The sequence below is a fragment of the Camelus ferus genome, chromosome 1 (genome assembly GCF_009834535.1).
Source record: "Camelus ferus isolate YT-003-E chromosome 1, BCGSAC_Cfer_1.0, whole genome shotgun sequence".
Classification (NCBI taxonomy): domain Eukaryota; kingdom Metazoa; phylum Chordata; class Mammalia; order Artiodactyla; family Camelidae; genus Camelus; species Camelus ferus.
The window spans coordinates 6,044,621-6,116,029 of record NC_045696.1 but is presented as its reverse complement, the minus strand read 5'-3'; the positions used below and the strand labels follow the sequence as shown (position 1 = coordinate 6,116,029).

At 46.2% G+C, this 71,409-nt stretch overlaps 1 protein-coding gene and 1 long non-coding RNA gene across 5 annotated transcripts; both read left to right on the top strand.

Annotated features, from left to right (window-relative positions):
- Positions 1-23,592: 23,592 nt before the first annotated feature.
- Positions 23,593-26,999, top strand: LOC116658970. Its single transcript, XR_004314219.1, has 3 exons — positions 23,593-24,231; positions 25,835-26,031; positions 26,211-26,999. It is a non-coding gene; the product is annotated as an uncharacterized LOC116658970 (long non-coding RNA).
- A 445-nt stretch (positions 27,000-27,444) lies between these two features.
- On the top strand, positions 27,445-44,262 carry ETS2 (ETS proto-oncogene 2, transcription factor). 4 transcript variants are annotated; one of them, XM_032464386.1, is made up of 11 exons: positions 27,635-27,687; positions 31,770-31,841; positions 32,185-32,458; positions 34,641-34,752; positions 35,868-35,987; positions 36,301-36,501; positions 38,054-38,137; positions 39,159-39,383; positions 40,263-40,532; positions 42,231-42,349; positions 43,188-44,262. In XM_032464386.1, exons 5-11 carry the CDS (start codon positions 35,918-35,920, stop codon positions 43,401-43,403), a joined length of 1,185 nt encoding a protein of 394 aa, XP_032320277.1. In that variant the 5' UTR covers positions 27,635-27,687; positions 31,770-31,841; positions 32,185-32,458; positions 34,641-34,752; positions 35,868-35,917; the 3' UTR covers positions 43,404-44,262. The 4 variants fall into 4 exon arrangements, with proteins under 4 accessions (XP_032320230.1, XP_032320277.1, XP_032320171.1 ...); XM_032464452.1 differs by lacking the exon at positions 27,635-27,687 and adding an exon at positions 28,028-28,422; XM_032464339.1 differs by lacking the exon at positions 32,185-32,458 and having other exon boundaries at positions 27,445-27,687.
- The last annotated feature ends 27,147 nt before the right edge of the window (positions 44,263-71,409 follow it).

The window sequence follows — 71,409 nt, the reverse complement described above, 5'->3', positions numbered from 1 at the left end:
GAGTCACGTGTTATAAAAGCTAAAAAGATGTATGTTGCGTACACAGAAATATAAGGTTTGCAAATTTCTAAGATTTAACTTGACTAGGGAAGGAGTGGAGTAGAAATGAATGCCACATTTTTTCAAAGTAATTTGTATTAAAAACCCACATCAGGCAACATCTGTGTGAATCAGTCTCCAAGGACTCAGTGTAAACGGTTGTTGATATAAATAGATGTGCTTTTAAGCAAAGACAGATGTCCCAAACCAAAATGTTAAGAAAACATATAAAACAGTTTAGTTCAAAGACATCTTGGCTTTTTTTTTTCTCCTAATAGGTGAATCTTCACTGGGCTATGACCGTGAGGGATGGAAGAGAGAATATTTGTTTCCTAATGAAACAGGGTGTTGCGTTGTGTCGTGGAAGCAGGTGTGTGAACAGCACACGGTCGAGAACAGCAGCCACTAGGCTGCATTGTGATTTGTTCTTTTACACCTTCTCCTGACGTTCATTAATTTATCTGAAGAACATTCCAGAAGGTTCTGACAGCCTCAGAATATTATTTCAGGGAGTACTAAGTGGGAGGCGTTGGGAAATAAGTCGCCGGAATTTGGGGGCTGACCGTGCTGATGTCAGCGGGAGAAGCTAGGAAAAGACAGGATGCTGGCGTGAGAGCGGGCCAGGGGACCACAGTCCGTGGTGGGAACAGGCCTGCCTCTCATTTTCTCGGTGCAAGGACTCATGATCTGAAAGTTGATAAACAAATCGACAATTCAGTGGGGAGGGAACACTCTCGGCGAAATTATGAAGAAAAGTAGAACCAGGCGGAGAGGTCATTTATAAATAGAGCAACTCACATTTTTTGCGTATCAGGCACCGTGCTAGGAAGCATTTTCACATGCATTCTCTTTCTGAATGTGAGGGATGTTGTAAAGAATTTAAAACTCCAAAGGAATTAGAGACAGAAAACAAGGATGGATTTTGACCGTACTACCCTTTATATGGTAAAAAATTTCTACCAGACCCTGCAAAGTAGGTTCCCTGCCTTCCAGGAAGGTGTGGCAAAATCACTGCCCTTGGTTGGAGGTCTCCCCAGAAGGAAACTGTGGCTGCTCCGCAGGGGGCTGAGGACTGAGATGGGGGAGCCAGAGCTGAGGAGTGAAACAGCTGGAAAGCCGCCCAGGGGTCGTCTTTGGCAGTCTCCCTCCCTGTCCAGCCAGTGGTCACAGGAAGGAGGGCTGGTGCCCCTGGCGGCGAGGACAGGGCAGTCTGGCTAACCACACGCTGGTGTGGACACACTTGCTGGCTGAAGTTCAAGGTAAAAAGCCCCATGTTTGTTTCATTTTTCATGAAGCCAGATGACCTGGAACTTGGTTCTTTCTCAAACTATCAGAAAGTCAAAACAAAGCCCCACTCACAAATCACTTTAGGATGCATGTTACCTTTGTCTTGACCCCAGAGATTTTTTTTTTATTGAATTATAGTTGATTTCCAATATTATGTTAGTTTCAGGTGTACAGCAAAGTGATTCAGTTACACATACATATATGCATATATTATTTTCAGATTCTTTCCCATTATAGGTTATTACAGGATACTGAATATAGTTCCCCATTCTATACAGCAAATTCTTTTTGCTTATCTGTTTTATATATGGTAATGTGTGTCTGTTAATGTCATACTCTTAATTTACCCCTCCCTCTCTTTCCCCCTTTGGTAACCATAATTTTGTTTTCTATGTCTGTGATTCTGTTTCTGTTTTGTAAATAAGTTCATTTGTATTATTTCTTTAGATTCCACATATAATTGATATCATATTTGTCTTTCTCTGACTTACTTCACTTAGAATGACAATCTCTAGGTCCATCCATGTTGCTGCAAGCGGCATTATTTCATTCTTTTTCATGGCTGAATAGTATTTCACTGTATAAATATACCATCTCTTCTTTGTCCAGTCATCTATTGATGGACACTTAGGTTGCTTCCATGTGTTGGCTATTGTAAATAGTGCTGCTGTGAACATTGGGGTGAACATATCTTTTCAAATTACAGTTTCCTCCTAGATATTGTGGGATTGCTGGATCACATAGTAACTCTGTTTTGAGTTTTTTAAGGAACCTCCATACTATATTCCATAGGGGCTGCACCAAACTACATTCCGACCAACAACGTAGGAGGATTCCTTTTTCTCCACACCCTCTCCAGCATTTATTTGTAGACTTTGATGATGGCCATTCTGACCAGTGTGAGGTGGTACCTCATTATAGTTTTGATTTGCATTTCTCTGGTAATTAGCAATGTTGATCGTCTTTTTCATGTGCCTATTGGTCATCTGTATGTCTTCTTTGGAGAAATGTTTATTCAGATCTTCTGCTGAGTATTATTACTTATAGGAAATCACTGCTGGATTGTGTGCACAGGCTGGGCACATTGTCGGGAGTTGCAGAAGCAGTCCCTGCTGTGTCAGTATAATACCATCATCAGTCAGTGGCCTGAAACTGACTTCCTTGCTGCTGGACCTCTGCAAGTACTGGGATAAAATGTCACATTCATCAAACATTCAGATGCGGCCACGGGTGATGCTTGGTATGTGTGGACACGCCGTAGGCAGAGGTGGCCAAGGCAAGCCGTTCTTAGCACCATGTCCTCAGCCTGGGCCCACACGAGGACTCATTTCCCAGCCTCCCTTACAGTTGGGTTGGCCATGTCACTAGGTTGTGGCCAATGGAAAGTGAGCAGAAGGTCTGGAAGTTACCTGTAGGCTTGGCCATAAAGCCCCCAGCATGATCTCTGATGCATGTGCTTCCATCATGAGCCTGGAGGTCATGTGTGAAGACGGTGGCTTCGCAAGATGTAAGGAGATTGGATTCCTGAGTTACCACTTTGAAGAGAGCCCAGGAGGGCTGCCCAGACTGCGTCAGATGGTGAGGGAGGGAAAACAGAGCTCTACGACGTTCAGACGTGAGATTCAGAGGTTGTTGCAGCAGCCAGCATTTATCGTCCTGACTGATGCGTCTAGTTCTGGGAAGTACAGGTACCGCCAAGCAGGATGCTTTTGAGTAATTTATTTTTCAGATTTTTCCGATTTTTCCCAATCAGATGTTTGGTTCAAAATCAGTCCCAAAGGATCACAATTGGGAAGAGAAAGAGAAGTGGTGAATGAAAGGGTGATAATCACGCCGGACCCAATTTACATAGATTCCTAGAGCAGAAGTGTTACTCAGTTCATGCCCTAATCCTAAGCGCAGCTGCACCCAGGTCTTCCTTGAGGGGTTGTCGGTTTCCTATTCCTCAAGCCAGCCAAGCAGGAGATTCCACAGCCCACCCTAGTAATCCAGTGACTCAAAACTCAGGGACCAGGGGTTCCTTTTTGAGTGCCAACCCAGGCTCATCAGCAGGCCACACCATGTTCCCAGTCATTCCGTTTGATGAAGGAACAGACTGTTGTTCACAATTTGCACACTGTATGTCTTCATTTATTTGGTTCTTAACATCATGAGAATTCTTCCTCACTCTTTCCTCACTAGGCAAAATGATGCATTGTTCTGAAATTTATTTCATCCAACCAACAATGGTGGAATCTCAGCCTCTGCCTTCAAAGAGATAAGACAGAGACAGAAAAGAGCTAACAGGATCTTACCATGTTTACAATGAGTGAGAGGGATCTGAGGGGGAGGAAGAGGTGGGCTGCGATCTTCAAGGAGGTCTTCCCAGAAGAGGTGGGCTTCCAGAAGCCCTAAAAGCTGGTGAGAATGTGGAGGAGTCGAGAGAGAGGGAAGGACATGATGAGAAAATCCGGAGGCCCGGATGAGCATGGGGCAGGACTGTGAGAACGCCAGCTTAGCCGGAGTGGCAACTTCCATTGCGGATTGAAGGGAAGATGGCGGAGGGAAAGAAGAAAGAGATCTAGTCTTGGAGAGTGTGGTTGGGAGACTGATGACCCTCCAAGGGTGTCCAAGTCCTAAACCCCAAGCCTGTGAATGTTACTTTACAGGGCAAAAGGGACTTTTATAGCTGTGATTAAGTTAAGGACCTTGAGATGGGGAGATTATCCTGGATTCCCTATGTGGAACCTAATGTAATCATAAAAATCTTTAGAAGAGGAAGGCAGAAGCATCTGACTCAGAAAAGTAGACACCACAACTTGGAAGCCAGTATCAGAGAGAAAGATTTCAAGATGCTATGCTATGATGCTATCTGTGCCTTGAAGACAGGAGGGGCCATTAGCTAAGGAAGGCAGGTAGCTACAGAAGCTGGAAAAAGCCAAGAAACAGATTCTCCACGAGAGCCTCCACCAGGACTGCCGCCCTGCTGACACCTGGAGTTTAGGTCTTCTGACCTCCAGAACGGTCAAAGAATAAATGTGTGTTGTTTTAAGCCACTAAGTTTGTGGTGATTTGTTATACCAGCCATAAGGAACTAATAGACAGGACTTCAAATCTGAGGCAGGTGAGACTTTAACCTGTAAAGCAGTAAGAGTCTTGGACTCAGAAGGCATGACGTCACTCATCCTACACGTGTGCATTGCATGAGGTTTCTATAAACAGCGCAAAGACAGGTCCTTGCATGCATCGGTCCCCAAGGGCCCCAGCATGGAGAACAGGGCCTGCCACACAGATGAAAGCCAGCAGAGTATTTTCTGGATGAATGACAACACAGTAGTAAGGGTTCTGGTCTCTCTAGCTGAAGTTCTCGCTCCTTCTCGCCTGAACTGTTTCACTCTCTACCTCGCAGTCCTCGTGGTCTTTGATCTTGTCTCTGTTTCAACCTGCTGCCCCATTCATCCTCCAGCACAAGCTCTGGTTCTGTCATTTTCATTCAAATAAAATTTAAATTCCTTCCAGTAGGATTCAAAGCCCTCTATGACATGGCCTCAGAGTATCTTCGGCAGTAGAAACCATCCACACCCACAGTTTCCTGTCTACAGTGACGTGACTTCACTGCTAAGCCCCCTCCCTAACGTGACTTTTCCATCCCCCGGTACTCCAAAGAGTAAAAGTTACTAACTTTAAAAAGAATAAACATGGCTATTATAAATCATTTTAGACATTAAAAAAAAAAGGTTACCAAATTTATCATTGATTTCAGGAACTTCCCAGAAAAGTCCATTTAAAAGGATAAACTATTCAACTCTTCAATACATCATATCAAGGATTGTTTATTCCCTGAGACTCTTTTGAGTATCCTGCTTTAGAACCCTCATCTTGCTGTTCACATTAATCCTAAGCCATCATTTCATCCTTATCCAGTCCTAGTCAGGCCTCCTTCCACAGAGACATCCCACCAAACCTCCAGGACCCTACAGACAGCACAACTTGTCCTTACTCTTCAAAAAGGCTGCTTGGACTCTGTCAGGATTATCTGCAAATTACAAAACAGAAACCAAAAGAGAACTTGGCTCTAGGGCTGGTTTATCCACTAGTCGTCTTATACTTTCAGCCTATTTTGAAGGGACTTAGGAAAACGTTTGAGAACCTAGATGAGAAAAGATAATTATGAAATCAAAATTGTTTCATCAAATGTCTACAAACTATAACACTATCTCAAGTCATCAGTTGTTGAACTTTGGATATGTACAAATCCCACTACATTTGAAAACAGTTTGTGAGCTTGATTTTCTCAATTCACCAGAATTCAGAATTCTCAAGGACGCACAATAGATTAAATGAGCTACTTGTAGCCAACTCATTTTGAAAGCAATGTTATTTTTCAAAAAATATTCTCATTTTACATATAAGAAATACTTAAGATGGGAAGTGGGTACATTTTAATATATGTGACAGAATGCATTTTGGTTCCTCCAAAACTGGGGGAGATCCTTAAAACATGTCTGCTGGTGGTGGGGCAGGAAGGAATGACAGCATGGCTGACAGTGATTAGGACACTGGTAATAATAACCGTGATTAATAGTCATGCCCCTTCTCGTGTACCTTTGATTCCTCTCATCTTTTTTTTAAATTGAGGTGAAATTCATATAACATAAATTGGCCATTTTCAAGTCTACAATTCAGCGACATTTAGTACATTAGTGCAACCAACCCCTCTCTCTAGTTTCAAGTCTTTTTCATCATCCCAGAAAAATACCCCATCCTCATCAAACAGTAACTCCTCATTCACTTCCCCCTCACCCCCTGGTAACCACTGACCTACTTTCTTTCTCTATGGATTTGCCTCTTCTAGACTTTTCATATAAAAGAGATCATGCAATACGTGGCTTTTGGGTCTGGCTTCTGTTTTAGAATAAAGATGACCCTTAAACGACACGGGTGTGCAGGTCCACGAATTTTTTGTTGTTTGAGCCACAGTCTGTGACCCTTCGTGATGGAAGCCATATAGACAAAGACACCATCTTTGATCTATATGTTTGTGAATTACTTATAACTGTTTCTTCAACTCCAATCACATGGGGTTTTTTCCAGTTACTTTTTTGTTGTTAATTTCTAATGTCAGAGCATTGTGGCCAGCGAGTGTGGTCTGCAATTCACCAATCATCTGAAATTGGCTGAGGCTTGTTTTTTAGCCCAATATGTGTACATGTAGGTAAATATTCCGTGTGTGCTTGACAAGAAAATGGGTTCTATAGTCATGGTCCCATGGTCCTTTTACACCTGCTGGGCCAGGCAGGGGACTCAAGAGAGGCTGGGGATGGTGGCCAACTCCCCGGACATAAATAGCCTTTGCTTTTCTCATTTGGGTAGTCTTTGTTTATTTCCACACCTGTTTAGCTGTTTTGGTTCCCTTAACTACCACTGTCAGTTGTTTTGTAACCTGGAATATGACCTGGTACTTCTCAATAGATGGGTTTTTTTCTCATCATTTTCCACAATAAAGAACTTGCTCAGGAAAGTTCCTTTTCCTCTCCACTTCCCTCACCTGGCAGCCCTCTCCTAACCAGGCCTATGAGGACAACAGCCTTCTCTCCTTCTTCTCTTCTCCAGTGGCCAGAAAGATGTTTCTGGAACGAGAATTTGATCACCTCACTGCCTCGATCTACCACCTCCAGCCCAGCGCCCATCTTCACGCCTCTTACTGCGGACACAGGAGACGACTGCGAAGACCACACCCAGTTCATGTGTTGTGTGTAAATCTGCATGAATTCTCCCTAAGATAAACCAGATCCTCACAAACGGTGAAGTTAACAAGATCAGTTCCCTGTAACGGTGGTGAGTATCTGAAACCAGGAAAGGAGCGCTGAAGTGCCGGGGGTTCAGGTCCTCCTCCCTGGTGCTCACAATCTGACATGATCGTAACTAGAAGAGAGACGTTGCAGTGTAACCAAAGCCAGACCTCTTCGGGAGGGTGGCCTGTCTATGGGCATCCCTCACCCACCTGGGGAGCAGGCCAGGATGAAGAATCTGCCTGTGTAGGACAAGGAACTGGAATGCGAACAACCCAGTGGCACTTACACTGGAGGGGAGGAGGGGGTGAGGGGAGGGAGGAGGGAGTGAACAACCTTGAAATTTGTAAAAGTTCCTTTCTGCTGTAGTAGCTGCCCTGAGCATCTGTCCCACCAGGCCACTGCCAGAAGCCTTCGGGGGTCACTTTGCTCAGAATGGAACCTAGCCTGAGGTCAGGAAGCTCCTCTCTGTAAGGTGACACTTATGTGAGACAGGCAGGAAAGTTCCAGTTAGAAAGGAAAACTCTTGCCCAGAATTTCCAGCTTTACTGGCTGAATGGCTGCAGGGTCTATCATTTTTTGTCTGAAACCAAAGATAGAAAACTTTTAAATGTAAGGGATTAATTGGGCATCTTAAATTTAGTATCCATTAGTCAGGTTCGGTTCTTCAGGAAAAAGAGAGAGAACCCTCTTTCTGCAAGGTTATCAGCATGATCAAGTCCTTATCAAAGAGGAAGGCTGCCAGGGCGGTAATTCATTTTCACCCAGTGGTTTACTTTAGGCATGCCAGAAACATCACTCACTGCTAATCGAGCAGCAGGTTCCATTTAAATCAAAATAGTTTCTATTTACATAACTTAAAGAAGGTCTTCCGAGAAGGAAGAAACAGGCTTTGCTGAAAGTATTTGCTCCAGCCCAGCTCTGAGCAAACATTGTCTCATTAATCTTCCCTGGGACGGGGCGCTAAAGGGAGTTCAGCACGTCAGAGTTCCATTTTATAGAGTAAGAAACGGGCTGTGTGCCCAAGTGGCCGCTCATGGCCTGTGGGCTGTAATCCCCTGCTTAAAACAGTAGGTTGATTCACTCCACTGTCCCATGCAATTAAACTGAGCTTTAAAAAGTCATTTCTATTCTATTACACAGCAGTGGGATAGAACAAAGACCAGAAAGTAATACTTTAAGTTTTCTTCTCAGTTTTTCATTTTTACTATGTTCTACTAGATTCTCAAACTTTCATCAATCTACTAGGTTCTCAAATTAGAGAAGTGACCAGTCCTATTTTATACAAAAGCACAAAATCAAGTCGTTTTTGGATGCAGTATGGTCAATGACAGCATTTGTGTTTCCTGCAGAGATTGTGCCAAAACACTGTGACCTGGTCTACAGACTGTGTGATAGGCAGGTCGATAGACAAGTAAGTAGATAGAAGATGGTAGGTAGGTCCATCAATCAATCATCAGGGTGGCTATTGATCCTCACAGCAGCACTGAGGTCGGTGCTCTGATCTCCACGTTACAGCTGAGGCCCAGAGAAGGTCAGCGCCTAGCCCAAGGTCACACAGCTAGTGAAAGACAGAGCCAAGGCTCCATCCATGCCAGGATCTAATCCACAGCCTGGCTGCCTCTCGAAATACATCCAAAACAGAACTCACACTTTGTATAGCGTGAACATTTAATTCTACAGGGTTGCCACTGAATTGATTTACACCCTAGGGATACAGGAAAATGGGGTGCGAGAGGAGGGCATGTCCAGTGTCTCGGTTACAATGCGCCCCACCAAGTGAGGGTTCTTGGCTTTGTGCAGGAAAGAAGTCAAGAGCGAAACATAATAGAGTAAAAGTAGATTTATTCAGAGATACATACTCTTATCGATCAAGTGTAGGCCATCTCAGAAGGCCAGAGAGGCCACAAGATGTGGGGGTGGGTGTTTAAAGTAAAAGTGAACACGCATTCCACAGACAGAGTGCAAGCCATCGCACTCAGGAGGGAGAGCGGCCACGAGGCAGGGCGCTGCTAGTTTTTATGAGCTCGGTAACGTCATAAGCTAACAAGTGGGAGGGTTATTCCAACTGCTTTGGGAAAGGGGAGGGGACTCCCAGGCATTGGGCCACGGCCCACTTTTTGACCTTCTATGGTCAGCCTTGGAACTGTCCTGGCACCTGTGGGAGTGTCACTCCTAATGCTAATACATTACAACGAGCATATAATGAAGCTCAAGGTCTACTGGAAGTCAAGTGTCCCGCCATCTTGAGCCTCAAGGTCTACTGGGACTTGAATCTCCTGCCATTTTGGTGTTAAGGCTGCGTCATTCTTTAATGGTTGTGCCCGCCCCTTTCCTCCCCGTCTCACTAGTGTACTGCAAACTAAAATATCTGGTCACAAAAAAAAAAAAAAAAAAAATTAAAAAATAGTCCAGCATACTATCTATTAGTCTAAATGTGGCTGCTTTGGGGCAAACTATTTCTTTTAAGGTGATGTCCTAAAATTAAATTTTTATAGGTTTCTAATCCCAAATTTGGCAGTTTAAGCCCAATAAATTAATTAAACAAGGAGGCTATTAGCCCGATGTGGCTCTAAGACCAGGGCAGCTATGAGAGCAAACCAGAACCTAAGCCTGTAAATGCCTGGACGTTCCAAAATCAAAAACTAAGGCCAACCAGTCGCAAACAGCCAACCACACCTTACACGACAACCAACCACGAATCTGCTGTCATTGCCTCCTCGCTGCCTCTCTGCTGTGTGTTTCTCTGGGGGCTGCGGGCAGCGGGCTGCTGACCGTTTCCAGTTTGGTGCTGCCCAGTTCCAATAGCTTTTTGTTCAAATAAACTCAAAAATGTTAATACGCCTTCGTTCATCTTTTACCAGGCCCCAATGGTACTGTTAAAAAATGATTTTAAAAGACAATTTAGGCGATATAAACAAATTATACTTAACACTTCATGAAGCAGACAGTGTCCATTGGGAGAATGGCAAAACGGGGCAGAAGGCAGGAGGCTTTTATAGGATAAAGAGTGAAAAACAATGGGGGGAGGGCAGAGCTCAAGTGGTAGAGCACATGCTTGGCATGTACGAGGCCCCGGCCCTTCCTCTAAAAATAAAATTAATAAATAAAACCCAGCTCCCTCCTCCCTAACCCCCACAAAAAACAAAAGGAACACAAGGGCGCGAGTGCAGAACCCAGAGGTGGCTGGGCATTCGGGGAATGGCCGACCCGAGATACTGTTTTTCTGGTCAAGCAGGACATTTACAGGGACGCGAAAGTTACCTGTTTGGGTTTGCTGACGCGGTACCCCCAGGCAGCAGCCTGTCTGTCTGGGGCCTGGTCAGTTATTTCAACAATACCAAGATCTGCAGGGTTTAGTAATCACCTTGGCCCCCAAGGCCTGGGGGGGGTGGAGGTTCCCGGGGACTCACATTATCTTTTCCTGTGAGGGTCACGCCAAGCCTGGGAGCGCTGCGGGATTACAGTCCCTGTGTCTGTGTCTTGTGTCCTGGCTTATCTCAAGATTCTCCTGAAATTCCTGCCCATCCTGCCCATCCACCACTAAACAACCAATTTTTTAAAGTGCTTTTTTTTTTTTTAATCAAGATGGGAATTTTCTTGTAAAATGTATGGTTTCTTGACTCCATAATATATATATTTTTTCCTTCTGCAATCTGGTCCTGACATTCATTCAGCAAATATGTGCTGAACACCTCCCCCTGCTATGTGAATTGATATAAGGAGAACTGAGAATATGCATTGTTAAGAAGCCTGCATTTTCTCATTCACTGCCTTACGCACTGGGAAACACACAGGGTATCTGATTCAGGCAGGTCTCGAATGTTCTTATGAATATGCTAAATCGTGGAAGGGGTCCAAGTCCTTATGACACATAGAAAGAAGGGCATTAACTTTGTCAGACAGAAAGCAAGAAAACACTTCTCACTGAATACTCCCCACAACACTGACCCAGGGCAGAAAGTCTACAAGTGTTACGTGAGTGACTGTCACCAATCATAAGTGATACAGATGAGCGAGTGTCACTAATAAGAATGTCCACTTCTTACAGTGAAGATAAGGGTATCTAAGTGTCATTTCAATAGAAATAAGTCAAAGGTTCTTTAAACTATTCAACATTACATTAAATATGGTACATAATTATTTATATACTTTAAATGCTGTCTAGATAATTTCTCAATTTTTTTTAACATTTTGTATGGAGTTATAGTCGTTTTACAATGTTGTGTCAAATTCCAGCGTAGAGCACAATTTTTCAGTTATACATAAACATACATATATTCACTAGATTTGAAAGCAACAGTTTTTTTAAAAATTGGCATTAGTATTGAGCTTTGTCATGAGACAATATTTACTGGCCCAGGTTTTTCCATCTATGCTTAATTTATAAAATGCAGCTTTATGAACAAAACAAGAGAGTTGAAAATTTGAAAAGGGAAACATAAAAAATAATTATTTTATAGAATCTAGTCCATTAAATGTCACCTTCGACTTACTGCAGTCTCAATAAACAGTAAATATTTAATAATTCAGATTTACAATAGCCATAAAAGCCTTATCAACCAGATTATTTTATATCAAAAATGTCTTAAAAAGACAAGGAGCTAAAATCTTAAAATACAGATTCTTAGTTAAAGCTGTTTAATAAGAGAATAAACTTTAAAACTTGGGAGTTGGCCTTCCTAATTCTAATAGCAACCCACTTCTTTCTCTGACAAAGCCCCCTTCCCTTTCCTTCCTCCCAGATACCCCTCAGCCTTACCCCCACGTGGCTGGTTTTACAGGCTTACATTCTAAAAGGGGACAGACGACTGTAAGACACCAGAGCAACAGTGGACTAACGTAACAGGTCTTGGGCACCAGCTCAGAGATTCCCACCCATTCCCTGGGCCCCACAGCTGGTACGGTTTGTGGGGGGTGCCAGGATACCACCTTCCTTCCGGGTGATGAAATCTTTTTCTCGCACAATCTCTGCCCAGCCCATCGGGTGAAGGGCACCATATTGATTTTTCTGCTTCGTTTCTGTTTGTCTCTTTGGTCTTTGATGGGGCCCAGTGACTCACTCCCAACTCAGTCAGGACTTTCTACATCTCGATAACATCTAGATGACTAATGCCTACAACACCTGGAGAGCTTGGTGAAGGCACTGTTTACTGAGACCACACTCACTCCAAGGGCCTGCCCTTCTAGGAATAGAAACCAAGAATTGGTGGTGACCACTGGCAGCTCTGTCCCTATGATCCCTGAATCAGAGGAGGTGATCCATTCATACTAGTTGGCTGTGATTAAGCCAACTTGGGGCCCCTCTGGGACTGAAGTCAAGGTGTGTCAAATACACTCATCCAGGAGATGGAATTCTCTTCCAAGTGTGACCAGTTGACACAGAGCAACTCATTACCTCCCCTCCTCTCACAAGATTCAGCTTAAATCACCTTTGTTCCTTTCATCAAAGGGAATATTTACTGTTATTGTAATGACTCCTCTCACTGTACCCAAGGGTACACCTCAAACACACAGGCCTTTCAGAAAGCACAAAGGGGCATTGTGCAGACCAGAGCCCAGTGAGACGGATGGAGCGGTAAACACGCCACTGACAGCCGTGCTCCGTGGGCCTGTATGTGGTTTACCTTGGGCTGTGGGTGGCCGTTGAGTTTGTACCGTATTTATTTTAAAAGGTGTGCCTTCGGTGGGAAGGTGTAGCTCAAGTTGTAGAGCACATGCTTAGCATGCACAAGGTCCTAGGTTCAATCCTCAGTACTTCCTCTAAAGAAAAAAATAAATAAACTTAATTATCTCCCCCACCAAAAAGTAAATAAATTAAAAAATAATAATAAAATAATTTAAAGAATAAAAAAATAAAAATAACAGATGTGCCTTCATTAGGAGCACCATTAAATACCTGGTCATTTGCTTGGTGTTAAAATAATCAAGCAACAAATAAACCTTATTGCTGGGGAGAAACTCTTGGGCTACGGTAAGAAGTTGTGCATCTGGTCCTCAGTCTGTGCTACTGATCAGCTGAGAGACCTCAGAAACACACTGTCGCACTCACGGCCTCTGTTTTCTCATCTGAAGAATGAGATTGGAATACATCAGGGCAGTGGTTCTCAAAGTGTGGTCCAGGGCACCTAGGGATCCTTGAGCCCTTTTCCCCCAGCATCTGTGAGGTCAAAACTTTCATAAGTATTTTGCCTTTTTCACTCCCTCTCTCTCACAGGGCCTTCAGTGGCTTTGTGATGTAATACTGCGAGGGGTTGAATTCAGAAGCAAATGTGAGACTCCAAATGCCTTCCAGTAAGCCAGACACAAAAAAGATTCACAGAAATATAAAACAATTCCATGCTTCACACTAATGTTTTGCTGTTTTAGAAAATATAGTTACTTTTCATTAAGAAATGTTATTCATGTGTGCATGTAATAGGTTGATTGTCATTATTTTAAAACAAACACATATTTTCAACACCTTCCAGTTTTGATTTCTAATATGGTAAAAAACTGTATAGGATCCACATAAACAAGAAATTTTAAGAATGCAGAGGAATCCTGAGACAAAAAGGCTTGACACCCAGTGCATTAGACCATCTTAAGGAGACTTTGTCATTTGTAATTTGAATTTCCTTGCCTTGTCATTGTTTGCTTGTTTTTCCTTTTTTTACCCATCTATGAACTTACTGTCATTTTAATTACTAGATACTGACTCATTATGCTTCTTATTTGTCACGTGTATTCCCCTGTCCTTATATAAACTCCATGAGGGCTGACATATTTGTCTATTTTGTTCATTAATGTATCCCAGGCTGCCCAGAACTGGGGCTGGCACGTGGCAGGCACTTGATAAATATCTGTGGCGGGGGGAGAGAAGGGAAGCAGGGGCAGGTACCATTGACAGAGCAGGTTGCATTATCTCTGTTTTATGGGGGAAACCAAGGCATCGGAAGTGAAAGGTCCTGTTCAAGATCACATGGTGGTGGCAAAGCCCCAGCTTCCTGTCATAGCTTCCTGGGTCACATGGCTCTGTTACCTGACCCACAAGGCAGCCCATTCTCCAGCAAAACCCAGAAGTATCTGAGTCCCCCGGGGCTGGTATTAACAGACAGCCTGTGTCCAGCTTACCCTGGAAGATGCACAGGTTCCCAGTAAATGAACTCAGAGCCCTGTGGAGGAGCTCAGCAGGAAGGCTCTGATCCATGAGGGCGGTGTGAGAGCTCGGGGTCTGTGAACAGATACAGGCCTTGGGATCCACTGAGAGCCTTCCAAGTTCAGTGTGGTGACACAGGTCAGACCCCGTTCACCAGACCTGGAGGGTTTCCAGCTGTGTTAGGTATGCCTTCTGAGGGCCACCCACTGTTTTGCTCCTGCCAAGTCTATGATTCAGTAACCACAACCAGACACCAGGCCCGCTGTCTCCTGCGGAAATCTCTAGGAATGAAGAGATGGTTTTGCAATCAGGCCAGCTGGGACCCTAGCACCCACTGGGCTCGTGGAGTCCGTTTCAGTCTCAGCCTCTCCCACCTGGAAGTAACCACCGACGACTCCTCTAAGAGACCCTGGTGCTTCTTCACCCGTGGACACTCAAGGTCTAGGCGAAAGGGAAGTTTCTGGACCTTAAGGAAGCTTAGAATCTCTAGGGAGAAACAGGCAACACTGACCATCACAGCCCAGGAGTTAAGACCCAGGAGTCTGTTCAAAACCAGGGAGGTTACATAAGAACCACTGTGCGAAATGGGGCAGAGCCCTCAGGACCCAATCACCCCCAAACCCCCCACCTCCAAATACCATCTCAAGGAAGGTTAGGTTTCAGCATATGAATCTGGGAGCCTCGCAAGCCTTCAGACCACAGCAACGACGATTACAGAAAGCCCTCAGTGAAGTTCTCTTCTCTTTTCTCCTCCTTCTCTTCCTCTTCCCTTGGCTGGATCTTGAGGCTCACCAGGTGGGTAGGGGAGGAGAGTGGGAGATGAAGCTGGCAATGCAGAGGGAAGCCAGGCCAAGCTCTTAGGTTTCATTTTAAGAGCAGTGCAAATATACATAAAACAGATAAACAACAAGTTCATACTGTATAGCACAGGGAACTATATTCAGTATCTTGTAGTAACTTACGGTGAAAAAGAATATGAAAATGAATGCATATATGTTCATGTATGATTGAAGTATTATGCTGTACACCAGAAATTGATACAACATTGTAAAGTGACTATACTGCAATAAAAATGTATATTAAAAAAAAGAGCAGCGTGGAGGCATTGAACTTTTGTGAGCAGGGACTAACGTAATCAGAGCAACGGGTTAGGCAGCATATTGGGACGCTTGATGCAGTAGTCACTGAAAGGAAGACATCAGAGGGAGGGCATCTGATTGGAATGGACCGCCAGACACTATCGTGCCTGTCCCTCTTAGATCCCTAAGAATAGAAAGAAGAGATTGATTGTTAGGGAAATCGAGGAGCGAGAATGCACAATTCCAATTCCAGATTGATTCAGAGAGGACAAGAGATAGAAGAGCCCGAGGAATGTCCCTGGTGGACAGGAAAATACCCCAGGGGGCGGGGCTTGTTGCAGGGAGGGCTGTAGCTGAGCCTCTGCCCCTCCATGGGTGTCCATTCTCATCACAGGCTCATCCAGCTGAAGACTACGCTTCCCAGCCTCCCCTGCAGCTAGAGGAAGTCATGTGTCCAAGCCCCGATCCATGGGAATGAGCAGGACTGCCATGTGCAATTCTGAATCATGTCCCTAAAGCAAAGTGCCTCTGCTTCTCCTCCCTCCTTTCCCAGGAAGGTAGGTAGACATGGTATGAGACATTGTCAGCCAGGGGGGACGAGGGCAGAGTGAGATAGGAGGAGCCTAGGTCCCAATGTCTCTGAGCCACCAAAACCAGCCTTGGGCCATCTTCCCTAAGTGTTGTGCCAGGGAACAGTAAACTTCTATCTCATTTAAGCCCCTGTATATGTGGCATTTTGTTCCTAACATGTTATGTTTAAGGGCTTTTGCTGTATTTTAAGGGGTCAATCAGTTGAGAAACTCTGTCTCTGTACCAAAGGCTCTGAGAGCCACCCATCCTTGGCCCATGGGCTCTGCAACCACCTGTTGGGTGGAGAGCAGCTGCGAGGCGTCCACCACCCACGTCAGTGCAGGAACAGAGGCCATGTGCAGCACACATCTGGGCCGAAGTGGACACTTCACAACTGCTCTGGCAGGACTGAGTCAGGAAGCACACCCAACTGAGTGAGGGCCTCGGGGTCACTAAGATTTCATGAAAACAAGCTGTCAGTGGGATCTGACAGGTTATGGAGAAGCAGAAAAGGCGAATGTGCCAGATGTTGTTTCCTCTTCAGCAGGATATTTCAACCAGGGTCTCGTATCTTCCAGAGCAGTTGTACAAGAAGAGTTCATCATCCCAGGTTATTGTCACCCAGAGGGAGAGTCCTAGGGACATACCATGGTCTTTGTCTTAGTCACTGTTTGTTCAACAACTTGCTTATCAAGGTTATAGGTGACTCAGAGTGGCTAGTGATGGAAGAGCCTTTGGATAATAAAACTCGGGAGTCATAAAGATCTGAGAGACAGGAATGGCTCACTGAATCTAGCCAGATTCATTTATTCGTTCACAGAAGTTGCATTCATCAAGACCTAGAACACACCAGATGCTGTTGAAGGTGCCGCGTGACACAATGAGCAACATGGACAAGGGTTCTGCTCTCGCTGACCTGGTGCTTTAATATGGGGAAGAAGGACAATAAAATAAAATAAACACATAAATTAACCAGATAATTTTTGAAGTGCTGAATGCTAGGAAAAGTGTTTCCAGTGTGATGTAATGGTGATAGGACAGTGAGGCTCCTTCTGATCGGGGGTCAGGAGGACAGCCAGTGGTGGTTATCCTGGATGCAGAGACAGGACAAAGAGCCTTGCAGAGAAGAGCGAGTGCAAAGGCCCTGGGGTGGGAGCAGTTTGGGTGTTCCAGGAATAGACAGAGGTTGGGGTACTGGAGTATGATGAGGAAGGAGGAGAATGATGGGAGAGGAGGTGTGGCCAGGTGTTCTAGGGCACTGTACAAAGTAGGGATTCTATTCTATGTGGAATGAGAAGTTTTGGAGGAGGCAGCATTCCCGGATTTACTTTTTCAAGACTGGGTTGACTGCTGGGTGAAAGATGAGTCATAGGAGAGCTGGGGCGAAGGGGTCCTCCACACTTAGAAGACCGACGCACAGTCAAGATGAGGCAAATGGTAACAAGACTATAGAGGCAGAAAGAGAAAGAAGTAGTTGGATTTGAGCTATGTCATGGAAGTAGCAGGGTGCACAGGATTTGCTGATGGTTTCCGGGGCTGAGGAAGAAGAGAAACCAAGGAGGACCCCCAGGGCTTTGTCTTGAGCAACTGGGACTGGTGGGACCGGTTCCTAGGATGGTAGATCCTTTTCTCCATCTCCACCATTAAGTCACTGGTTCAAGGCACCCTGGTCCTGGATCTTTACTCCCAGTGCAGGCACCTGGCTGGCCCTCCTGCCGTTCTCCACAGTCTGTGATGGAGTGTGCGAAGACAGCCCCGGGGGCCCACAATAACACTCGCACCTGCTAGCAGGTAGGTTGGAAGGATAGCCCGGTGCAGTTCACGCACAGAGGAGAGGTAGACAGTCAGTCACTGTATGGGACTGTCCTCGGCTGGCAACTTTGACAGGCTTCTGGTCAGGGAGGGGACGGAGGACACCAGGAAGAAGAGAAGATTGAACTGAAGAAATGAGACCAAGGCAGAAGCTCCATCCTGGAGACCAGAGGCGAGAGAAGGAGGAGGTCCTGGTGCAAGAAGAGCAGGGACCAGGGGGCTTCTCGGGACCCAGCAGTGACCCTGGGTCCAATGCCCACCAGACCATGGGGCTGCCATTGGTGTACTTTTGGTCCCTGTCCAAAAGTCCAGGTGGCCAGCCCAGTTCTCTTCCCAACTCAGGAACAGGGACAGGATCAGATCCAAATTTAGGGCAGGGGTGGGGGGTACAGAGCCCAACCAGGAGAACCTAGGGATGAACAGAGAATGTCCTCAGCCAAAGATGACCTCTGGTACTGTCTCATCTTCCGGCTGCTGATCACGTCACATCACTATTAACATGTAACTGATCTGAACTCTAAGCTCTTATTCTTTTATTTTTATGATTTTTTTTCACATGACTTGTGATGGTGACTCACCCTCAAGACTGAGGATTCCAACATGTAATTGCTACCATAAACGCACGTGGCTCCCACTGGCTGGAGCATTTGGTAAAGCAGTTTCATAAACCACCCCCCTTCCTCATTTTCTTGTAGAGGATGTCAAAGATCCAAGTCACTGCTTAATTCAGTATTTCACTCTTTACCCTCTTTTTTAAACTTACTCAGAACTTTCTTTCTCTCAGAGACCCCCACACTTTTTTAGAATGCATCATCTCTGGACTTCATCCCTGGTTTCTCCTTTCTGCTCTCTTTTCAGGGTCTCATCTCACAAGAGGATTGAATGAGTTCCCCTTGGCCTGCTGTACCAAGTCACCACCAGCTCCGTGGCTTGGTAAAACAGGCATTCATTCTCTCACAGTTCTAGAGCCCAGAAGTCCAGAATCAAGGTGCCAGGAGGGCCGGGCTCCCTCTGAAGGCTTCAGGGGAGGATCCTTCCTGCCTCCTCCTCCAGCCTCTGGTGGCCCCAGGTGCTCCTTGGCTTATGGCTGCATCACTCCAGACCATGCCTCCATCTTCCCGTGGCTTTCTCTTCTCCCTGTGTCTCTCCTCGACACTTGTCATTTGATTGAGGGCCTGCTGGGATAACCCAGCATGATTTCATCTTGAGATTCTTCAATAACTGTGTCTGCAAAAACTTTATTTTTTTCCAAATAAGGTCACATCTGCCAGGGGTTAGGATGCAGACATAACTTTGGGGAGGGGGGTCACCATTCGAACGACTTCAAGGACATGACTGTTACCCCTTGTGGAGAGTTACTGCACAGGCCAGGAGAGGGGAACCCACCCAAGTCAAGGCGGAATGCATGCTGGGCAGTGAGTGGGCGATGTGCCCTCAATAGCCGCACGGCTGCAGCCCTTGAGACACGCATCTCAGCCAAGTTTTAAAACCCAGCCCACCCGGGGACTTCGGGTTGCCCTCACACGATGGAGCCGACCCACATGACAGCCTTGAATGCCGAGGGTCAAGTCGTGGTCTGCAAAGCACAAGGAAGTCAGATGGCTTGGTCTGTCATCAAGTCACTACAAGAGCAGAGGTCCGGTCCTGGCCCTCAGCTTGGCCTACCGGCCACAGGGCAAGATGCTGGCCAGGCTGAGTCACAGTTCCCTCCCTGGTTAACCAGGGATAACTGGGCATGTCCTGCTTACCCCGGGGCAAGGGACAGGGCAGCGGCGTCTGTGAAACCATGTGTTAGCTGTCAAGGGCTGCGCACATGCGAGGTGCTATTCTATTTACTTCAGTGGGAAAACACTCTCAATGAAAAATTCGGGGGATTTTAGTCCTGAATCACTTTGAAGTTTGCTCTGTGACTTTGGGCAAGTCCTTTAAGCAAGAAATAGTCATGCTATTCAAAATAAGTAAAGTCGTAGAAGGTAAACCTAAGAAAAGTATAAAGAAATATAAAAATGCATCTTCCCACCACTATTCTGGTTTTTACTGCTTCAGCAGAGTATGACGAAAGACATCACATCATGCATTTGCCTCCTGTGGTTGGTGACACTTTTAACACATACATCCATACTTACCGACCAACATTTTATGTGTTTCTTGGAGAGGTAACAAAAACTCGTCCTCAGAGCTCCTTAGCGTCATTTACTCAGCAAATATTTACTGAGTGCAGCATCAGGAACTGTTCTGAGCACCGCAGGAAAGTAGGGCACAAAACGGATACCATCCCTGCCCTCATGGAGCAGAATTCATGCTGGGAAGGTAGACAGAAAATTAACAGCGTGAAAAAGTAAAATGTAAAGAACATTAATTTCAAGGGCCTGGGGGGAAAACATCATGCCGTGTCAGATGAGGAAAGGCTGAAATTTTATTTTTATGTGTCTTTTTGGGGGGAGGACAGGTTTGTTTGTTTGTTTGTTTGTTTATTTATTTATTTAGATGGAGGCATTGGGGATTGAACCCAGGACCTCATGCATGCTGAGCAGAAGCGCATAAGTGCTCTGCCACTGAGCTGTACCCTCCCCACAAATGGTGGAAGCTTTAGACAGAAGAAGAGCTTTCCCAGGAAAGGTGTTTGGGGGAGGTCAGGTGGTACCCTGAGGAGCAGCAGGATGGGGAGGGAGGAGAGGTGACAGAGACAGAGAGAGGCCAGGTCCCGGGACCTCAGGAGGCCTGCCGGGGCCTCAGGCTTTTCCTCTGAATTGCACGGGGCCATTGGAGGGTTTCAGCTGAGGAGGGACAGGACTGACTGATGACTCAACAGGATCCCTCTGGCTGCTGTGTTGAGAACAACATAAGGCTTAGAAGTCTTTAGCAATGAGAAGTAGTCAAATTCACAAGTCACACTGAAAAGTCGTTTTAAAAGTGTCAAATGATGCCAATTATATCTCCATAAAACTGGAATGAAGGAACAAAATGTCAAATGGCTGTTTGTTTTCCCCTAAACTAGATCAGGGGCTTCTTGTAGGGAAATGGTTTACTCATTTTTTTCTATACAAACACCAAAGGGTAGGGTGATTTAAACAAGAAGATACAATGACACCACTTGCTAAGTTCAGTCAAACATTCTTCTCCTTTCAAAGAAACATGCGTGCCAGCTCAGAGAGGGGAGGGCCTCCTTGGTCTCCCTCCCATGAGGAAGGCCCACTGTTCCTGGGGTGGCCCACACCTAGGAGGGCCGCTGCCGGGGGAGGACAGGTGGGACCTGAACGAAGTCCAGTGATGGGCTGTCTGGAACAGCCCAGGCCCCTCCCATCCCGACTCTGGCTTCACTTCTTCCTCCTCCTCTGCCCAGGCGGGTCCAGGAAGAGAGAATCAGCGCCCCCCCACCCTTCTCAGGGTGTTAAAGATGCTCTAAGACTCATTGACAAGTCAGCAGTTTCACAGGTACCTGCCAACAGAAACCAGATAATTGGAGATGATAAAATATATATTGGCTATAAAGAAAAATGAAGTACGGACACACAGATGGCCCTTGAGAACTGTCTGCTGAGTGAAAGAAGCCAATCACAAAAGACTCCATTCGTAAGAAATGCCCAGAACAGGCAGACAGAAAGCAGATCAGTGGTTACTCAGGGCTAGAGGATCGAAGGGCTGATGGGGTGACAGCTAACGGGAACAGGATTTCTTTTTGAAGTGATGAAAATGTTCTCAAATCGACAGGGCTGAAGGTCGTACATATCTGTGAATATTCTGAAAATCATACATTAAATGGGCCAATGTGATGATCTGTGAATTATATCCCAAGCAAGGTGTTTATGTGTGTTTCTACAGCATGTAGTGTGTAGTTTGAAGACACCAAGTGAGACTAACACAAAGGCCCGGACTTGCCTCGGGAGCAGGGGACTGGCAGCCACCTGTCTGCCGTGTTCTGTGTAGCAGAAGCAGCTGCTGGCACCCTGCGTGTGGGGAAAGCCCTGGGAGGAAGTGTCCCACCTGAGACCAGCTGTATAATTTGCCAGGCCCAGTGCGAAATGGAAAAAAGCCCCTTATTTTTATTTTTAAGTGTTAAGAATTTCAAGATGACACCTGCACCCCAATGTTCATAGCAGCACTGTTTACAATAGCCAAAACATGGAAACAGCCTAAATGTCCATCAACAGGTGACTGGATAAAGAAGATGTGGTATATTTATACAATGGAATACTACTCAGCCATAAAAACCGACAACATAACGCCATTTGCAGCAACATGGATGCTCCTGGAGAATGTCATTCTAAGTGAAGTAAGCCAGAAAGAGAAAGAAAAATACCATATGAGATCGCTCATATGTGGAATCTAAAAAACAAAAACAAAAACAAACAAACAAACAAAAAACAAAGCGTAAATACAGGACAGAAATAGACTCATAGACATAGAATACAGACTTGTGGTTGCCAGGGGGGCAGAGGGTGGGAAGGGATAGACTGAGATTTCAAAATTGTAGAATAGATAAACAAGATTATACTGTATAGCACAGGGAATCACAGAGGAAAAAATGTGACAATGAGTGTGTATATGTCCATGTATGACTGAAAAATTGTGCTGAACACTAGAATTTGACACAACATTGTAAAGTGATTATAAATCAATAAGAAATGCTTAAAAAAAAAAGATGGCTACTGAGATCTGGTCCCACCACCTGTCGTTTCTCCAGGCGTCGAGGGGCGTGGGGGTGTCCCTGCTAGGTGTTCTGACAGCAAGTCCTGCCAGTCAACCTTGTTTTGATGAAGGTGGCAAGTGAAGGGATGTTTCTTTGCTGGGAGGGCTGGGGCGATTCCTGCGGCATTCTGGGAGAATCTTCCAGAAGATGAGTGCGGCTGGTTCTCCCAGTAGAGGGTGGGCTCTCCTCCTCACCCTCAACCTAACAAAGGCACCTTCAACCAACCAAAGTCTGGCATTTAGAGGCAAAACCAGCATCAGCTTTAATGAGAAGAGTTGATTCATGTAACGGCGAGAAACCAGAGATACTCACAGCTCAGCAGGTCTGAAACAGACGAAGACACCAAGATTCATAAATGCGAAGAAGTGGGGAAAAAAATCTTGTACCCACTGGAAAGCCATTCCTCAAAAGAATGAATGTAACATAAATATCCCAACATTTTAGTGATTTATTCACATGCTGCTACGTCTGTCATGTTACTGAGTTTTAAAAATGCTAATCCAGGTTTCATTTTGTCACCAAAAGCGGCAGGCAAATTAACTTAATCATTACTTAACCATGTGCTAGACCGACTGGCACAGCAGTGACTAACTCTTCGCTTGTGTGAAGACTAGCGGTTTGGTGCCCAGTGGGCCAAATAAATAAATCAGGTTGGTGCCTGGAGCGTTATTCAGACCAATATACTGGGGATCATTTTGTGATTCAGAAAAAAAAAAATACACACAACTGCAAAATCATATATCTGTGCAGGTCTGACTCACACTTCAGACACATTTATTTAGGGATGATCAATTCTGCAGAACGCAACGGGTTCCTCTTACTATTTTCGTTGTTCAGACTTGCCTGAAGCATGTCATCCGGCAGCTTCATATCACAGTGGATTTTGAAGGTGGTTTATATACTCCAGAAGCACTGCCTTATAAGGGAACACAGCTGCGTCAGGGAGGCAGTGGGGGCAGGACTGGACGGTGGCCCCAGCCCAGCCGGGAAATCATCAGATGACTGCGGACAGCGAATTAATCTCCTCTGGACCTCAGTTTCCTTATAACGACAGCAGTTGGGCTCATGCATTACCTCTAAAGTTTTTTCCAATTTTAAAATTCAGTGTTTCATCTGCTGGTCTCTTGTCACCAAAGGCACGAGGACTAGAGTGGAATGGGGGCTCCTATTGGCGGCATCGGTCTTGGTCTTAGTTCTTGTTGTGGAAACAAGATCCTGCTTAGAGCGTAGAACAAGGCAAGGATCAGAGGTGGGTGAACGGATTGGCTGGACCATCTCGCCTGTCCCAGTCCCAGGGGGGCTGCTGCTCATTTATCACCACCTTGAACTTAATTATGTGCCGGGCATTGTTCTGAGTGCTTAAGAGATCTTAACTCATTGAACTGTCAGGTAGCCCAAAGAGAAAAGGCCCACTGTTATGCAAACTGGACAGAGAAGGAAACTTCTCTGGACTGAGACCCAGCGAGGCTAAGGAATTTGCCGGGGCCTCAATGGGATGGCTAGTGAAAAGCTGAGCTGGGATTTAACCCCAGGGAGTCTGACCCCACAGGCTACCCGTCAGAGGATAAGACCACAGGCCCTAGATAGTTATCATGCCTGCCTGCCTGTCCACGGGGAACCCAAGGGACAAATAAGGGAGGATGCCAACAAGCAGAGGAAATTAACACCGGACATTAGGAGAGGTTCTGACCTCGGGGAGACACCCACGTTTGCTGTTCCCGGGCATCGTAAAGAAGAGGGTAGACACTTCCGGCTCTTGTAGAGTTTGGGACCATCTTGTTGGGGATGGTGCTAGGTGACCCAAGGTTGGCCTGGATCCTGGTACCTGTGCTGGCCGGCAGATGGGTAAGGACAGAGGGCAGCTGGATGGTGTCTGTGTCGTGTGCATGTTTGTTGTGTGTTGTGGGGATAGACGGGGGCAGGGAAGGGCAGTTATAAAGCTTCGTTTCATCTGTTCCTCGACCCCAACATGTCTCTGGAATAACTGCAGACAGATACCACCCAGTGACTGCAGGATGAATGGTCAGCAAAGGACACACAGGGTCTCAGAATATGCATGAATTATATTATTTCTGCCTCCAAGGGCATTTTCTCCTCCACTGGCCCCCAGCCTCCAGGATTTCCAAAGTTTCACAGTAGTGTGTGATTTCTGCAGAACTGGGTACCTCATTTTTACTTCTTTGAGGGCAGGGACTAAGCCCTTACTCATCCGTCTCCTCAGCAGCTGACACTGTGTTTGCTGAATGAATAAATGATACACCTCAAACCAAATGACGTCTGTTTAACTTGCAACTGGAAACCACTTCCAACTGTCTGTTGACTACTGATTTGGACTGGAAAGTAAATACAGATGTGTTTCTAGGGAAACGTTTTCATTATTGTTTTTTACAGGACGACTTGGTAAGCTCATCATTTTAATAATTATGTCTGGATTCTAAAGAACCCTAATCTGCATTTTACTCTCTAGACATTTAGTATTAACAACGCATACATTCTACTGTAATACCCGCTTTCCTCTCCTCTTTTATGAACTTCCCCCTTTCTTAAGGAAAGCATTAAGACTACTTTTAAACTCAGGGTGAAATGGCGTATCTGGGCATTTCACCCCATATGCCTCCTGACTTTTAATTTCCTTCTAACACCTTCGACTTTTGATCTTGAAGTACAAGGGCCGTACTTTTATTAGGTTTAATTTAGTGGAAAACCTGATGTTCCTTGTGAATCAAGTCGTAATATTCAATGAATAATGACAGGCTTCAGCCGGGCCGGGTTTTAGTTCTGCCGAGTAACTAGGAAACCGACTAATAACAGGAAATAAAAAAATGTTAAAAACCTTGATATGGTCCCAGAAATCAGATAAACCATTTTACTATGAGCGTGTGACCGCCCAAGGCTAGAGGGGGTCAACCATCAAGCAGGACCCAGGGCAAGGGGGCTGCTTGGGTGAGCCCAGGGCTCCTCGGAAGGGGACTCGGGGAGCCGCAGAGGCCTGGGTGGGAGTCAAAGAGTCCAGGCTTGTGTGTGACTCTGGCTTCCTCTCTGCAGCCTCTGCACCCTTTTCAGCTCTGCAGCTTGTGCAGCCTGGATAGATTATTTCCTATGAGGTTTCACGCATTTACATCCGAGAGGGTAGGGCTGGCTTTTTTCCCCCATGTTTATAATATATTTTTAAAGAGTTTTTTCATAAACTGCCCCCAGAGAGAAGCTTAGAAAAAGACACTCAGTAGCTATATCATTCTGAGCCTTTCTCGCCCATGTGCTCAACATGTACTTTACATATTTGTAAATGCCCATCACAACCCAATTGCAGGTTCCATAATCCCACTTGCTTCTACAGAGGTGAAAACTGGCCCAAGGTTTAGCGAGTTAGAGCTGAGCAAAAGTTGCTCGTCAGGAACAGATTGTCTCCAAATTCCAGTACCTCTTCTTTTGACATCTTTCTGCTCAGATATGTCGGAAACTCCACCTCTCCCCGGCCTGCATCAGCTCTTCAAGGAGGAAAGTGACTCTGAACCCCTGATCACCAAGCACTGGACACCTGTGGGCGCAGAAGCAGGTGCTGTGGACAAGACAGACCCACTTCGGGCAACCGAACTTGACCGCATGGCTGTCTGCACGAAGCTTCTCAGACACCATCAGGGCTGTGTGAGTAGCCTGGGGGAAAAGACCCTCTTTTAGCTGGAACTGCAGCCCCAATGAGTCAGTATTTTCTGCTATAGTTAAAAAAAAAAAAAGTAGCATACTTTCCACATCTCCATGGTAACTTACTATGGATCCGTATTCCGTTTATGAAGCTCCTTCCTGACCTGTGATTTCTGATCCAGGCCTGAATACACATGGAGAAGCCATCAGAATAATTTCAATCTGCCAGAAATAATCCTCCCTGCACCCGGTTCCTTCAGCCGTGAAGACCCTGCCCCTGACCCATGCAAGGGTGATACCTGGAAACCCTCGGGTACCTGGAAACATTAAGGTGCAGCAGTATCTCAATTATCCGGATAACTCCGGATTTAGGGTTGCCATGGAAACTGCGAACCTTGGCAACCGAGACATGAGGCAGTTCCTTTCCCTTCACACCACTGCAGTCCCCAAGACACACCAACTTTAAAGCTGGGGCCCTGCCCAAGCTGGGCTATTTTATTTTATACCCACCTTTAGGAATCTAAATAGTTCTCCAAATAATGAAAATCTGACCTGAATCTGAATAGGAAATGTGCATTTTTGTAGCCGCAAACTCAAGTATTTCCTGCTAAAAATGGAAACCAGCAGTATGGGTGACGGTTTTGACCATAGCTGGGAGTCAGATAAACTCGAGTTTCAACCCTGAATTTCCCATTACCCTAAGGGCCGATTCCCTCATATTTAAGGAGCAGGCAATAAGGCCTGGGAGAATTATCACGAGCATGAGCCCAGGGATGCTCAGTCAAGGCTGGCATGGCTAAGGCACCGCTCAACTCTAGGGGGAGCCACTCACAAGGAGGCTGTAGGAATGGGGCTCCCGGGAGAGGGCGGGGGACTCCGTGACCCACAGAAAGGCTCAGTTTGTACATCTGTCATCTCATTTAGCGTCTTTTCATGACAGAATGGTCGTAAAGCATAAGCATAATCAGAAATTCTAAGTCCACAAGGAGGGCTAAGAACGAGTCCCTTACTACCCAAGCCCGGCAGCCACTCGGTGGCACCAGCACCACGACTCCAGTCTTATCAGGGCACGTCTGGTGTTAAAGCCTCTGGACCAGGGGAAGAAACCAAGGAAAGACACTCTTCCCGACCACCTGGGTCATACAAGGGCACGGGGCGCCAGGCTTCTGAGTCCCGGGCCCAACGCGGCCCTGGAACCGCAGGCCAGGGACACAGAAGAGTGACAGCCGGCGTCCAGCGAGGTCAGGCCTGCAAGGAGCGGCTCCGCCCCCTGCTCTTCTCCTCCACCCTCCTCTCCTCGGCTCTCCTCCCCTCTGCTTCCCACCCCCTCCCCTCCCCTCCCCTCCGCCCCTCCGGTCCTCTCCCCTCCCCCTCAGCCCCTCCTCCCTCCTCTCTGTCGTCTCCCCTCCCTCCTGCCTCCTCCCTCCCACCCCCTGCTCCTGAAGAGCGCGCGGCGACGGGGACCGGCCGGTTACTTCCTCCAGCGGCGGCGCGGAGCGCGGTGTCGCCCCAGCCCGAGCGCCCCGAGCCCGCCCGCCGCCCCCGGCCGGTGCCGACCTCCCGGAGCGCCTCCCTCGCGCGTCCGCGCCCGCGCCCTCCGCGGCGCGCACCGAGAAGCCCGGGCCCCGAGCCGCCGGCGGCCCTGCCCGGAGCGGCGCGGTAAGAGCCGGGTCTGGGCGGCAGGGGTCCGGCGGGCGGGGGTCGGCGGGGAGCGCCCTCCGGCGCCGGCTCCCCTCCCGGGGAACCCGCAAACCGGGCAGAGGCCGTGGCGGCGCCGAGGTCCGGATCCCGGGGCGCAGCCGTTGTCCGGGCAGGGTGGCGGCTGCTCCCTGGAGTCGCGGTTCGCGAGTCCGGATCCGATCCGCTCGGGGCTCATGTTCCGGGTGGCCGGGTGGCCGGGTGGCTTTGGGGGCGGCGGGCAGGGCGCGGGGTGGGCCGGGCGGTGACGCGCGGAGCCGGCTGCGAACTTGGGCCGCGGGCCCCGGGGTCGCGGAGCCGGCTGGGGCGGGCGGGGCGCGCCAGCTCGTTTCACTAGCTTTTGTTTTAAAAGGAAACGCGGGCGTGGTGGAGGGGGCTCTTGCCACTGGGCGCCCGGCGGACCTGATTTCGCGAAGGGGGACGCCGGAGAGGGTGTCCGAGGGGCCCCGGCGAGCCCAGGCTTACGGGTGGTTTACGGGAGCGCGCCGGGCCCGGGAAGATCTGGGGCACCTGGAACACCTGGGAGGCTGCGTCTCCCCGAAAACACGCCGATCCCAACCCCCCAGGCACCTGCTCGGCCACGTTCAGGATCCTTCCGTTCGAGCGAGACCCCCTCAGGCGCCCCAGGACCTCCGGATCGAGGCGCCTAGGTCCTGCGAGACAAACACTGGGAATCTGTCGGAAATGGGGCTCTGGGTGCGCAAGGCTGCCTTTATTTAAATTCCCATTTTTACAGCATTTTGGATGATAGGGTAATAGCGTTTGTGCGTGTATGATTTTTTTTAAGCACATGAGATTTTTTTTTTAATATTGGCCTGTATTCAATTTTAGGGTATCCTAAAATAGTAGTTGACATGCTGCTTATTTAGAAAGTAAAGAAATGAGCAGTCCCCTTGGAGATAGGAGTAATTTATTTTAATTTACCACTAAGAGATTATGTTTGTTCCCTGCGGTGGAAGCGCCTGTTCGCTGTCTGCCTGCCCACACCACCAATCAGAAAGATAAATCTCTAAGTTAAGGTCTATTAAAATTCTGAATAATATCACAGTACAGTAAATGCCAGCGCCCCGCGTCCTGCAGGGAGGTAGGCACTCATTTTTGGGATTAGTCATTCCTCCCTCTAAATTGATAACTTTCAAAGAGAGAAGCAAACCAATCATCAGAACTGCGTTTTGGGTTCGTTTTTCTTTCTCCCCCGCCTCCCCACTCCACATTTACCTAAATACAAATCTGAGCTCTGATCTCACGTAAGTAATCACTTATTCCCATAAGGATACTGTTGTCCGGCAAGTTCTTCTTGTTTTAAATTTTAACCACTCTCAGCCCTTCCATTTCTACCATTTTCCCCTTTCTCTCTCTTTTTTTCTCAAAATCAGCAGTCGATAGGGCAACACTAAGAGGACCTTAGTGTGAAATTGACTTCTGTGGAGAAACTTGGCCCGCCTGCCGCCTTAACAAGCTGTGTTGAATAAAATAAGTGAACTTAAATTTGATTAGTTATGTGTTTGCCACAAACCATTGGTAGAGCACTTTGATTCTACATGGTTTTCACAAAACAAATTAAAAGCTGGACAACAAAAGAATTCTATTCTGTAGCTAGTAATTATAGCTCTTTATGTGGGAGTGGTAGACTGCCTTTCCTTCTGGTATCTGTACACAAAAACCAGGCGAGGCTTTTCATTACCTTCCGCATCCATCCTCCTGTCTCTGTGAGGCTGAAAAATGTAGCATAAAATCTGTAAAACCTGGGAAGAAGATGGATCACTGGCAGCACCCAAGATGTCCTTGCATTTTGGTCTCCTTTTTGAGGCTTGTTAAGGTAATCAACAGGTGACAGGACTTGGTTCATCCAGATCAATGACATTAGCTCCACATTAAGGGGCATTTCACATTATAAGGAGTAGCGAGCAGGGGCCTAGTCTGATAGTATCCGTGTGACGTCTCTGCTTTTTCTGATGTGCTGGGAGGGGCAGGAGGGCCCAGGCCTCATCATTCAGGTCATCCTGGCACATGGAGGAGCTCAGGAGGTAGGGCCATACTCCACTGGGGTTTGGTCTGCACTATGCCTCTTAGATGGCCCACGGTTGCTGTGTGATCCTGGGCCAGGTACCCGAGGTCTCTGGGCCTCTGTTGCCTCACTGTATGATGGTATAACATCTACCACTCAGGGATGTCAGACGATTCAGTGAGCGGGGGAAGGTGTGGTCCCCCAGCTCAGGCTTAGCCTTTACCAAGTGGGAATCTTCCAGGGCGGTGACCATCAGTAGTGAATATTGATTCTTGAGTGCATGTGGATGACATTGTCCACCAAGTGGAGATTCTGAGCAAATGTGGCCACTTTTGTACCCTCTGGACCCCCCTGCCCCAGGAATATTATTTTTTGTCAAAGCTTTTGAGCCTGCACTGGCCACCATGATAATTACCCGCACTTAAGGTATTAACAGCCGTCTCCAGTGCCTCTCGCCTCCCCTGTGGCAGTGACTGTCCTCCCACGCTGCCTTTCCAGCCAAGGGGTGTGTGTGTGCGTGTGTGTACGTGTGCCTGTGTATTGAGCTGCTGGGAGGTCTGGTTTAGCCGCAATGTTGACCATAAAGAAAAAACAAGAAAGTACAAACTCGAATTAAGTAGTTACGGGAAAACAGGCTGTTGGCCTCCGCCAGTCAGTCCTGTCTATTGCACAATATTTTAATTACTCAAAGTTCGTGGTTGTAACAGGTAGGAGCACCCAGTGGAGACCGCAGGGTGGGCCGTTAGAGGTACCCTGTAAAGCTTCCTTCTAGACCTGCAGTTCATGGTCAAGGAGCCAGGGGGTGGGTTCCTGTCACTGATGCTCTCCCAGGTTATCTGAAAATCAGCTTTCGTTGCTCTGTTTTTTTCTCTAACACCTTGGCAGGATTATCAAGGTACATTTCTCACTTATTAATATTTAACTTACCCGACCAAACAATTACATTTTAGGGCCCCAAATACGTTTTCAGATTATTACAGCAATCACAAGTCACATGCAGAACTGTCCGATTGTAAGTCACACCTGTAACTCAAAGTTTTCTAGTAGCTACGTTAAATAGTGAAATAGGTGAAATGAATTTCAGTGTATTTCAGTTAACCTAGCACATTTAAATTACATAAACACACAGTCAATATAAAGTTAGTACTGAGATAGTTTACTTTTTTCCCGTGAAATCTTTGACATCGGGGTACATTTTACACGCAGAGCACATCTGAGTTTGCCCTTGCCCTGGGTCAGGCGCTCAGTTAGCCACACGAGGCTGGTGGCTACACATCGGTCTCTGCAGGTCTCGGATAAGCCCAGGCCTTCAAAGCAAGCGAGGCAGATCCATGATTAGAACTGCTTCCTCTTGAAGAAATGCAGGCTGAGCCACACACAGCGCAGACGCATTTTGCGCTTGGGTGCCCTGGGCCGGCACAGGAGGGTTGGTCTCCCTTTTATCAGCCTCCTGCGCCTGTGCTTCTTCACGGCTTGCAGTGGGGAGGGGGCCTCCGAGGCAGCTCTTTTCAGCAGAGTTTCCCGAGTCCGGATCTTCCTGTGAGCTGCCAGGGGCAGGGCATCCCTCGGCTGGCCGGCACGCCCGCAGGTTAAGCTGACTGCCCCGGCGCAGACAGGAGGTGGCCCACGGCCCACACAACAGAGCCCCCCAAGCCCGCACCCCTTGGGGTTGACCTTGGAATTGGCGGTAGAAAGCAGGTCTCCCACTCGTCTACCAGGACACAGGCCCCCTGCTCAGGTCACCCAGCCAGGCTTCCCGGGAGGTTCTGAGCTAAGGCAACTTTATCTGTGCGCCTCAAATCTAAGTGGAATTCAGTGGCAAATTAGCATTATTATTTAATTACTTAAATAGCATCCCCTTTGTGAGAAGAATTCCTGGCATTCAGTTTTGACTGACCTGTTAGGGCTGCGGAACTTGACGGACTCAGCCCAAATTAAGTGTGAATGCGGCCAGTGCAGACTTCTTAAAAAATGGACTTGGTTTGTCGCCTCTTTGACTCTTCATTTCTTTTCTTTTTCCTTTTCTTTTTTTAAGATGAATGATTTTGGAATCAAAAACATGGACCAGGTGGCCCCCGTGTCCAGCAGCTACAGAGGGACACTCAAGGTGAGAAAGTCAGGCTTAATTAAATTTTAAAAAATCAGAAAATGCAATCTCTAGGAGTTAAAAACAATGGGCTGGATCCCAGAAGACTGGTTCTAGCCTTAGCTTTTTAATTTACAGGCTGTGTGACTCTGGACTGTTTGCTTAATCTCTCTGGGTCTCAGTTTTCTAGTCTGTAAAACAGGTGTCCTGGTGCTTGTTTGACTGGCCCTCCAAGATATGCAACCATTTAATTTGTAGATGGTGAGGCCTTTGTAGTTTACTGCTGAGGCTCCTACCAGGTGAAAATTCCTGTGAATTCTCAAGAGAACAGAGCTGTAGAGACTATCTGTTCTGTCCATTCCAGGAGTTTCCTTGGGTGACGGAAAGGCTGTTTAAGAACTGACGTTAAAGAGCCGCTTCTCCCGTCAGAAGCGGCAACGTCCACTGGGATGCAGGCGGCCTGTGCTTCCTGGCAGGACCGTGCAAGCTGATGTGAACTGGAAAACAGATTAAAGATGAGCGAGCCTTCTCCACTGCATAATGAACAGACCTCATGTAGCTTCTGTCTCAGTCCCTTCGGGAACATTCTTTAGCAGCAGAAACTGATAATTTCCCATTTGCCTTCTCCAAATGTGACTGTGAGAGTTGATTTTTTTTTTCAGTGTTCTATAATAAACATGTCTCAGAAGCAGTGATTTTTAGATTGGCCTCCTCTGAGCTGAATGTTTTTGTACAATGATGTGTCTCTGGCATGTTATGTTTTTCTCTGTATATCATCATGAGATTATTTGTCTGATAGAACCCAAAGAGGCAAAATCTGGCACTGGCCTCTAGAGTATCCATGAAGTTTATCAAACTTCAGGCTAGTGAGTTTTTTGGTTCAATTTGTACAGACATTTCCAGCGTAGCGGAAACCAGACAAGAAATTATGGTACTAAGTTTGAAACGACACCTCTAGAGAGAAAAATTCTGCTATAACTTCAGGGAGTTTGACGGTGCCCATGTGATTTCTGGGTTTGGAGAAGAAACTCATTGCTGAAATTGATGTGTTGAAATACGCAGCAGGAATTTGTCTTGTCTTTGGCTTCCGGTTTTAAAAAAAAAGAACAGTCAAGAGGACAGTCTGGAAAGAAAAGGCATTTCTTAGTCACCTGGGCAGTGCTAGTGGGAATTTTAAAAAATCCGTTGGCTATTTCACCAAAATTAGGGCTGCTATAGGGTTCTTTGTAGATCTAGGTAAGTACTTTGCACTTGCTTGGTTGGTTCTCCCCCCTGTGGGTCTTCGGACATCCTTGCCTTGGGTTTTTGGGGGCTGGTTTCCAACACCATTGGGACATCACTGACTCGAGTGTTTTGGGCTGAGCTCCAGCTTCTGCCTGTCCTCTTATGTAATGCGTCATTCATTGTTCCGCACTTCTAAAAAGAAAGCACACAGACCGTTTTAGTTGTAAATGTGTTACACATTTTTTTAATTGATGACTCAGCAGATGGGTCATTGCGTTACACATAACATGGGATTTCCAGCTTATGTTGGAAAAAAATAACCTTTCTTCACGTTTTTCCTCAACAAGTGAGGCAATGATGAATCAAGCCTTTATCTGTTACTTATAAGTGAGCCTTGCATTAAAGGCTATTTCATTTATAAATATTAGATGAGATTATTAGAAATCCTCTCAATGTGAGGTTTATCTTTCTCTGTGTAACTCTCCTCCTCTTTCTCCTAAATTATAGGTAGTTCACCTTTAAACCTATTTCCTTTGGAAATCTTTCCCCTTAATATTTGATGGCGGGGGTCATTTTGAATATACTTTCCTTGTACAGAATTAAGCCTTAAGGAATGTTCTCATATGGGATAGCGGAGGGAAAACTTCTGGTTTCAGTTAAAGTGTTTCATGGTAAACATTTCAGAATAAATGCTTCCACAGATATAGTAATATAGTTCCTCATTTGATTTTTGATTTCCAGTCGCTTGCCTTTTGTTTTAACAGCGGTGAGCTGAAACTGTCCAGCCAAGGGTCATTTTTCTTCTGTACTCAGTTTCTCTCCCGCGTAGCTTACAAGGGCCAGGTGTTTGGACCAGGTGGTCTCTGAGATCCCTCCCTCCCAGCACTGCTCTAAGATCCTCTTGTTTTAAGTTAGTTTACTTAATGTATTCATTTAAATTGGTTAGGCCATTAAAAATAAATTCCCTGGCATACCTCTGGCCCTGAGGCTGATTACAGGCACACGCTGTCAGGTGGTACCGATGGTACTTCGCTTTGCTGCGTGTTTTACACATTGAAGGTTTGCGGCCACCCCGCATCCAGCAAGTTGATCGGCACCGTTTTCCCAACAGCGTTTGCTCACCTCGTGTCTCTAGGTCACGTTTGGTAATTCCCGCAATATTTCAAACCCTCCACCAGCAAAATAGATGAAGGTTCAGATGATGGTTAGCATTTTTTAGCAGTAAAGTATTTTTTAATTAAGCGTTGTTTTTTTTTTTAGACATGATACTCTTGCACACTTAATTGACCATAAATGCGTGTCACTTTTCTACGCACCTGGAAACCAAAAAATTTGTGTGACTTGCTTTACTGCGATATTTGCTTTATCGCAGTGGTCTGCAGTGTGTCTCCAAGGTGTGCCTGTAAATCCAGAGTGAAGTATAATCACTTTGACCCTCTCAGAAGTCTACTCAGGCTGGCCTATTCCATGCGTGACTGTATAACTGGCAGTTTAATTGGGGTGCCTCAGTGAGACTGCCTATGAACCACTTTTAAAGGACATCATTAAGTAAGTCAGATAATCACGTTTTGGTTTTCTTTCCATCTGCTTCTGCAGCGCCAGCCCGCCTTTGACACCTTCGACGGGTCCCTGCTTGCCGTTTTCCCCTCGTTAAATGAGGAGCAAACACTCCAAGAAGTGCCAACAGGCTTGGATTCAATTTCTCATGGTAATTTGTTACTCAGACTTGACAAACTGAGCATGATGTCCGTAAGTCGTCCAGTTAATAGAGAGATGGCAATTCCCAGGCGACGAACGTCGGCGTCTTGAATCTTGGGTGGGAAGAGTCAGGTGGAGGCCCTGCGCCGGAGAAGACGGGTTTCCTTTTTCACGCATGTGGTGGCTGGTGTCCTCACCTGCCAGACACACCCCAGGGAGAGCGGGGGCCCTTAGCTTTCCCTTGGGCTGTTTCCGGCTGCAGCCAGCCCAGCCTCACCTGCCAGTCTGCTGCGTGAAGCAGGCCAGTGGACGTTAAAATGCATCCCAGCTTTTCACCCTGTGTTTGCATCATTACATAGATCGTCCCTCCGCCCCCAACTCCGAGTTTTGGGGCAACAAATTATTCTTGCCCATCGTTACCCATCTGTGTTTGCTTCCGGAGCTGTTTATTCTTTTTAAAGGACTAGCACGTTGGACGGTGCCTCTGCCATTACTATGATACAGTTACTGGTTGGAAACATTCCAGAGGCTACTTTGTCATATGAAGTAGGTGCTAGAGAATACAGCGCAGAAAGTTAATGAAAACACGTATGCTTGCATAAGCGTGCTGCCGTGTGACGATCATTTATCACACTTGAAATTGCTGAGGGAATCCAGAGAAGGTGGTTTTCAATAAAAATGGAAGGTGTGCGGACGTCACAGGTGCCAAGCACGGTGTGTTCCTTTTATGCCTGACGTCCCTTTGCCTGCTGCTTTGTGTTAGTGGAAGTCACTTCCAGGTTAGGCATTGACAGCCCCTTAAGCCATGCCGTTTCTTTCGTTGTCTAACGTTGAAGTAAAGCCTTAAATAGAAATGTTACCTGGGCATCACCACTTTATGAAGTTTTGCAAAATAAAACTTGAGTTTTATTCGAGATTTTTTATAAGTGTAGTTATGAGATGTGTAATATTTTCTCGGTTTCAGTCAAAAACATTTTTTGTTAATATTTATACTCTTCTGAGGAGTGATGCTGAAGGTTTGAGATCAGAATTGTTCTTCCCTAAAGACCAGGATGTTCCCTTGCTCGGTCCTGCCTGTGTTGTCGCCGGCTTGAACTCCTAACGTCCTGGGGTTTTCTTTTCCAGACTCGACCAACTGTGAGTTGCCTCTGTTGACCCCGTGCAGCAAGGCTGTGATGAGTCAAGCCTTAAAAGCTACCTTCAGTGGCTTCAAAAAGGAGCAGCGCCGCCTCGGCATCCCAAAGAGTAGGTGCTGCTCCCCAGGGCTGCTTTCTGCGCCTGTGTCGTCCTGGATGGACGCACTGTGCTGCCATGGCTGGGATGGCTTGTTCAGAGCATCTTGCAAAGGGTGGCAGAGGTGTCATTTAGCTGGGCCAGTTTTTATTTCCAAACCCAGCCAGCCAAACACTGCTGTTAGTGTCTCAGAACCTTCCAGGGTCTCTCACTCATTTTCCTGGACTTTGGTGCCCTTCTGGACTCTGTGGGTAAATCAGGAGTGCCTCTGGTCTCACTGCCCCCTTCCCCTTACGTCTTCTGTCTTTTCTTCCCTCCCCGGTAGATCCCTGGCTGTGGACTGAGCAGCAGGTGTGCCAGTGGCTTCTCTGGGCCACCAACGAATTCAGTCTGGTGAACGTCAACCTGCAGAGGTTCGGCATGACCGGCCAGGTGTTGTGTAACCTTGGCAAGGAGCGCTTTCTGGAGCTGGCACCCGACTTTGTGGGCGACATCCTCTGGGAACACCTGGAGCAGATGATCAAAGGTACCCACTGAGCAACTGGGCTCCCCCGGGAGAGGTGCACACGGCAGGGACCAGTGATGGTGGGGGGCCGTGCTCTATAGCCGTAGGGTCGGCGTTTCAAGTGATGGAGGGCAGATCGTCTGAAAACACCACTGGAATGAGTCAACGACCTGGCAGAGGGGATGGATTTTGATTCCACTTGAGTGCATGTGGGGGGTGGGGGAGTGTGAGCCACAAGGCAGTGGCCTTAGTCACCAACTTGTTCGCTGTCACCAGACATCATGTGTCGAAAGCAAATGTGGTGGCTCAGATGGGGAGGCGAGGCAGCAAGGTTGCCCAGGCTTTGGGGCCCACCTGACAGAGCCTTTAGCAATCAGGCAGCCTCTGTGAAAGGGAGCCTTTATTCAGATAAGCTGTGAATTTTATAGTAAATTTTCCTAAGACCAGATGGAATCCAACAAAAAGATTTCTTTTTTCTCTTCCTGTTTTCTCTTTAGGTTTTGTTTTTAAACAAATGTGGAAGTAATTGATCTATATTTACTCACTGACATACAGAAACTAGCCTTTGAGCAAAAAAAAAAAACAAAAAACAAAAAAACAAAAAACTTTCCTCCTATAGAAAGTCTTGATTTTGACCTTAAAAGAGTGTTGAGAACAATATTAAAAAGTCATTGAGTTAAACAGGAAAAGCATTATCGTGAGGGATCATTCAAGTTAAAAATACAAGAAAATAAGCCTGTTAGTGGAGTTCAGGGAAATAGGCCCTCATTTAATTGATTTTAAACTCTGAGTTTCGCCGTCTGTTACAGACTCAGAATCGTAAAAAGATCTAGGGGGTGTCTGCCAGCCCCCTTTAGTTATGGCTTCTGAGGGCCAGGGAAACTTACTTTTAAAGCCCTCAAATTTTCCCTGAATTTGGACAAGTCTGATCTGACAAGTTCCTTGGGAATCTGTTTGTTGGCAGTTGGTCCTGTTTTGCCGTTTGTAGGCGTGTGAGTCTGTGTGGGTCTGGCTTTGTTGGGGGAGGGGCGTGGGGGTTCAGGGTGTTTGTAGGAGGTAAACGCATGCAGGGAATGCTAACTGGTTTCCCTTCAAAGTTCCCGGGCACGTGTGTCCCCGTTCAGACGCTGTGGGCCTCTTTCTGTAGCTCCCCCTCCGCCCCGGACACACTGAGGAGCATAAACCTCACCAGGGCAGGAACTGTGTCCGTGTTACTAATCTATGGGATTCCAGCCCCTGGGGCAGGGGGTACTTGATAAGCATCTAACTGTTGACCACGTGGATAAATTCAATACACCATCTAGGTGTCTCAAATTATGTAGAATATTTCACTCTGCCAGGGACAGCATTAATTTTGGAAGACTTTTTCTAGTTATTAGAAAAATGTGTCGCTGTCTCTAGTGCATTTAAACAACATGATTACATGGAACACTGTTGGATTAAATGTAAAGCATTAAATGCATTTCACTTTGCTGAAATAACCGTAGAACAGTGATTCAGAAAGGAACGTCTTTTTTCTTGTTTAGTTTTAACCCCGATTTGCAATCTTATGTGTCCTGTGTCTCTTTTTCAGAAAACCAGGAAAAGACAGAAGATCAGTATGAAGAAAATTCACACCTCAACTCAGTTCCTCATTGGATTAATAGCAATTCGTTAGGTCAGTGCAATTAATTCTGCCCGTAAGAGCTTGGTTTTAAGTCTTCCTGTTTGACTTACGGAAAGTCCACAGGCAAAGTTTAGACCTGTGCTACATCCCATATGGTGGCCACTCCCCGCCCCCCAATCCAGACCACTGAGCATTTGAAGGGTGGCTGGTCCACAGTGACACGTGCGATGAGAATATAACACACTCCCGTCGGATCCGAAAGTCTTAGTATGGAACAGGGAGTGTAAATATCTCCTTAATAATTTAAAAAATTTTGATTACATATCGAAAGGATAATCTTTTAGCTCAAGTAAAGTGTTAAAATTAATTTTACCTGTTTTCCTTTTAGTTTTTTAACATGGCTACGAGAAAACTTAACATGGCATCAGTGGCCTGTATTACCTTTGCCTCGTGTGGTCTGGGTAATTTATAGAGCAAGAAGCAGAGTGAGCTGACTGCTGTGGGCAGATCAGTGTGACAGACGAAGGTGGCGGGCACAGGAAGTGTGTGGACAGCAATACTAAAGTTTGTTTTGAATTGTGGAATTCAGAGAGGTGTCAGGGAACTCAGGTCCTTCCTTCTGGTGGTTGGCACCGGTGCGCGTGGATTACGGTGGTCCCCGGCCGGCGTGGGCAGGCTCACTGGAGATGTTCCCTTACGAGTCACATACTAGACGGCAGACCACTTAGCCTGCCTGAGCCTTAGTTTCCTCGGGAGCCGAAAGAGCCAGTGACCCTGTCAGCGTGAGGCTCACGTGGACGCAGTCAGTAAACGAGAGATGTAGAAATATTCACAATGCAGCATTGCACCCGGGGTCCTGAGGCTGCAGGCATTTTGGAAAGGGGCTCATTGACTAAGAAGATAAATTGAGAATAGGAGGACTCCGTGAAAAACCTTCACATTTCCACCAAGAGCTTGCGGGGGACTGGTGTGCGCAGAGCTGCTCGAGTTTCGTCTGGTTTGAGGTGTGCGGGGTCTGAGGTGGTCCCGTTCAGGTCACCTGACAGCTCTGCCGTCTGTGGTTCATTTCCAGGTTTCGGCGTGGAGCAGGCGCCCTATGGAATGCAGACGCAGAACTACCCCAAAGGCAGCCTCCTGGACGGCCTGTGTCCGGCAGCCTCCGCGCCCAGCACGCTTGGTCCTGAGCAGGACTTTCAGATGTTCCCCAAGGCTCGTCTCAACACCGTCAGCGTCAACTACTGCTCCGTCAGCCGGGACTTCCCGGGCGGCAACTTGAATCTGCTCTCCAGCAGTTCTGGTAAGATCCAGGCTTCTAAGCGCTCCTCTTATCCGGGTTGTTGGTCTGATTCCCGGAGCCACAGTCAGACTGTGACACAAGCTTCTTAATCAGCCGTCCCGTGTTCAGCCATTGGACTGAGATCAAGGGCTCGTTCGCTGGGTCACCGCCACAGGCAGTTGGTGCTCAGCGGGCAGATTCCTGATGTGCCTCAGGCTCAGGTCTGGGTACTGGGGTGTCAGGTACATGACGCAGCCCCTGCTCTTGCAGCCAGATTCCTCCACCCCCGGTGATACGGGGGAGACGGCATGGGAACAAACAGATCTCTTTTTGTAAAGATGCATGTATACCATATGCAAAGCTCAGGTCGAATTTTCCCGTATGCGTGCCTGTCTAACAGCCACCCAGACTGAGGCAGAGAGGTTGCCAGCACCTCACAGGGCTCCCTCATACCCCTTCTCGGTCGGTAGCATCCCCACTCCAAGGGGATACCATCGACTTTCACCATCAGAGTTTTTCCTGTTCTTGAACTTGATAGGAATGGAATCGCACCCTGTGCTCCCTTCTGTGTTTGTCTTCTGCTCACCATGTGTCTGAGACCCATGCACACTGCTGGAGGCGGCGGCCAGCTGCCCCCTTTCCTTGTGTAGCACCCCACTCGAGCTAGATTGGACACACCCGTCCTACTGTGGATGGAAGGCGCCCTCATGTAGTGCATTTGTCATCAAGAACAGGCAGCTCAGTTTCAGGGCATCACGAACAGTCTGGGTGACTCTGCACCAGCCCAGTGAGCGCCCAAAGCGGGGTGGCGGTGATGGCACCGCCGTCATCCTTGGTCGGCAGTGGCGCAGGACACCTCGTTGCCCTGGAGGAGTCAGACTCTGTGGTTGTCTCTGCCAGGCAAGCCCGGAGACCACGAGTCCCCTGAGAACGGCGCTGGTGCCGACAGCTTCGAGAGCTCGGAGTCGCTGCTGCAGTCCTGGAACAGCCAGTCGTCCCTGCTGGACGTACAGCGGGTGCCCTCCTTCGAGAGCTTCGAGGACGACTGCAGCCAGTCCCTCTGCCTCAACAAGCCGACCATGTCCTTCAAGGACTACATCCAGGAGAGGAGCGACCCGGCCGAGCAAGGCAAACCAGTCATACCAGCGGCCGTGCTGGCCGGCTTCACAGGTGAGCGGGCTGCTCCAGGTCCCCGTCCCTCCCCGGCGCCCGCCCAGCCCCGCGCCCACGTGTTTATCAAGGGCGTTTCTTGTCGGTGCACGTCGCGTGGACACCCCGCGTTCTGTGCGTGGGGCGTAATCCTTCCTCCAAGCAATCCGTGTCCCTAAATTCTAAAAAGGCCAACCTTGTAGGGGTTTTTAATGTGAGCTCCTTGGCGTGGAGACGAGCCCACAGGCTGCCTCCTCACCTGGGATGTGCCTGGCCGTTCCCGAGAGGAGGAGCAGCAGGGGACATGGGCCTCTGGAGGTTCAGCTGTGACTCACCCCTGCCAGGAATGTCAGAGAATGTAAACTGGCCCCGGGAGGGGCAGCGGAGCCAGCCTCAAACAACACAGGGACTGTTTACCTTTTCTTGCTTCTAAAACTCCATCTCAGTTTTAAAGTTTGGGTAAGAGCTATTCTAGGCCAGGGACAAATATTAAAGCTGTTTTTAGAAGCAGATAGTTCCAGTACTTTAGCGAAAAATAGCAGAAATTTTTTTTCATGGCTTCATGTGTCCTTAAATGTGCCTTTTTTTTTCCTTCCATATTTGGACCATATGGAGCTACTGGGGATTTAAAAAAATGCCTACTTTAAAAAAATCCAATAGGTTACAATGAGAGTACGTAAGCATCCGTTTTTTCTGCCGTGTGAAACAAAGAGCCGTGAAAATGCATTAAAATACTCAGGTTGTGAAAACTGCTGTTAATTTTTGTACGTGGGAGTCAGGGCCTGATAAGAAAGTAAACAGCGGTGGTGCTGGTGTTTTTCATCTTAATATCTGTTACCGTTTGTTGCCTGACAGCTCTGTGTGGTTAACTGGGCGTGATGGGTAAACCCGAGGGCGGCCCAGCACTGGTGGTATTAACCCATTTTACAGATGGGGAAATGGGCTCAGGGGAAGACAGCTGTCTGGTCACACAGCTCAGACAAACAGCCTTTGAGCCTTGGGGAACAGCTCTTGGATGGACACATGACCCAGGGCAGAGCGCCTGGCCGCTGAGACACAGGATTCTTCGTCTTTAAAAGATTGATACAGTGATACTCAGCTTCACAGCGGCAGAGGTTCTAAGTATTATCAAAAAAATGTTTACGAAAAGCCCTTTGGAAAGCATGTACGTCACCAGACAGAGGTGGGGAGACCGTGGACATAGCTCCAGATGCCCAGATGCCTGTGGAGTAAACCGAGTCCTGGATTATGTAATTTACCCACCATCATCGGGCAGAAAGACTCATCATAGGATTCCAGGAATGACATGCCTCACTCTGTGTTGAAACGCCCCTTCAGCCGCCCCCACCGCTGTCCCACGGGGTGTTTCTAGAAATAAACCTTGAAAGTTATTACATAAGGAACAATTAAACAGGATGAGGAATTTTGATGCCAAGAGTTGGTGGCCCAGAATTTTCTTCTCCAGAAATACCAAACCCAGCCATCCAGGGCCTCGTGACCTCTTTTCCAGGAGTAGGAGGCGTGGAGGAAGCCCTGGCCTGGGTGTCTGGCCTCCTCCCATTAAAGCATCCAGGGCTGTTACCAGCACCCAGAGTCACACCTTCTTACTTTGGCACCCAGTCCAGAGCTGGGTCTCACATTCTTTGTTTCAGCAGGATGACGGAAGCTTTGCTATGTTTTGAATCTACAAAAACAAATAACCCGCCCCTTTCCCCCCAGGAAGTGGACCTATCCAGTTGTGGCAGTTTCTCCTGGAATTGCTCTCCGACAAATCCTGCCAGTCCTTCATCAGCTGGACCGGGGACGGGTGGGAGTTTAAGCTGGCGGACCCCGACGAGGTAGGTCCAGCACCTAGGAAATCCGTCTCCCAGCTCTAAAACCCGATTTTGTCACTTGGGGTTCCCAGAGTCAATTCTCGGCACAAGAAAGGGTTCACCAGGGCACAGATGAGAACACTTCTACACAAGGCATTTCTGACTGTCGGGGGAAACGTGGAGTCTTGTTTTGCTGATAAACAGTGTCTGGTGTCCCCTGGTAGAGCACAGGGCAGCGGGCAGGGTTCGTTCATCAGCGTGCTCTGTTGTCTAATCCAGAGGTGCAAGCTGTAAACCGAGGCCCTCGCCTGACCACCTGAAAGTGTCTTAGGAAGTTTGCCTGTTAACCTTGGGGGGACTCAGCCGCTAGTTGCTCCATGCCAGCCCTCTGGCTGGGCTTCCGTGCCCCTCAGCTGAGCTTGGCAGAGCTGTACCAGCGAAATCAGCGGGCAGGTCTGATACCAGCCCCTCCAGGACCTTGGTCTCTGGCACAGGTAGAGTGTGGTCTGTCGCCTCCCTGATTCCCGGGGGCAGAAGCATCAAGGGCTGCACAGTGTCACGTGGCTGCAATCCCAGTGGACGTGGCGGTTACATGCGAACCCCGGAGGTGGGGGGACCCCCCTGATTCCTAACCCTTGACTCCCAGAGGTTTTTCTGAGTGAGAGGCCTCACCTCCATCCTCAGACAAGCAGCCGGGGGATGCAGTGCCCAGGGAACGTGCTTGAAAGCGGCTGCAGCTCTGTTGTCCTTGTATGGTTGGGTCCTGGCAGGCGAGCACGCGTCAGAACCCTAGTCAGGGGCGAACGTCATTCACTTTTTCTTAATTGTCACATAATTGAACTCTTTTCCATCCATCCCCCAGGTGGCCCGCCGGTGGGGAAAGAGGAAAAACAAGCCCAAGATGAACTACGAGAAGCTGAGCCGGGGTTTGCGCTATTACTACGACAAGAACATCATCCACAAGACGTCAGGGAAGCGCTACGTGTACCGCTTCGTGTGCGACCTGCAGAACTTGCTGGGCTTCACGCCCGAGGAGCTGCACGCCATCCTGGGCGTCCAGCCGGACACGGAGGACTGAGGCCGCCCGGGGCCGTGCGTGGGGCCATCCTGACCCGCTGCTCCAGGGACCCTGAAAGCTGGGATTGACGCGTCCAGGAACGTCTCCAGGAAGCAGTGGCCTTATTTCCTCCAAAACCGCGGTTCTTCGCTGCAAGCAGCAGGGTTTCTCGCTTCTCAAGCTGCTGACAGGAACACGCTCTTAGGATGCTGTTACATGAGAACGGCCGGGAGAGACACGCTGGGCAGCCGGCCTGGCCCCGGGCGGGCTGTGTTGTGACAGGGTCGCTTGGCCGGTGGGGAATTCTCCACAGAGCGAGCGTGTCGTGGACACACGGTTTGGGACTTTTCTTTTGCCTCTGGCAACCAGGAATCGCAAATGCAAAAGGTCTCTGGTTCAGAGGGGAGGAGGGGAAGGAAACAATCATGCCATTTCAGAAGTTAGTTTGTATATATGACTGTAATCTTATAATTGCTGTCAAAATCCCCTAACAGTCCTATTTAACAGAAATTGTATATTGTAATTTAAAATAATTATCTAATTGTATGTGAGAGAAGAATGTGGACATCCAGTGTGTATTCCATTTTTTTAAGAGCACATGTGGCGTTTTGCAAACATTGATTCTGCCAAGGGCAGAGCAGGGGAGGCTGTAAAGTGTGTACTATTTACATGTAACAGGCCTACAGGAATAAGGTCTAAGGGTTGATTCCCGTTTTTCATCTTGTTTTGTTTTGCCTGGGTTATTCTCTATGGCAAGGACTTTGTACATTTGGGAATTTTTATAAGAAACTTAACGTTATTATCTGCAGTCTCATCCGGCCCCTTTGCTTCTCCTTTAATTGTAATGTAAAAGCTATAAAGCAGTATTTTTCTTGACAAATGGCGTAAGTTTTCCATTTCTATGCATGCCTTTAAATCAGTTTATACACGAAACTTATTTTATTTTTCAGTGTAACTGTATTTCCCCAACCGCTAACCTCCCCGGCCAGCCATTTCCTTCCCGTGCCCCACCCCCAAGCCCCGAGTTATTCTGTATGATTAAAATAAGAATCCTATTTTTGGAAATAAGCGACTCCTTTTCAGAGATCAGGAGGGATTTGTGTAGCAGCTATTTTTACTGCAAAAGCAATTCACTGGAAAAAAAACAAATGTAATTTGTAAGAAAGATTTATTTTTATCTCCCTGTAAAGTTAACGTATTGTACAGAGCTGAAGGTTCAGGGGGAGGGCACTCTGGGACGTGAGTGAAGCATGATTTGCCTCACCCTGTTCACCTGCCGAGTCTTGGACTCTCCGGATACCTAGCTGCTCCTTTCTGTTCAACATCCGCAGGCAGAGAGATTTTTTTCCCATATTTTTTTCTAATGCAAAATGGCCAGAGACGAAGAGAGGGCAGACCAGATGGGAACCAGAAGGCACTGGGGTCCTTCAGGTGAAAACGTCTTAATCATGGTGGAGACTTTTGTCATTGTTTCAAAGGAATCCCTGGGTCAGCGTGTGCTCCTGACTTTGTAAATGATCGAGTCAAGTTCACAGCCTTCAGGAGCAGCGTGAGGGGACACGGGCCAGCGGTGACATCTCTAAAGAAGACTTGTTTGTGCAGTAAGACCAGGGGTTTGGGTGGTAGGAGCAGCAGAGCCGCTACGGGAACCACTAGGTCTTGGTGCCCACACAAGACCGTTTCCAGCATCTTTAAGCACAGGATGTTTTTCTCAAGCAAGACCTGTTTATATCTCCGACATCTGCTTGTAACATCAACAGACTTGGGCCTGAGAACATCTTGCTGCTGAAAAAAATCTTATTTTTAAGAGTTTTAATAGGTGGTTGAACCACATGAAATTGCTTATGTTGGTCTTTTTTTAATCGACAGAGTTGGCAGTTTCACGTGGCTCAAACCAAGAGTTCTGGAAATGCAGTCCATGATAAATCTTTTGGCATGGTAATGAACAGACCTTAAGTATAAAAATTTTGTAATTTGGCTTCTTTCTCAAATAATAAAGTATTTTGTTTATATAAACTCCTTGTCAGGGTCTTCATTCTTTGGTGGAGTGGGGATGCTGGGCTCAGAACTGCCCGCCACTCAGTGGCACTCGGTCATTCAGAGTCACATCTCCTTGTCACTAACTTCACACACCCACTGCCTCGTAACTCAGGACCAAGCTGGAACCACCTGTGAGCCCTTACTGAAGGAGTTCCGAAACAGTGTTCCTTAAAGTGAAAAATTCTTTAAGGAAGGGATTAGAATAGAAAGATTCAGGTGTCTTGTCTTTGCCAAGGGTTTGGCGGAGATAACAAGAGATCTGAGGGTGTTTCTATGGAGAGCATTAGGATTTGAGGCTCAAGGACTTTTGTAACTGGGGTCATGGCTCTCGTGGAGCTCCGCCATTGCCGAGACGACTAAAGTGAGGTGGGGGTGATGGTCCTCGGACACTTGTGCTCAAACCCATTCCTGGGCTTCCTCTCCACTCTCCAAAATTAGCAAGGATTCCCAAACCATCAGTGGTTCATGTCAGTGGTGAGCTGGGGCCAGCTCCCCGTGGGCTGGCGGGAGCCGATGGAGCAGGTGTCTTTCCAGCTTTGCATCAGTGACGTATTGGTAGCTTGAACTTGGTCGGGATGAGAGTATTTATACCACTGAGATCAGCAAACACTACAGATCAGGGCTCCCCCACCGTACCTTCTCGGGGAGCTGGTTGTTAAACATTTACCAGCACAGCACTGGTGGTCAATGTTTATTTACCATATTGGAAATTAAAACAAATGTTAAAATAGGAATTCACTTTTGAAATAACATATCTATAGAAAGATCTTTGTGAAAAGTAGCTTTTTCCCCAAAATGTGAGAATGGCATTGTTTTACATGTTTTCAAACCTCTTTGATACCTGGTTTAATAGAAGAGAGCTGCATTCTTACAATGGCCTCTGTATTCAGTCCCTTGTGATACATTTTTGGAGAAAATCAGGACTCACACAGATATGTAATTGGAAGAGGGTAGTGTATTGAATAGCTGTTTCAGGTAACTGGAAATCGTTTTATACTACACCCAAACTAACAAATGGTAGTTTCTTAAAGGGTAATTGGAGTTGGAGTTACATATGAAATCATATCAATAAACTTGCTGATAAATTCCATTGGTCTTGCACTTTGACTGGGCCTGTTACCCATGTGTGATTTCGTAATACGCATTAGTCATCGGAAAATATTGCTTCAAAATGTTGACACATTTCAACACACAATATTAAACTATCACAGGAGTTACTATCATCACCAATCTCACCAGAAAATTACTGGCAAGCTCTCAAGCTCACAGCGGCAGATATAAATTGTCAAAAATTCAAATTTCCATTTGAAAGCTTAATTTTTATGATTAGCAGCAAATAAATACACTGAGTTTTTTTTCTTGTTTTTTTTTTTGAAAACCTTTCATTTCCTTTACTTTTGAGGGAACACCCGTCATCCACAAGTCCGCGTGAATGTAATGCGTCAGTTGCTCTTTCAAGTAGAAACGGTGCTCATGGGTGAAGTGGTCAGTTTAGCTTGCAACTCACACATGCAACTGCTTTTCCCTGGACAACCAATCTACCTTGGTAGCACCAGAACTTCTGTGTGCTTTCCATTCTATTACCCAGAAACTAAAAAGATGTGTATTCACTTACTAATAAAATTGATTTCACTGCTTCATCAAGGACATTTTTTAAGGAAACTTGTAATTTTTTTCCCTGCAAGGACCTATTGAAAATGCAGCAATTGCCAGTACAGTTTAGTGCTGAAGCTCCAGCGTTTGCCATTCTTTGATTTTGCATCATCCGTGCAAATATCAACACAGTAAAAAAAAGGGAAAAAAAGGCAAATATTTTATATTTTAATATTATTATAAAAATCATTTTGACCGTGAGGACTCCCTGAAAGGATGTTGTTGTTGGACCTCACTTTGAGGACTGTTCTAGAAATCAGAGAAGCTCACCCAGAACAGACAGAGTGGAACTGGGACAGGATGGGGGGCAGGGTGGGAAATTCTTCCTTTTGCGTCTCTAATCCAGTGTCCAAATTTCCAGTCGTACCCTTTCAGAGCCAGTTAAGATTAAGCATTTTTTATTTAACATGAAAAGAATTGTCTAATGTCTGCATGATAGGGAAGAAGTTCATCCCCACAGGATGAAATGGATCCTTTCAAACTCTTTCTACCAGCCTCACTCTTTGGTCCTTTAACCCATTCCACTCTAACTCTAACCCCCTTTTTAAAAAAGCCATTCTTCCATCATCCTAAGGACCAAACATCTTGTTAATAATTCTCAGATCCTGAGCAATCAGACTATTTTGTTTGGCCAAATTTGCATCAGGCAGGGGCTTCTGTCTTCCCAAGCTACGAGTGGACCCCAGAACACACCCACAAAGTGGCTCCAATAGTTTGTTGATTGTTTATTCACACATCTTTGTACTCATCCTGCCAGCCATCATTTACGAGCAGTTAGGAAATGTCAGGCACTGGGAAGAGACGCATCACTGACAGCCAGACCCTCCATGCTTTGTAGGGGCCTCTTTCTAGTGAAGGAAACCAGGAATAAATATGGTGAGGATGAGCATACAAGTTCCACCCAGAGTGGGAGGCTTGGCGCCCAGCGCTTCAGCTGCGTCTGGGGCTGGAGTCTGGACAATAACCATGCACATTGGCAGGCAGGTTGTAACAAGAGGGGATGAGGAATCAGCCCTGCCCAGGGCTGTGAGGGACTTGGGGGCCCACAGTGCTGAAATGTCTCTGCGGTCAGCCTTGTAGTGGGGATCAAAGGCTCAGTGACCTGGGTCTCTTTCCTTCTCTTTGGAATCAGTTTCCTGGGATAACTGTAACACAGTCCACAGATTGGGTGGGTTAAATAATGTAAAATTGTTATCTCTCAGTTTTGGAAGCTGGAAGTCCAAAATCAAGGTGTCAGCAGTTCTGGTTTTTTCTGAGGCGGTGAGGGAGCCTGTGGCCCAGGCCTCTCTCCTTGCCTTATAAATGTCTGTCTTCCCCCTGCCCCAGTCTCTTCAGAGTGTCCTCCCTCTGTGTCAGTGTCCCAATTGCCCCTTTACAAGGACATAGTCATAATAGACTAGAGCCCACTCAAATGACCCATTTTAACTCAGTTACATTCACAGAGACTATCTGCAAAAAAGGTCACATAATGAGCGATGGAGGTTAAGACTCCGATATTTGAATACTGGGAGAACATAGTTCAACGCACAACCACTCTTAGCACTAAATGAGTTAAAATCAGCAGAAGTGGACCCTGAGAACACCAGTCATAAAAGTGAAGTTGGTGGAGGAAGGGCATAGTTCAGTGGTAAAGCACATGCTTAGCATGCACAGTGTCCCAGGTTCAATCCCCAGCACCTCCACTGAAACAAACAAACAAACAAATAAACAAACAAACAAAACTGAGCTTGGATCAGTTGTGCATGTGCACTACAAACTCAAGGGCAACGGCAAAAGATTTATTTTTGAAGTATGGTTGATGTGCTAGGAGAAAAGATAAAATAGAAATATTTATATTGCTTACCTAAAACTATAGAAAGCAGAAAACAAGCCAAAGATAAACAAACAAACAAAAAAACCAAACAGAAGAAGAGCAACAAAAAGAAAACAGTATAAATATGGTAGCTAGTAATCCAAATATATCAATAATCATTTTAAATGTCAATGATCTAAATACATGAATGAAAAGAGAGACTGAGTGGATAAAAAAACAAGACCGAGCAATGGGTTGTCTACAAAAAAAACACCTTCACCTAAAGACACAGATGGAATAAGAGTACGAGGAAGGTGGGGGTGCACACATGGCAGTAGGCGCTTGTCAAAACCCACGGAATGTACAACACGAAGTGTGAGCCCCAATATGAAGTACAGGCTCGGCTAATGACGGCGCACCAGAGCTGGAGCGTCCGCTGCAAGAACCGCACCACACGTAGCACGCCAACAGCGCAGGATGCGTTGTGGCGAGGGGCGAGGGGGCACACGCGAGCCCTCTGCACTTCTTACTCAGCTTTTCTTTAAACCTAAAATTGCTCTTAAAATAGTAAAATGTAAATAAGAAGGACAAGGAAGCTATTCTCACATTAGGTCACAGCTGCCTCCTCCTCTTACCACCAAGCCTCTGTCCTCTCCCTCTGTGGGGTCCCTGCAGCCTGAGCCTTGGCACCCAGAGGACCACCCCTGACACTGGCCTCAGCTGACTGCTATCTCCCTTCCCTCTTGGATAAGGGACTGGGGGCCAGTAGGTCATGGTAGACACCCGGGGATAGACAAGGAGGTTCTGAGCCTGGGTCTGCCAGAGAGACGTTAGGAGTGAGAGATGTGGTTTAACAAAATGAAAGATGGAACCCTGAGGCAGCAGAGTATTGGTCCCCATCCCAGGGCCCACCTCTGGGTGGGGGGTGCTAATTGATTGGAGACCCGCTCAGGGGCCACCTGGGGAGGTATGAGCCACACAGGAGGGAAGGAGCCCAGGTCACTGAATCACCCCGAGCAGAGACAGCCCCTTACAGGGACACTTGGATTGAACACGGCTGCACAAAATCCAAGAATTACAAGACCCAGCCAGTTCCAGTGTAGTCTCCTGAGTTGTGAGGATGGATTCCTGGTCCCAGTTACACGTTTGGGGTCACCCTTCAGTCCAGACCCCTGTCTTCCCACAGTGACCACGTGTAAGAGGAGCAGGAGCCTCAGAGGAGGGGGATCCCCGGGACCTCTGGGGCAGGACCAGCTGTCTCTGCAGCAGAGGGAACCCTTAACTCAGGAGCCTGGCTCTCACCAGGACAGGGTCCCACCACTCTGCCCTGACCTCCTCTTAGGCACAGAACGGGACCGGCCTGGCCCTGCTTTGACCCCCTAGGTCTGCTGTGGGGCCAGGCGGGCCTCGAGTGGCCCAGCTCCAGGCTGTGCTCAGCCCTCCCCCCTCCCCCAGGGCCTGGGTAAGTGAGGTCGCTTTCCACTGCCAGCGACGTTAGGGACAACTGCGGACCAGGACCTGGCTGGCCTCCCCTCCCCCGGCCCAGCTGCCCGCCCTGGCGGGCAGGCGCTTGCTTACCTTGGAGACGGAACACCGCAGGGTTCTGAGCGGGCAGTTGGGCCCACAGGACGCTGGTCCTCAGAGGCAGAGCTGCGGAGGCCTCGCCGCCATGGAGGTCCTGCAGGCTGCCCGCGGGGCCACTTTCCAGCTGATCCTGGAGCCCCTGTGGGGCGCTCTGCTGCTTGTTTACGAAAGCCTGACACACGTCCCGGGTCTGCCTGTGCTTCGCTGGGAGAGCCTGGTGTGTGCTGGGGTGCTGGTCCTGGCAGGAAGTGGACGGTACGCTTTAAGAAGGGGGAGGTCGCTTGGCAAAACGTCTTCAGCCCGAGACGAAGTCTGTGGAAAATGTGAAGAGACTACGGGCCCGACGACTCAGGCCCACGAAGCCCTCAAGCCACCTGGGCCGGAGGCCAGTCCTCCCTTGTTAAAAGTCTTATGCTTTTGGGCCTTGAAAGAAAACCTGAGAAGGACATTGTTTGAGGGCACTGTTGCCTTTATAGAAAAGGCACTGAAGAGCCAGCCTCCTCAACTCTCCCGAGTCGCTGACGGAAAACACACCTTAAAGCCATCAGAGGAGAATGGAGAACGAGCTCAGAAGACAGAAAAGAATGATCTGAATAAGAGGGTTGGTTTTCCAGAGAGTCCAGAGCGGTTTCACCCAGAAATTGGAAGAAGGGAGCGACAAGTCCAGGGAAAGGAGGAGCTGGGCGGGAGGCTGGAGCGGCCGAAGGCAGGAAAGGCGCAGGGCCTGCAAGGCAGAATCAGCCGACTCAGATCCGTCGCGGACCACCTGCTGAAGGCCAGCCCCTCGCCCCGCCTCCGTGGGGGCCCCGCGGGTGGCGGGCACACAGACATCCAGCAGAAGGAGGGGGCAGAAGATGGCCATCGCCCTGTCCCCGGGGTGGAGGGCGATCTGAAGGGTGTCACTGGTGATGCTGGCCGCAGTGTGCCCTTCCCCGTCCCCAAGAGGAACATCAGGGGACAGCCAGGCGCCTGCGGGAAGAAAAGCAGATGATCCAAGAGCTTACAGCACAAGTTACAAGTCTCCAAACAGAAGAAGCCTCTGTGAAGGGTGAGAATTCCCGGCTCGATGGTGAGATTGAGCAGCTGAAGCTGAAGCTTCAAAGTCTGCCTGACGCCTATGACGACTGTGTGACGCAGCTTCACAGAGAGTTGTCCCAGGTGGAAGCTCGCTGCTTACAAGTTGAGAAGCAACTCACCCACGTGTGTAGAGACCTGGACTCCACACGTCAGATGCGCGACCTCTGCAAGAAGATGGCCCAAGACGCAGGCGAGGAATTGGAGAGAACCACCTCCTACCACCTCAAGAAGATCCACTTCCAAGAGAAAAGAGCTGGGGAAGGCTGGATGGCGGCGGTGGCCACCAAGAAAAAGCTCCAGGAGCTGTGACAGGAGAGTGACCGCACCAGGCAGATGCTGGCGCAGGTCGAATCCAACGTCCAGCCTCCCCCCTAGGGGCCCTGGTGCTCCTGCTGCTCCGCCCGCAGCCCCCAGGGGCCTGGCAGTGTCGGGGGGGGGGGCCCTGGGCCATCAGGCCCCCCAGGAAGGAGGAGGGCACCGCGGTGAGGGAGCAGGGACCTGCGGTCACCTGCAGGTGTGACTCAGCTCACAGCAGCCGGTCCAGACGCTCACAACCACAGCACAACGTCCGCACGTGTGCTCTCTTTTGAAAGTAATTTTGATTTTTCTCTTTATATTTAGCTACTATAACTTAATTGTTCTTTTCTAAGTAGATAAAACTTAATTTATAAGATTTTCTCAAATTTTCATATCCATCTGCATGTATTTCTGTTGAAGGGATTTCGTTTGTTCCTTCCTTAGTTAAGCTACTATTGCTAAATTGATGCCACAATTACTCTTATTAGAATAGCATGAAAACTCTATGGTAGTGTTATTTAAATGTAGACCCAATAGTATAATTCTCATGGACACATAATAAGTATTTTATTTTGATTTGAGTTGAATGCCCACGATGACTTGAAGCATCCATTAAGTCTGACATGAATGGAAAAGTTGAACACAATAAAGACCATTTCTGTATGCAATGGCTAGTTTTACAAAACTGAGGAGGTAATTTAACACTTACCTTAGTCAACTTCTGTTGATTTTAAAAAATGTAAAAACAAAAAAAAAAAACAAAACAAATATGTTAACAAAATAGCACCACGTTCAAACTAGGTAATCTTTGTTAGTGTACGCCTAAATTCACAGTTTAGTCCTAAATTCATCGGATTAGATTAATCCTAAACTCACAGGTTGGAGTACTTTAGATTTTGCAGCCGTGTCTTTCTGTTTTGTAATTTTTTTTCTTAACTGTTGTTATTTTGTTAAAAAGTTTTCTCTTTTTTTACATTTCTAAAATTTATGAAGTCAAAATTTAAAAGTGTTCTCTTGATGGCAGACACACACACGCCAACCACAGTACAGATACTCAGCCTATTCAGTTGCTTTGTGGGTAGCTGAAAATGTAAAGTTAGAGTTTCATTTTTTTAAGTGACTAAATAAATGTTGAAAATAAAAATGGTGTTGTTTTGGTATATAATTTGTATATAGACAAAAGATTCATAGATCATATCGACAGAAAATGAGAGGTACCTGATGATTCAGTAAGGGTCCAACTAGAAACCCTTCATCCAAACGGTGCAGCCGAGGGCGCTGAGATGCAGGCAGTCACCTGAGCTGCACCAGGGATGCGGGGGGACCGAGGAAGAGGGCTGTGAGGTGCCGGCAGTAAGGAAGCTCTTCTCACTGCTGGGTCTGGAGGATGAGGGGCGAAGACGGCATCTGAGCTCAGCGAGGGGCGTCAGAGGGACAGGGAAACCTTCCCCGCCTCTGTCCTGTCCCTCCTTTTACTGCTGGAGCAAAAGGCAGCCACCCAGGGGGCCCGGGGAGGGCCGGCAGGAGTCAGCCTCCGGTGCAGAGCAGCCCAGAAAAGGCGCATAGAACCTGGAGAACGACCAGCACACTTGACCCTATTTGATCCAATGTGTGTGTGTGTCTATTGCCTTCATTCACATCCACTTATTTAGTATGTTTGGAGTGTCTGTGACCTTTGACAACGTATAGGTGTTGGAGTGATGGAAAAAGGCAGCCAGGTGAGGCCTGTGGCCCCCTCCCCATGGACCCGGGGAGGGACGAGTTCAGAGAATAAAGAAAAAGAGACAAAGGATGGCAATCTCTGCCCTGCAGACAGCTCCAGTGGGTGACGCGCAACGTGCGAAACCAAGGAGGTGGTATTTATGCTGAGATTTTAAAAGGGAAGAGGAGTTGGCCTGGGAAAGTCAGGGGGCAGAATACTCCAGGCAGAGAGGACAGGAGTATAGAGACCTGAGAACTGGGTTTCTGGGCAGGGAAATGGGGCAAAGAGGACGGGGAGGGGGAGAGGGGGACGGGGAGCAGGCCCGCTGCACAGACATCTCTCTAGCGCAGGGTAGGGACACCAGGGAGGGTGCAGACCTGGGGGAGAGGGCTGGAGGCCGAGGACACGGAGTGATGTGTATCCTACACAGGTCTCTGTGGGCGGGGAGAGAGCGGAAGGTGGGGTGGGGGGAGGGGGGAGTTTGGAGGAAGGGGGCTCACAGGGGTCTGCGTGGAGCACTGGGGGCTGCGCCGGGGGGTTGTCACAAAGACTGAGGAGGAGGACAGATGGGGCTGCGTTTTGTTGGTTGAGGGTCAGAGGGGAGGAATGAAGAACAACTCAGACTTTTTCTAAGAATGCCATGTATGTTTGCTCTACAAGCAAATGAGTAAAACTTCTGCATGAGAATCCTAAAAAAAAACTCAGCAAGATGACACCCCGTGAAAGCCTGCGTCTCTGGGGCACAGAGGGTTGAGCAGGCGAGCACTTGGGCTCCCCAGGTGTCTGCCATCCCTGACGGCCCTCGGGATCAGTGGTCTCACCCCTGGGGGTCCCACCACAGGGACTCCAAGGGCAGGTACGGGAGGGGCTGGAGGGGAGGGGGAGGATTCCCAAGTGTGAGGCGCTGGCTACCCGAGTGGAGCTGTGAGGGCGCTACTCGTGGGGAGACCAAGGTGAACCCTAGGTTTCCTCCAGCAGGGTGTGCGGGCTGTGGAGAGACGGACCCGGGCCCAGGAGTGCTCGGTGAAGGAGGCCTACACACTCACTGTTGGCTCTGCACCGGCGCCCAGACTGCCTGCAGCAACCTCGGGTGAGGTGGGAGGTCAGGGAGGGCTCCCTGGGGGAGGTGGCCCTGAGCTGAGTACTGAAGCACCAGCAGGAGTTCTCTACAGGGCTTTCCACACTTGGAGGGGCCTGTGAATCCCTTGGAGATCTTGTCACAAAGCAGATTCTGATTCATCAGGTGTTGGGTCCTCCTGAGTCCTGCACTGCTCACTGGTAATGCTGAAGTTGGGTAGAGAAGTGGATGAGCAAAGATCTTTAGGTGACGGTGGGGAAGGAGTGTGGGAGAAAAGAAAGGGGGCCATGGCATTTCTGGCTTGAGCCCAGGCACAGACCAGAAGGCATGGACAACCTGGCCGATCTGATCTATAACTTAGACAGGTGCACTGTCCCCTGAGGACACACCTCGTTTCAGAAGAGCACGATGAACTTCCAATCGGCAGTTGCCCTTGAGGGAGCCATGCGTGGACAACCCTCTTAGACCTCCACAATCCCCTGTGTCAGGAGGTAACCCATGTCTGTTCTCTTGCTCAGTCCAGACACCTGAGGACCCCTTCTGACCTGATCCTAGTTCCTCACCCACTACGTCCACTCCATCACTGAGTCCATAGAAGATTCTTCCAAACTCCCTGTGTTTTCCCTCAGTCTCAGCCACCATCCTCCAGTGCAAACCACCCCTCTGCCTTAGATCACTGTCACTCCTGTGACCGTCCATCCTACTTGGGCCCCACGTCTCCATACTTCTTCCCTTGTGTCTCCTCCCAGCAGCCGGAGTCATCCCTTTATCCCACGACCTGAGCATGGCCAGAATGAAGCCAGACCTTGGCACGCGTGGGATGAAGGTGCAGCCGACCCCTGACCTTGGTCCCCCTTCTCCTGGCCCTGGGTCATGTACAGCAAGGAAGAGCAGCGCCCACTGCAGCCTGGATAATTCCAGGGGTGCTTAATTTATGCCTGCATGTAACTGACAGCTGCCCTCTTCACTCATAAAATTGTTCCAGTTACGACAATAGTTATATGGCCACAAAATGAATGGCTCACTTGAGTTCAAACCTTTCAAAAGGAACTGCCACATTTTCTCAAAATATATAAGCTCATGCAAAATGTGATCAAATGATTTAAATTTAAATCTGAATGCAGCCAATGGAGTCAAAAAAGCACCACTTTTTTTTGCCAACTTAACCAATAGGGCAACACCATATTTTTAGTTAAGATGATTCTGCAGTCTTAACTTCCTAATTAAAAGCTATTCTAGTTTGGAAAAGGTCTCAACAAAAGCCAGGTAACGTGTCAGGTAAACACAACACCAAGTACACTAGGGTTGCAGTTAAGGCCCCTCCAGTTTACTGTCGATTCAGGAGACTGTTCTTGAAAACCCTTTCACAAGAGCCCATTCTAATGCAAAGTTCATGTGATGCAAAAGTCACGGGAATTATAGACAAACGATTCACCTGTTGGACTCAGACTCAATAGCATTTTGTGGTGAAGTTAGATCTTGAGTCTCAAGGTAAAAAAGTGCTCGTAGGAAGACAAGGCGGCAGTAACTCCCACCCGGGGCCCCTCGCGGGGAGTTGCTGTCCCGTGAGGGGCCAGGACACCTGTATTTATTCCAAGATCCTCTCACGATTCTGATGCGCAGCAGAGACGGGGAGTCACTGTAGTGGGGACTCGACTCTAATGTGTTGAAAAGTTGTGCGTCTTCCTCTGAGTCACAACTCGGGTCCCCCCACTCAATTCTCAGGGCCCATGACACTAAGGTTACGATTTTAATAATGAATAAGCTTTAATTTTAGAGCACTTTGGGTGCATAGCAAAACTGAGTAGAAAGTGCATAGAGTCCCCTTACATCCCCTGTCCCTACACACTCAAAACCTCCCTGTCACCACCCCCCACCAGAGAGGTACATTTGAACCTGCAATGACCCTTTCCTGTCCCCAAGACACTGGGGCTCACTCTTGGTGCTGGACATTCTGTGAGCTTTGACAAACACCATAATGACATGTGTCCATCTTGACAGTGTCATACAGAGTATTTCTGGTGTCCTAAAAATCTGTGTTCGGCCTGTTCACCCCCACCCCAAATGCTGGCAACCTTGACCTTTTCACTGTTTCCTTAGTTTTGTCTTTTCCAGGATGCCATGTAACTGGATTCATATAGGGTGTAACTTTCTTAGTCTGACTTTTTCACTCAGTAGTATGTTTTTAATTTTCCTCCATATCTTTTCATGGCTTCCTAGCTCATTTCTTTTTCAGTGCTGAGTAATATTCCATTGGATTCACCTGGATGTTTAACCCTCAGAGTTGTCCCTACTCAGCCACCAGTGATTCATCCATCAGGTTTTCCTACCCCAGTGTTGGTTTCCAGGGAGATTTCTGCTCCTGAGAGTCTACGCTGGTTAAGTAGTGACTCTCTGTGCCTGCCTGCCTGTCTCTCCAATTTTGGGAGCAGCAATTTTCCCTGTGACCTCATTACTCTGACATATTTAAGAAGAGTTGTAATTTTTCATTTTGTTCATCTTTTCACTTGTTCTCAGGGCAGAGTGATGATTTCCAAGCCCCTCACACACAGTTCATGGTATTTTCATTTCCACTCTCTCTCCTCCTGCGTTGCTGATCTGTGGGGCACCCACCTCAGCTGGGTGCCCGCTCCTCCAGCTTCCTTTGGGTTCAGTAATGGGGAGCCCAGCAGGGGACTGGAGGGAAGTGGGAAGATGAGGCTAGGTCACTGGATCTCTTGCTGCATTTGACCAGGTGGCCATGAGCTGGCTCTGTCCACGGGCTGAGAAACACTCTGCTCTTAAGGGGCTGACTCTACACGACTCTTCCTCGGGGTTACACCAACAGCTCTTCCCTCGGTTCCCTCTGGCCCAGGGCGCTGACTTGCCCACAGCAGGCAGCCCAGGTGATGCCACGGCTAGCTTAGTGCAGCTGCTGTAACACATCACCACAAACTGGGAGGCTTAGAGAACTTGTTCCTTACACATCCGGAGGTCAAAAATCTCAAAATCAGTCTCACTGGGCTAAAGTCAGGGTGTTGGCAGGGCTGGATCCTTCTGGAGGCTCCTACACTCCTTGGCTTGTGGCCCCTTTCTTCATCGTCAAATCCAGCAGCATGTGATCTTCCCATCTCTCTCCGGCTCACTGATCTCTGCATTTGTCATCACAGCATCACTGACTCTCCTGCCTCCCTCTTACAGGGACCCTTGTGGTCACATTTAGAACCACCTGAATAGCTCAGGAAAATCTCCCCATTTCAAGATCCTTCGCACATCTGCAAAGTCCCTTTTGCCATATGTCAGGTAACCTACGCACAGGTTTGGGGGTTAGGAAGTGGGTGTTGTTACGGGGGCCATTACTCAGCCCACCCCACAGATGCCTTATGCCCTGCAGTCCTGCTCCACCCATACCTGTTTGAACAGCACCTTCATCTATGAACTGTCCTCAGAGTAACCTATTTCCAGCATCACCTGTTTCCCTGACAGCACTGTCCATGGCTCCTGTATCAGAAATGTGTGGAAAAGATTACCTCACTAAGCATTTAACAGACATTTTCCCAAGAACATGAATAGATCACAGTTTATGGAAAAGTCAGATTTATGCAAAAATGCAAATGGATATTGGCAGTGTTCTGTAAACTGAAGATTTCGGACAAGACAATAAAACGAAGACAATGTCTACATAAACTAACATACTTTTGAATAACTCTCGTCTAGATTTTCATATAATGCTGCTTTCATTATTGTGAGATGGAACCAGCTATATTTTTTAGCAAGGACCATATTCCAGTCAAGAAAGTGTCTCCCAGGACTCAGTGGCTGCTCTTGGCTGTGCAACCTATGTGCTTTGTTCCCAACTTCACACACAGTGAACGTGGGGGCAGAATAATGACCCTTCCCAAGGTGCCCATGCCCTAATCCTAAGAACTTGTGAATTCGTTGTGTTACATGGCAAACACACTCTGCCAATGTCCTGGGTTATCTGGGTGGACCCCGTCTAGTCACATGAGCCCTTGAAAGTAGAGGACTTTCTCTGACTAAAAGCAGAAGAGAGATGAAGCAGATGGTGAGTCAGAGAGATTCGAAGAATGAGGAGGAGTCATATGCTTTTCCTGTCTCAGAGATGCAGGGACGATGTCTAAGGAGCAGAGAGAGGCCTCTAGGAGCTCAGGGCGGTCCCCAGCTGACAGCCACAAGGAAATGGGACCTCAGTCCTACAACTGCAGGGAACTGGATTCTGCTAAAGATCTGAATGAAGTTGGAACCAGCTTTTCCCTGGAGCATCCCAATGGGAGCCCAGCTGATCGTCTTGCTTTCAGCTCTGTGAACTGACACAGAGAAACCAGGTAAGCAAACTCAGACTCCCAACATACAGACCCTTGAGATGTTAAAGAAATATTTGTTTAACCTCCTAACTTTGTGAGAATTTGTTATGACAGCAATAAAAAGCTAATATAATGCAATTTTAGTAAGAACAGGATACATGTTGTAAAATATTACTCTTTAGAAGATGCATCATTGCGGAGGTGGGATCAAGATGGTAGAGTAGGAATATTCTGAGCTCACCTCCCTTGGGACTGGGACACACAACTATGTATAGACCTGCTCTCTCTGAAAACAACCTGAAGTTCAACAGAACGGCTCTTCTACAACTAAGGCTATAAAGAAAGTGCACACACACACACTGAGGTAGGTAGGAGGGGGAAAGAAACAGTCTCATCAGAACCCACACCCCAGCAGGTGACCCCAAAAGAGGAAGAGGCTATCACAAAGTTAGAGGCCCTCCCAGCCCTGGGGTCCAGCACCAGGAACATGAGCCCCCTTAATTGACTTTGAAAGCCAGCAGGACTTGTGACTGGGAGAATCGGGGGGCTGTAGGAAACTGAGATTCCACTCTTACAGGATGCGCACAACTTACTCCCTGTCTCAGCACAGAGATAGCTGATTGAAAAGTGCCTGGTGCTCTAGGTGGCCTGCCATCAGTGCTCCAGCACAGCTCCCAGCCCACACTGGCTCAGTTCCTGACCTCCATGCACACACTGGTGGAAACATTTTAATGCCCCAGGAGAAGCCCTGGCCCATGCTGGGCTACAACTCTGGCACCCTCCCAGGTCTAGTCTGCTCCCACCAAAATGGCTGATCCCAACTTGCCCCAGGAAAAGCCCCAGCCGGCACTCACTTCACCTTCAACCCTCCAGCTAAAGCCACTAGGGTCATGCAGCTATATATATGCACACTCACACAAGGACACGCCTTCAAGACCTGAATCAGGTAACTGTTTCACCTCACTTCATAGAGACACACAGGGAAAGTCAAACAAAATGAGAAGACAGAGACATATGTTCCAAACAAAAAAACAAGATAAAACCCCAGAAAAAAAAAAAAAAACCCTAATGAAATTAAGATAAGTAATTCACTTCAAGAGTTAAAAGTAACAGTCATAAAAATGCTCACTAAATCAGGAAAGAGTAGAGAAACACAGTGAGAACTCCAACAAATAGAAAATATTTAAAAAAAAAAACTCTTAGACCTAAAGAATACAATAACAGAAGTGAAAAATACACTAGAGGGAATCAACAGCAGAGTAGATGATATAGAAGAGCAGATAAATGACATGGAAGACAGAAAAGTGGAAATCACCCAATTAGAACATAAAAAAAAAAAAAACACAGTTTTAAATGAGGATAGCTTAAGGGACCTCTGGAAAAACATCAACCATACTAACATCATATTGTAGGGGTCCCAAAAGAGCAGAGAAAGAGAAAGAAGCAGAAAAAGTACTTGATTAAATAATGTTTGAAAACTTTCCTTATCTGGGGAAGGAAATAGATATCCAGGTCCAGGAAGCAGAGAGAGTCCCCAGCAAGATAAACCCAGAGATCCACACCAAAATAAATCGTAATTAAAATGGCAAAAATTAAAGATGAAGAGAGAGTTTTAAAGGTAGCAAAAGAAAAACAGAGTCACATACAAGGGGACATCCATAAGGCTATCAGCTGATTTTTCAGCAGAAACTATGCAGGCCAGAAAGGAGTTGTGAAATATATTTAAAGTGCTAAGAGGAGGAAAAGTGTACAACCAAAGATACTCTACCCAGTGAGGTTATCATTCAGAATTGAAGGAGACATAAAAAGTTTCCCAGGAAAGCAAAAACTAATAGAGTTCATTGCCACCAAAACAATTTTAAAAGAAATTTTAAAGAGTCTTCTTCAGCAAAAAAGGAAAGTCCGTAACAAGATAAAGAAAACACATGAAAGCAAAAATCTCACTGGTAAAAGCTAATATATAATAAAGACAGTGGATCAACCACTTAAAAAGCTAGTGTGAAAATTAAAAAACAATTTCATAAAGTCAATTATAACTACAATAAATAGTTCAGGGATACACATAAAAGATGTAAAATATCTTTTTTGCAGAGGTGGAGCAAGAATTTAGAGCTTTTAGAACGGTAACTGCAAACCAAAAACCTACAATAAATACATAAAAAAAGAAGTAGAAAGGAACCCAAACATAACACTAAAAAGAAAATTGTCAAACTACAAGGGAAGAAACTAAAAAAGACAAAAGAGAAGAACTACAAAGCAGACAAACAAACCAAATAGAAAACAAGTAACAAAATGGAAATAAATACATATCTATCAACAATCACTTTAAATGTTAAGTGTAAATGAACTAAATTCTCCAATCAAAAGACACAGGATGGTTGAATGGATTTTTTTTAAAGGCCAATCTATATGCTGCCTATGAAAGACTCACTTCAAAACTAAAGACATACAGACTGAAAGTGAAGAGATGGAAAGAGAACATTCCATACAAATGGAAACCAAAATAAAGCTGGAGTAATAATACTCTTGTCAGACAAAATGGACTTAAAAAAAAGTCTGTAACAAAAGACAGAGAAAGGCTTATATAATTAAGAAAAAAATGAAAGAGGGCCAAAATAAATAAAATTAGATATAAAAGAAGAGAAATTAGAATGCGTATCACAGAAATACAATCATAAAAGAATACTAAGAACAATTACATGCCAACAAATTGGACGCCCATGAAGAAATTAATAAATTCCTAGAAACATACAGTCTTCCAAGACTGAATCAGGAAGAAATAGAGAATCTAAAAAGACTGATAACTAATGAAATTGAATCAAGGGGGGAGGGTATAGCTCAAGGGGTAGAGTGCATGCTTAGCACACACAAGGTCCTGGGTTCAATCCCCAGGACCCCCTCTAAAAATAAATAAATAAATAAAACTAATTACATCCCCCCAAAATAAAAAATTAATAAATAAATTTAAAATAAAATAAAGATTAAAAAAAAGAAAGAAAGAAGAAATTGAATCAGTAAAAAAAAAAAAAAAAAAAAAAAAAACCAACAAACAAAAGTCCAAGACCAGACAGCTTCACAGGGGAATTCTAACAAACATTTAAAGGAGAATTAATGTCTTTTCTTCTCAAACTAATCCAAAAAATTGAAGAGGAGGAAATACTTGCAAACTCATTCTGTGAAGACAGCATACCTTGATTATCAAATCCTCAACATAACAAAGGCCATTTATGATGAAACAGCTAAGATCATACTCAATGGTGAAAAGCTAAAAACTTTTCCTGTGAGGTCAGGGACAATACAAGGATGCTCACTCTCAGCGCTTCTATTTAACATAGTATTGGAAGTCCTAGCCACAGTGATCAGACAAGAAAAAGAGATATGTTGTCTGAATTGGAAAGGGAGTCACGGAGTCACGTCTGTCACTATTTTCAGATGACATGATACTATATGTAGAAACCTCGAAAGATGCAACCAGAAGACTATTAGAACTAAGAAAGGAATTCAGTGAAGTTGCAATACATGAAATTACTATACAGAACTTTCTTGCATTTCTAAACACTTGTAATGAACTATTAGAAAGAGAAATCAAGAACACAATCTCACTTACAACTGAATCAAAGAGAATAAAATACCTAGGAATAAATTAACCAAGGAGGTGAAAAACTTGTACCTTGTGAACTATGAAACATAGAAGAAAAAAATTGAAGACAACATAAATAAATGGAAAGATATCCCATGTTCACGGATCAGAAGAATTAACGTGGTTAAATGTCCATAATACCTAAAGCAATCTACAGATTCAATGCAATCCCTATCAAAATACCAGCGGCATTTTTCATGGAACTAAAACAAATCATCTTAAAATTTGTATGAAATCGTAAGTGACTCTGAATAGCCAAAGAGATCTTTAGAAAGAAACAAAAACAAAACAAAAAACAAAGTTGGTGGTATGGTGCTTCCAGATTTCAAACTGTACTACAAATAAAAACACTATGGTCCTGGCAAAAAAACAAAACAAAACAGACGCGTAGATCAATGGAACAGAACAGGAAGCCCAGCAAAAAACCAACACACATTTGGTCAATTAATCCGTGACGAAAGATGCGAGAATATACAATGTAGAAAAGACAGTCTCTTTTAATAAGCGGTGTTGGGAAAACTGGACAGCCACACGTGGAAGAAAAAAATTAGATCATCTCTCACACCAGACACAAAAATAAGATCAAAATGGATTAAAGACTTAAATGTCAGGCTTGATGCCGTAAAACTCTACATAGAAAACATTGATCTCAGCAGTATTTTTTTGGATCTGTCTCCTCAGTCAGGGGCAACAAAGGGAAAAATAAACGAATGGGACCAAATCAAATTAAAAAGTTTTTGCTCAGGAAAGGAAACCATCAACAAAACAAAAAGGCAACCTATTTAATGGGAGAAGATATTTGTAAATATGTCCGCTAAGGGGTTAATACACAAAATATATAAAGAACTTATAGAATTCAATATAAAAATCTAATTAAACAATGGACAGAGAAGGTAATTATGTATTTTGCAAAGAAGACATACAAATGGCCAACAGGCACATGAAAAGATGCTCAATATCACTAATCATCAGGGAAATGCAAGTCAAAACCACAGTGAGATATCAGCTTACACCTGTCAGAATGGCTGTCATCAAAAAGACAACAAATCACAAGTGCCGGTGAGGATGTGGAGCAGAGGGAACCCTTGCGCACTGTTGGCGGCAATGCAAAATGGTTCACTATGAAAAATGGTGTGGAGATTCCTCAAAAAATTAAAAATAGAGTGTAAACTTGTTTATCTATTTTATATATACCAGTCAGTATCTGCAAATCTCAAACTCCCAATTTGTCCCTTCCCACCCCCTTCCCCCCATTAACCATAAATTTGTTTTCTATGTCTGTGAGTCTGTTTCTGTTTTATAAATAAGTTCATTTGTCTTTTTATTTTTTAGATTCCACATATGAGTGATAGCACAGGGAACCATAGTCAATATCTTATAGTAGCTTACAGTGAAAAAGAATATGAAATTGAATATATGTATAGCCATGTATGACTGAAGCATTGTGCTGTACACCAGAAATTGACACAACATTGCAAACTGACTATACTTCAATTTAAAAAATTAAAAAAATAGAACTACCATATTATCCAGTAATTCCACTCCTCAGTATTTATCTGAAGAAAACAAAAACACTAATTAAAAAAAAAATGAATGCTCCCCTATGTTCATTGCAGCATTATTTACAATAGCCAAGATATGGAAGCAACCAAAGTGCCTATCAAAAGAGGAAATAAAGAAGATGTGAGATACATGTATATGTATATTTACACACACACATATATACAACAGAATATAACTCAGCCATAAAAAATAATGAAAACCTTGCCATTTGCAACAATACGGATACATCTAGAGGATATTATGCTAAATGAAATAAGTCAGAGCGAGAAGGACAAATACCGTATGAATTTATTTATATATGGAATCCAAATAACAACAAACAAAATAACAAAGCAGAAACAGAGTTGTAGATAGAGTACAAACAGAAGGTTATCAGAGCGGGGGAGGGTGAGGAAAGGAGAGAAACAGCTAAGGGAGATTAAGAGGTACAAAATTCCAGTTGCAAAATAATTGAGTCACAGGTATGAAATGTACAGTGTGGGGAATATAGTCAATAATTATGTAATGTATTTGGTGACAGACGATAATTAAACTTATCGTGGCGATTATGTTGAAATGTACAGAAATCTTGAATCACTATGTTGTGTAACAGGAACTAGCGTAGCATTGTAGGTCAATGATACTTCTAAAACAAACAAAAAAAAACGCCACGGAAAATGAGATCAGATTTGTGGTTATCAGGGGTGTGGGGGGAAGGGGAACTGGATGAAGGCAGTCAAAAGGTACAAACTTCCAGTTGTAAGATCGAGCAGTATTAGAGATGTGTTGTCTAAAAAGATAAACACAGTGAATGCTTCTGTAGGATAGACGTGAAAACTGTTAAGAGACTAAATCCTAAGGGTTCTCATCACAAGGAAAAAAAAAATTTCTATTTCTTAAATTTTGTGTCTGTCTGAGATGATGGATGTTCACTGAACTAACTGTGATAATCATCTCATGACGTATATAAGTCAAATCATTATGGTGTGTACCTTAAACTTACACAATATTGTATGCCAATTACATCTCAGTAAAGCTGGAAGGAAAAAACAAGAAATATGCAGATACTGGGAGGAAATGATAATGATAAGGGTGGGGGATATAGGTGATTGTTAATTTTTTACTTTACGCTTTTATGTATTTCTAGTTGTCGGCAGTGAGCAGGTATTGCTTGTAAAACTAGAAAGAAAACAATAAATGTCATTTTAAAATGTTCTCATAATCCAGAAAGTTCCTCTGTCCCCTTTCAGATCAATTTTCACTATCCTAGAAATAACCCCTGTTCTCATTTCTGTTGCTACAAATTAGTTTTGCCTGATCTAGACCTTCATAAATGTCTGCATACACTATGCTCTCTTCCTGTGTCTGCTTCTCTCACTCAGATCGATGCTTTTGCAATTCATCCACGATGTCATGTGTTTCAGAGATCTGGCCCATTTTTTGTTGTTGTTGACCACTGTCTGGATATACTATAATTTGGTTATCCATCCCAAGTACATAAGCATGGAGGCTGTTTTTGGTTTGGAGCTAATATGAATAACGATGCTATCAACATTTTTTTTGCAGGGCTCTTCGTGAACTTGTGTTTTCATGTTTCTGGTTATTGACTTGAACATCATAGGGTTGATGTATGTTTGTGGTTTTAGGAAACTTCCAATCAGTTTTCCAAAGTGGCTGTATCATTTTACACTCCCAACAGAAATGAGTGAATGTTCTGGCCGCTCCACATACTCTGCAATTCTTCATCTGGCCAATGTTTTTTCACTTCAGCTATTCTAACAGGGGTATAGTAGTATATCAGAGGGGTTTTTTATCTGCCTTTCCTTGATGAGTAATGGTGTCGAAAGTCTTCTCACATCCATACTGGCCGTATATCTTGTCTGGCATTGTGTCTCTTCATGTCTTTTGCCCATTTTAATTAATTACTTATTTTGTTGTTGAAATCTAGTTGACATACAATATTACGTTAGTTTCAAATGTACAACAGGTGATTCAACATTTAAATACGTTATAAAATGATCACCATGATAAGTCTAGTAACAATCTGTCATCATACAAATGTATTACTATATTCCTTATGTTGGCCATCTTTCATGTTGTATATTACATTCCCATGATTTACTTATTTTATAACTGGAAGTTTTACTTCTTAATCCCCTTCACCTATTTTGCCCAATCCCTGACCACCCCCTCCCCTGTGGTGGCCACCAGTTTTTTTCTCTGTATCTATAAATCTCTTTCTGTTTCTTTCTTTCTTTCTTTTAAATTTTTGCATCTAAGTGAAATCACATAGTATTTGTCTTTGTCTGACTTCACTTAGCATAATATTCTCTAGCTCCATCTGTGTTGTCGCAGATGGCAAGATGTCATTCTCTTTTATAACTGAGCCATATTTCCTTGTATGTATATATACCACATCTTCTTTATTCTTTCATCTATTGATGGGCACTTAGGTTGCTTCCATATCTTGGCTATTTTAAATTATCTGCAGTGAACATAAGGGTGCATTTATATTTTGAATTAGTGTTTTTGTTTTCTTTAGGTAAATACCCAGAAGTGGAATTGCTAAATCCTATCCTAGATCTATTTTTAATTTTTTGAGTAACCTCCACACCATTTTCCATAGTGGCTGCATCAATTTCCATTCCCACTAGCAGTGCACAAGGGTTCCCCTTTCTCCACATCCTTAACTAACACTTGTGATTTGTGTTCTTTTTGATGATAGCTGTTCTGACAGGTGTGAGGTGATATCTCACTGTAGCTTTGCAGTCTCTGATAATTATGAATATTGGCTCCTTTTGGGTATATCGTTTGCAAATATCTTCTCCCATTCATTGGGTTGCTTTTTTGTTTTGTTGATGATTTCCTACACTGTGCAAAATCTTTTTAGTTTGACGTAGTTCCATTTGTTTCTTGGAGGTTTCTTTGCTCGTTTTTCTGTTTTTGTTTTTGATTTTTTTTTTTTTTTTTGGCTTTTGTTGACCTTGCCTGAGGAGACAGATCCAAAAAATATTACTAAGACCAAGTTCAAAGAGTTTACTGCCTATGTTTTCTCCTAGGAGTTTTATGGTTTGGGGTCTTATTAAGTCTTTAAACCATTTGAGTTTATTTTTGTACATGGTGTAAGATGGTGGTTCAGTTTCATTCTTTTGCAGGCAGCTGTCCAGTTTTCTCAATACCGTTTATTGAAGATGCTCTAGTTTCTCCATTCTATTCTCTCACTGCCTTTGTTATAGATTAACTGGCCATATAAGCATGGGTTTATTTCTGTGTTCTGTTCCATTGACCTCCGTGTCTTTGTACCAGTGCTGGTCTGTTTTGTCCGCTGCAGACCTGCAGTGCAGTATAGTGAAAAATCAGGAACCCTGATACCAACAGCATTACTCTTCTTTCTCCCAATGACTTTGACTATTTGAGGTCTTTTGTGATTCCATACAAATTTTAGAATTACTTGTTCTACTTCTATGAAAAGTGCCATTGGTATTCTGACTTTTGCCCACTTTTAAATTGAGTTGTTTGCATTTTTATTATTGAGCTGCAGTAATTTTAAAAAATCATTGTTGGCAGAAGTCCCTCAACAGACTTCTAGGACTATCTTTTCCTGGTCTGTGGATTTTCTGTTTAGTGTATTAATAATGTCTATTGGATGAGCAGAAGTTTTCATTTCGATGACATTCAGTTTATCACAGGGAATTTTTTTTTTTTTTAACATTGAGTGGTTTCTGCAGATGCTTGCTTTCTCTAGTAAAGTTATGTCCACCCCCAAAGTCAAGAAGTCAGTTACTCTCCTAGGTTTTCTTCTAGAAGCTTTACAGCTTTAGTTGTTATGATTAGGTCCAGTTCTCTCCTGGAGTAACTTCCGTGTATGATGTGAAGTGGGGGTTGAGGTCTGTATTCCTTTACATCCACTTGTCTCTACTTTTTTTGGAAAAAAAGTTGTTTTTTCCTTTGAATTACTTTGACATCTCTGTTGAAAAAATTATTATACCATATATGTTTGATTTATTTCTGGAACCTCTATTTGGTTCCATTGACTTATTTTTATCTATTCTTTAACTAGGACGGTGCTGATGTAAAATGGTAGCTTTGTATTAAATCTTGAAGTCAGTTTAAAATGTGTTAATTCCTCCAAATTTGTTTTTTTACTTAAAGATTGTGTTGGCTATTTTAGGTCTTTGAATTTCTGTATAAATTTTAGGCTCAGCTTGTCAACTTTAATTTTTAAAAACCTGCTTGGGTTTAGGTTGGGATTGCGTTGCAGCTATGGGTGAATTTAGAGAGAACTGACATCATAAAGTGTTGTCCACTAAACCTTAAACGCTGTGTCTATTTCTGCTTATGCAGGTTTTCTTTTATATCTCTCAGTATCACTTTACAATTTTCACAGTAGAGGTCATACATACCTTCTGTTAAGTTATTTCTATGTTTTTCATGTTTTTGGATGATATTGGAAAAGGTATTTTAAAAATTTTTATTTTCCCATGCTATATGATAAAATCTGTGTATATAAACACATATACACTTATATGTGTATATGAGTTTGTGTATTGATAGTCACATCTCTCTATCCTTCTCTTACCTATCTATCCAGCAATCTATTTCTTTTGCTTGTTTGTCCAGTCCTCTGAATTAGATAAATTACATTCTTTAGTTCATGGCATAATTTTATCACTGGTCCATGCATGGCAGGTATGTCTCATGTACGTACGTATGTATTTTTAGTAATGTAATAAACACCTTTTAATCTACTGCTCAAAACAAAAATTCACAGAAAATAAGCTGTATCTAATCATATCCCCCCTCCCCAAATCCTCTCCTCTACCCTCCATGCTCACACATCATCACCCTGAATCTACCTCTGAGTTACTGAAGCTTCCCTTTGTGTTTGGACGTTTGGATGTAGGTGCTGTTTCCAGGTTTCTGCTATCACAAGTAACCATAGAATAAATATTTGTAGCATATGTAAAGCATATTTGGTCCAAACATTGATTGTTCTTGGGATTTGTTCTTATAACTGAAATTCCTATGTTTAGGGAAGTTATATCAAAATAAGATTGTTTTCAATTAAGCCATTAAGGCTTAGACAGACTTCCAACAGTTCCTCATTTTCTTCCCCTTTGCAGACGTGGGAAAAGAATTCATCAGGACCAAGCCAGTATCGGAGGGCAGGGGGAAGCCTTGTGTCTGGTGAAGAGCAGCGAGGAAATTCACAGACTCCTACCCTTTGTCACGTGTCCAGTGTTCACACGTCCACTGTGCGAGCATTTAGTGAAGGTGGCCTTGGGACAGGCCTTGACAATGTACAAAACCGATGTGGACAAGACGCAGAAGACCAGCATGGTCTGCCTCCTGTCCCCTCACACCCTGGTGGGGAGATAACTCAGAGATATACCCCTGGAGTAGAAGAAATCGTGGTGACATCATGGTTGTGAGGACCCAGTGGTCCCCACCCTGGCTCTGTATCCAATCACCTTGGGGACACAAGGACAAATATACTAAAATACTAGGTCCAGGGATCCACCTAGATTTTGATTTATTAGCTGTGGATTGAGCCAGACAGTGACTTTTACTCTTTATTGCTGCATTAGATGCATGGAGTTTAAATTTTCCAGCACTCACACAAGGCTGATCACAAAGGCAACTGCCGCTGCCCTGCCCCCTCCTCCACTGACCCCAGTTTCTCTGAAGCTTTGACATATCCTGTACTTCTTTCTGGGGCAGTATTTTAACTCCGCTTCTCTCTTGTTAGGGCCGGCTTGGTGCTGGAGAGAATATCATGATGCGATCATGTGTGATCCCATTTCAGGCCCTTTTTAAAAACCAACCATCACTTGCAGCTGCAGGGCTGGCTCTGGTGCCGTGAAAGGGCTCTGACTTCCCCGGGGAGGGGCCCGAGGCCCAACTTCACCGCTGTCCCCCGGGGCTCTTGCGCCCTGTTATGAGTCAGAGCCCTCAGACTGGCCTCAGAGGATTCTGTCATTTCCCTCTTTGCTAAGGGAATGGGGACCAGCCTGTCACGGCAGAGTCCCAGGGGATAGACGAGGAAGTTCTGAGCCTACAGGTGGCCTGAGAGATGTCAGCAGAGCAAGATGTGATTTAATGAAATAAATGGGCCCAAATAAAGCAGAAAGAAGGACCTCTCCTTCCCCAGAGGTCCATGTGGGAAGATAACCGAATGGATTAGAGACTCACTGGGAAGCATGAGCCAAATACGCCAGGGCCACAGGACATAAGGAACCTGGGACACTGTCACAGCCCTTGTCAGAGTCACCCCTTCTAGGAAAACTTGGATTAAACAGGGACATGCTGGCTGCACAGAATCCACGAAATTATGAGACCCAGCCAGTTCCAGTGTAGTCTCCTGAGTTGTGAGGATGGATTCCTGGTCCCAGTTACACGTTTGGGGTCACCCTTCAGTCCAGACCCCTGTCTTCCCACAGTGACCACGCGTAAGAGGAGCAGGAGCCTCAGAGGAGGAGGATCCCCAGGACCTCTGGGGCAGGACCAGCTGTCTCTGCAGCAGAGGGAACCCTTAACTCAGGAGCCTGGCTCTCACCAGGACAGGGCCCCACCACTCTGCCCTGACCTCCTCTTAGGCACAGAACGGGACCGGCCTGGCCCTGCTTTGACCCCCTAGGTCTGCTGTGGGGCCAGGCGGGCCTCGAGTGGCCCAGCTCCAGGCTGTGCTCAGCCCTCCCCCTCCCCCAGGGCCTGGGTAAGTGAGGTCGCTTTCCACTGCCAGCGACGTTAGGGACAACTGCGGACCAGGACCTGGCTGGCCTCCCCTCCCCCGGCCCAGCTGCCCGCCCTGGCGGGCAGGCGCTTGCTTACCTTGGAGACGGAACACCGCAGGGTTCTGAGCGGGCAGTTGGGCCCACAGGACGCTGGTCCTCAGAGGCAGAGCTGCGGAGGCCTCGCCGCCATGGAGGTCCTGCGGGCTGCCCGCGGGGCCACTTTCCAGCTGATCCTGGAGCCCCTGTGGGGCGCTCTGCTGCTTGTTTACGAAAGCCTGACACACGTCCCGGGTCTGCCTGTGCTTCGCTGGGAGAGCCTGGTGTGTGCTGGGGTGCTGGTCCTGGCAGGAAGTGGACGGTACGCTTTAAGAAGGGGGAGGTCGCTTGGAAAAACGTCTTCAGCCCGAGACGAAGTCTGTGGAAAATGTGAAGAGGCTACGGGCCCGACGACTCAGGCCCACGAAGCCCTCAAGCCACCTGGGCCGGAGGCCAGTCCTCCCTTGTTAAAAGTCTTATGCTTTTGGGCCTTGAAAGAAAACCTGAGAAGGACATTGTTTGAGGGCAATGTTGCCTTTATAGAAAAG

Coding starts and splice junctions, on each gene's coding strand:
- ETS2 (XM_032464280.1), top strand. Junction 31,842..34,640: donor GCTACAGAGGGACACTCAAG/GTGAGAAAGTCA, acceptor CTGCTTCTGCAG/CGCCAGCCCGCCTTTGACAC. Junction 40,533..42,230: donor CGTGCTGGCCGGCTTCACAG/GTGAGCGGGCTG, acceptor CTTTCCCCCCAG/GAAGTGGACCTATCCAGTTG.